Source organism: Harpia harpyja, chromosome 6 (assembly GCF_026419915.1).
Source record: "Harpia harpyja isolate bHarHar1 chromosome 6, bHarHar1 primary haplotype, whole genome shotgun sequence".
Lineage (NCBI taxonomy): Eukaryota > Metazoa > Chordata > Aves > Accipitriformes > Accipitridae > Harpia > Harpia harpyja.
This window is the reverse complement of record NC_068945.1, coordinates 35,462,558-35,534,646: the sequence shown is the minus strand read 5'-3', so window position 1 is coordinate 35,534,646 and position 72,089 is coordinate 35,462,558. Positions and strand designations below refer to the sequence as shown.

Sequence of the window (72,089 nt, the reverse complement as noted above, 5' to 3'; positions counted from 1 at the left end):
ACAGGATAATTTCAGTTGATATTTCTTTCTTTTACTCACAGATCTGCATCAGGATCATAATTTTAAGAATTCTGAAAGAAAACTAGGCAAAACTGTACAAAGTTTTACTTCTTATAATTTTATTTTTAATAAAAATAACTTTTCTCATGCCTTACCCACTCAGCTTGTTCCGAGGTCTTATTCTGTTGTCCTAACTGCACTCATGAAATTTTTACTGGTACTTGAACTAAGCTAAGTTACAGTGGTACTTTTACTGCATCGTAGACTACAGTTATATGGAATTAACTTAATCAGATTAAATGAGCAAAGGAAGAGTCTGTGGTGCCAGACCACCTCTCATGAACTTTTGTGTATTTGCGCAGTTAATCTCTTCATTGGATTTTTATGAGGAATGTTTGCATATTTATCCAGCTTAATTATTTTCTGCTATAGTCATGGCCCCTGTTTTCTCTGTACATCTAGAACTCTGTTGAGCACTATATATAGTTCTGTGCCTGGAAAACATGGAGGCAAACAAACCCTATGGAAAATAACAATATACAGAACATATCGTGTGACAAACTGTGTTACATTAGTACCCAGGTCATTACTATCTGACAAAACTGCTTCTGTGAATAGCTGCATTTTTCATTCTTCATTCATTGTGCAGGGAAAGAATGACTGAAAATGCTACTAGCACGGCTGGATTCCCTCCAGCCAGCAAGGCCATTGTTTGCAAAACCTTACCAGGCACAGCGCAGGGTGGCACTCGAACAGAGCAAGGCACTTGTAGGATTTATGCAAGGACGTGGAATTTTCCACTGATCAAGACAGGTTTGCAATCCTACAGAGGCATCCTTTGGTAGGGGACCATAAAAATAACATCGTGATGGGTTGAGTAACATTCAACTAAAGGTTAATGTAATTACCAGGAAAAAGCCCTCCACTAATTACAGACTGTCCTGTCTTTTAAAGCTGTTATAATCACATTGCTTTCAGAAATGCAGCTGAAGCTCAGTTAATGTAGCCTGCTATTTATGTGTATGTGACAACTTGAGTTAGCTTGAGTGCTCTCTGTAAAATATGTAAACCAATGATTTTACTGCCTCAAAGGTGAGGGACGGGAGCCTGGCAGGGCCTAAGGTGCTTCTGTTACTGAAAAGAAAGGGACAGGAGCAAAACAGAGGGCTGAGAACTGGTGGAAAATGGAGAGCTAAGATTGCTGCAGCTCCTGCTTCTGCTGGCTGGAGGCAGAGGTGGACCGCGGCGTTGTCTGCCTAACCTCTGCCCATCGCCCCATGTAACCCCAGGACTCCCAGCTTTCCAGAGCTTGGGCTTAGGTAAAATAGGCAGTGGAAACTGCCCCCAACAGCCTTCGATACCTGCCTAATTCAGCTCTTTAGGTACTTATTAAACACAATAGAGAGCCTAGTTCATAAAAAAGCGCATTTATTCTGCAGTGTAAGACCTAGTCTTGATGAATTAAGACTTAAATACGCAGGCTAAGCATAAAAAATGCATCACAAGCAAATGCTGTGGCTTACTTCTGAGCAGTTTTCTTGCAGTCCAAACACTGCAATACATTTAAAAAAAAAGTGCATACCCCAAAACTTGTGTACATGTCTACTGCTTTTCCCTTGATCCTCCACATGTGAATAAAAAGAAAACAGAAATAAGCACTTCCAAGACTACTACTACTACTAATATCAACAACCATAATACAATATTTTATAATTCTGCTGTTATGAAGAGAGCCATAGGGCAATTTCTGAATGCTGGGGGTAGGACGCTTTTGTCCAAGACAAACAGGAAGCCTGCTCAAACCCTGTTCTGCAAAAGGAGGTCTTGATTCAATGTATGTTTGGTGACAGCTGAAATAATGGAAATCAGTCCCTAAAAACAGCACTGTACAAAAGCCCAGACAGATGCTGAGACACATGGGTACTGGGGTTCTTGTGGGAGCTTGTAACTAAAATAAGAGTTGGGGATTAACTGCTGTGTCTGTGAACTGGTGTCAGGCAGAGAGCCCAAAAAGGATTTGTTCGTAGCTATGGCCCTGAGAAAGCTCAGGAAACGTTTGGGCCTGCTGGTTATGGAAAAAGCAGGCTGGGAGCTGTGACAAGAGGAGTGCTCTCTCTTGGGTTTTGACTCTCTGGTGCACAGCAAAGCAAAGTTGCTCTGTCCATACTTTGCAGATCCTCACTTGTGACCAAGGAAATACCCGATTCCATCGTCATCTTTTCCTGATATAAAACAAATGCTAGGGACTAAATATGTACCAACAAGTAAAGTGACTTCCTTCTCTCCCAGTGTACACTTCTGTTTGGTCCTTGAGTCACTATGTGGTTGCATTTTGGCTTGAGTGAGCACATTCTCACTTCCCAATTTTCCATACATTTTAGTAGGGTTATGGAGCATTCTGCATTTCCAGTGCTTATTCTGGAGATTTTCTGAGCTGGAAAACCAACTGTTAGCAATTATGCCCATAGCTGACTTCTTTTTAGCAATGGAGGAAATGACTGGGAGCACTTGGGAGACTTTTTGGTGCCTTTCCCCTCTCTTTAGTGGACTTTTTCTAATTGCTCCGCCCCTGCAGACCTTCCCAGGAAAGTGGCCACAGCAGCAGCAGCAGCTTTAACGGCAGCAAGCTGCGAAACCTGTCATGCTTGTCCCCATAGCTGCCCCTGCTCCCCAAGGCATGTGGGGCAGCTGCCCCTCCAGCCCCGCCATGGTCCTGGCCAGAGGTATCTTCCTGGTTTTATTGTGAAAAATCCTTTGCAGGGATAAAAAGGCCAATTTAAATGACTCTCCAGCAGCTTTGATAACAAGTGGTCGCTGGTGTATGGTGGAGAGGAAATGAAATGTTGAATGATGGCTTTTCCCTTGCAGCTTCCTCACTGTTTCGCTGCTCCCTGGGCTGTTAGATTTGAAATAGATGTTTGTACGTTCATAATGTTATCTAAAGGAGCAAAGTGTATTCTGATTGAGTGCTGTGCTGGCTTCTAGAAGATCCTTGTGCTTATATTAATGGTGAGGCCTCTACAAAATGTATACACTGGAAAGACCCTGACTGCACTCCTCTATGATTTCCACGTCTCAGTCCGGTGTTAGAGCCCCTCTTCAAGGGCCTCGTGATAGTCTTGTTCGAAGTCCCCCACTTATTTCCAGAGGAATCCACTACAGCATTGTCTGACATTCAGGTCTGCTCAGCCCCAGGCAGGGGAGCTGTAGGTGCGTGGCTGTGGGCAATCAAGAGGGAAAGCAAAGGCCGTGTGAAACCTTTGCCCTAGAAATCTTTTGTGATTCCAACAAGAACTGTATTGTCTGGCCTTAAAACATCACAAATTAATTTGAAACATGAAAGCTGAAGTATTCTTTGTTCTCTATCAGAATGCACCACATCAAGCCTCTGTTTATTTGCATACAGATAGCCTGCGTTTTTTACAATATGCCTAATCAGAGATTGCCATGATAGGAAGTCTGATGTGTATCACACTGCTAGTTTGCCATCTAGTGGTATACCAAAAATCTAATTTTAAATCGTATTTCATAATTTCAGTGGAAACATGCCTCCAGAATACAAACACAAGCTAATTTTTCTGCTAGCTGATTTTAGTAATCTATTAGCAGAAGACAGTCCATTACCCTCTGCTCAATGATCATGAATTCCTAGACTTTGCACTTGGTTCTTCAGGAGCAGAGGCTGGCTCAGGGTGTGGACAACTTTTGGGACACCACAGGAGAACTGCTGTATAGATTCAGTTGCTGCTCACCACCTTAGGCTTTATTGCTTTCATTGTTAGCCTGGTCTTTTGTGAGGCTAGGAGAACAAAACTATCTATTTTTATACAAGTATCAGGGAATCTCAAAAAGTGGAACCTGAATGGCACTTCAGAGGGCATTGTCTATATGACAATGTGCCTTCGGTGAGCACACATGTCAACGGAGGATCAATGAAACCTCGAGAGCTCCCGGCAGATGTTTGTTCAGTCTGTTCCACAAAACTTTCTTGTTCTCAGGATTTCAGAAACCTCTTTGGGCAGCACAGGTGGGCTGCCAGGGTCACGGCAGTTGTCCTGTAATGCACTGATCCATAGACTGCTGGAGGCAACACTGCAAAGGGAACATTCCACTTCCCTGCAAAGCCTGGGAGTGATGCTGAGGGACAGCTTATCACCTCCCCACTGAGCTGCCATGGGACTGGAACCTCATCCCAGCCAAGGGCTTCAACTGATGTCTGAAGAAGGTTAAAATGTCCAGGGAGGAGAGCTGGGTTAGGGCAGTTATAGGAGTTGAGAAAGCAGTGAAAAAGCATTTCAGGGCATGGGTGACAATTGTATGTAATGTCGGGGTTTTGTTTCACTCTAGCGTAAGACCATAGCTAAGAATATTTTTCCCTTCTATAATAACTCGCATGACCTTTATTCCTTTAAATATGCTAGGTACACGGACTATTGCTACAGATAGTAATCACTTGGGTACTATTTACTGGTTGTTGGGAAGAGACAAACTACTGTCACATGGAGCCCAGAGTCCCAGCACAGCCAGCCAGTCACTCTCTGAAGCCTTTGTCATCAGTTAATTTAAAGTCCCCAGAGTTTCAATAGCTATGCTGGCAGCATGCTCAGCCACACAGGCCACGAAGGACTTCAAGCAATTTTGATCAGCCAGTCATTTCTGATTTAACTAAAGAAGGAACAAATGACAAGAAAGAAGAAAAGAATCTTGCTTTGGGAAAATTTGGCTTTGAGAAAGGTCTCAGGTGTGAAACTCCACAGGGAAAGGAAAACTGGGGAGAAACACTTGTTTTTATCGCTTTGTACCCAGAAGGAATGTACCATTTCCATCAGCTGCAGAACTTAATTTGCTCACCCTGACTGCAGCAGTGGCTGGAGTAGGAGACTGGCTTCACAAATAGTAGAACTGAGCCTGTGAATAGAAAGAGATGCTAAATACCTGTGATCTGTTGGATAAAACTACTTCCATCGTGCACTCACTAAGGAGCAGGATGGGAAAAAAAGAAGCTGGGAGAGCCATTTTGGGAAAGAGGCACTGTAACGGGATGGGGAAAATTTCAGTTCTGTGGCAAACTCAGTTCATACAGGCAGTTCATTTACTCTGCAGGTTTTTATGTGAAACTGTTCGCCTCGCTAGTTTTAGCGTGCTTTTAAAAGGGGCAATTAAATGGTGAGTGAGAAAGGCTGGAACAGCAAGTGACAATGTCAACAGCAGAATAAGGACCTATTTCTGAGGAGCCTGAACCATTCCGAAGGACAAGAATCTTTCAGAAATGTTGCTGACAGTTTAAATTTTTTTGATAGTAATGTAGGCAAAGTGGATAGGACTTTGGCTGATGTGTACTGTAGCATACTTAGCTGCAGAGCTGACAGCCCAGGCTTGCAGACCTTGCATTAACAGAAGAGTAGCTGTGGTATGATCCCCTTTGGTATTTTTCAGTCCAAATAATTTCTTGGGTACTGGGAAGTTCCTGCAGGGAGAAAAAACAGGATAAATACACTGCACAAAACATTATATGGGGCAGGGGAAAGGTTTCAACACAGGCATGATTTCTTCCTGGAAGCAATACAAGGAGCGTGGTTATTGATGGAAAATAAAGTCTTTGCTTGTGGCACTGATGTAGCACCACCAGAAAGACCTTAATTTACAAAAGACGGCACTAATGAGACAGTAAGCTGTGTTAAAATCTAAGGTAGATCCCTTCAGCAAGATCCTGACAAAGCACAGGTAGAAGAGCTGGCGACAGCAAGAAGTAGTAGCAAATTCAGCTGCCGTATGTCACATAAATATCTCTCCCAACAAATGGGAATCAATATATTGGCCTCCTTATATAGCAAATAGGTAGAAATGTATATGCAGTGATATTTGAGCAAGTCATCAAGCTCCTTATTAAGATGAGAATGGGTCAACGGCTTTTTCCTTTTTGTTTCCTTTGGAGACGTGAGGGCTTGTATCGCTCAGCCTTGGAGCAGGGATATGGAGATTTGTCCTTCCAGCTCTGCTCTGAAAGCTCCATTTGGCAAGGTATTTACCTGAGTTTAGATATAGCAGCAGACAGATTGATAAAACGGGACTGGGTCCCACCCTATGAAACTCAGAAAATGTGTAAATAGTCCCTCTTCACGGACTGACTTGACTCTGCTGTCTTGGATTTGTTTTAATTTCAAGCCAGTGGAGTGGAAGACTTAGAGGTTTTCTTAGAAATTCAAATAATCATGTTTAATTTTTGCATTGAACCATTAATAAGGGCCTACTATACTGTTCATAAAATGCTTCTGAGATTTGCAGATTGTAAGACACTCACAGAGGATGGAAATTGGAAGGTAACAAGTGAAAGTTTGGCCTTTGTAAATTTTGAGTTGTATTCCACCTGATAGAAAATAGTTGTATGGAAATTAGAATAAAAAGAAAATATTTCCTGTGAGCCATATAATTTCTTTTTGTACATTTTCAGATTATTGCTCTGGTTGAAGTTTATTAAATTTTAAAGATATTTCCAGTACATGACTAAGCTGACCTATCAATACTGACACTTCAATATCAGTCATATAAAAAAAGCTACTGACTAAGTATATTCATTATTTTCAAGCACACTTTTTTTTAATAATGCCAATAATAGCAACATATTAAATAAGCAAAGCACATTTGTTTTAACTAAAAAGTATTTGTAAAACAGGAAGGGTTTTCAATGTTTAAGGTTGACATGTATCTATTAGCTTTTATTTGATATGTTGATTAGTTACTGTTAAGATGCTTCCTTTACTATTGCTCCTTTGCATTGTCTTCCTCTGGTTGGCCACTAGCACTCTTCATTTGCTTCTGAAAAATCTTCTGTGTTGCACACTAATTGTTGGATCACATATATTTTACAGAGTATTTGATTAATGAATGAGCCTTTATCTAGCCCTGGATAATGAAGATGTCTCAGACAGCTGTCCATGCCACTGAAACTGCAAAAAATGGAAGAACAAGACACTTTATACTTCCAAGGTATCCGCATTCAGTCTGGTGGATGAGAGCTTAGAGTCCCCAGAGGTTATTGTGGTAACAGCGATGGTTTGGTGAAGACAACACAGTAAAACAGAACTGCTGTACCCATTACCTGCAAGGAACTGACACACAACCACAGCTAGAGCCAGGGATCACATCTGTGGTACTAAATACCTGTTGGGTGATTTGGTAACCGAGTGAACCTGCGTGGGGTGGGCTGTCCTGCATTACCCACTGGGAGAAAACAAAGTTCCCACTAACTACGACAGCAACCAAACCTACCATCATTTTCAGTTTATCGGGGTACAGAGGCAAAAATTTAAGTGGAGAATAAGGTAGAAAATTGTATAACCTTTGAAGTCTGTATGGTACAAAACTTAAAGACTGGAAATGTATTCAATGTGAAGCTAGTGTATGCTAGCCAGAAGACTTTAAGAGAGAAGAATTACCTTTATAATATAACTTAGTCATCATTAACTATCTTATCTCAGTTAAAAATGGCCAGGGAGCTGTCAAATTCAGTGTGTCTATCCTGAATTATGTCCGTCATTGTCTTCTTACATTCCTTCTCATCTTGCAGAAGAAGACCGTAGTGCATCAGTTCCGGAGGATCTTTCCGAGCTGCTGGCATTACTCTGTGAGCTGACTGAATACAAGTCAAATACTGTCTGTTTTGACAGAGCACATCCCCAACCAACTGCTTATGTTGTGACACCAAAACTCTGGAATCGCTACCAAAATATTGACTACATCTCTGTCTCTCTTATAGAGGGAGAAAAGCAGAAGGACAGAAAGCAAAGAAATCTTGTGGGCTGGTACATCCTTGAGCTGTGTCTTCTGACCTCGTAGTGGCTCAGAGCTAAGTACTGTTATTGGCAGGAGAGAAAAGATGTGATCACACAGGTTGTCAGAGTCACCTGGCTGGAGGGAGAGATGGCAGATGAAAATGGAAACTACATCAGTTCTTTCTTTGAGAGCAACCTTGGAAATCCTCCACTAATTTTGTCAGATTTTCCCATTACATTCAGTTGCTTTAGGTAGTTTGGAAATCTGAGTTACTTTTCCCAAGAAGACAGGTAGACAAGCAACCTGAGCTACTTATTCTTAACACCTCCATGAGACCCTTTTACCCCTGAGTGACAAACACCAGAACTTGCCCTGCTTAAATTGTTGGCCTTGGCTCAAAGAGGCTTTTGTACTGATTTAAGCCATAACAAATCTGTGCTCTTCATTCTGCTATAGCTTGGTTTCTTTCAGAGATCGTTATAAAATCTTTAGAGAGTTCAAATACTTCTACAGCACTCCGCACTGAAACTCAGTTTGAAATTGCAGCTGCTGAGTCACAGAAATTAGAGGGAGCAATAACCTATGACATCATTTATTTCTTAGCCTCACGAGAAATTAGTCCCAAGAGATGCTGTTCCCACTTCTTCCAATGAGGAATTATTTTATAATCAACAAAGAGTTCATTACCAGGAAGTTTTTTCCTGACATTTGGCCAAATATTTGTCATTTTTTTCCACCTTAAAGTAATCATATCAGTCTGAGTGCCCTAAAATCATGATGTAATGCTAATAGGAAAGCTCTGAGTCAGGGAACAGTGGTTTTGAAAGGAAAAAGTAGATTAGACTCTCTTATTAATTACAAGGAGTGAACCGGTGATTAAGGTCCTTGTTTTGCCAAAGCTTAAGCACCTGTGAGAAAGCAACAGAACTATTTATGTGGTTTAGCTGCTTTTTTGCCCCGTCTCTTTTTTTTTTTTTTAAACATGTTGCCTCTAAAAGCATCTGATTACTGACACAAAAAATGCTGCCTGCTTTGTTGTACTTACAATTTAATTTGGGATTTGCACAGCTTAGTATTTTCCCAAAATATTAGTTGTAATACAGCATAGTCTCCATCTGTTCGCAAATAAGCAACATAGATTCTAATACCCTCCCATCTGTACGTATATTTTTTAGTCACACATTCAAGTTTGTAATCTCTCTGCTCCAGTCTACATTCCTGGCACAAAACATAAAACTTGTTGTTTGTTCAAAAATTTTAAATTATGCTTGTATGTGCATGTGCCTGTATTTCGAGCTTTTTTCTTAACTTTGGGGAAGTGATTTAAAAACCGCGTGTCTGCAGTAAGACATTTCCTATTTCTCTTAAATCTTCAAAAGTTTCTATTCTTGTATTGTGAGTCATATAGTTCCTAGACAGCTGTCAGGAAAACACCATAAGATGGAGAAATGAGAGGAAAGAGAAACCTGAGCTGAAACACCACTAGGCAAGGTATAATGGTAAGTACTTTTTAAACACAGACCAGATTATTTTCTTTTCACCTTACCATGTTCATGACTTATTTATGAGAGTTTGGAGGACAAGCCTGTCTTAGAGTGATTGACAGATGACCAAAGGGAGAAAAAGCCATCCCAGGTGAGGCTCTTATTTGTGTTTTTGTGGTGCAGAATAAGGGAACAGTAAATCAAATTAGTTAACTAGATGTGGAGTGAAAGAAAACAAGTATTTTCACTGAGTAAAGAAAATGTAACCACAGGAGAAACACAGCTTACATTCACAGTTCTTGAGTGTTTGCATTGCCCCATGCTCATTTTGGTGAAATTATTTCCATGCTGAGAACAACCACCTATTTAAGAAACAGTAGGAAACAGATATTCCGACAACAGAGAGATTAATTTAGCAGTTGAGAAGCCCAGGCCAGATTCCTGCCCCAGGACTGCTTTAAGAAAGCGGGAAGGTCCTGGTCCCCTATATTCCAAATTCACAATGTAAATCCAGTGTATCAGCTGTATTGTGCGTGTGCAAACAACTCTGTGTTGCAAGTGATCCAGACCTGATTCCCCAGGGATGTGACTGGGCTTCCCAATTCCTGGGTTGCAGGTGCTCTTGCTGGACTTACCTGGTGGCACAGAAAGGAAACATGGATGCATGGACAAAGAAGGGATACAGAGGTCCCCGGTCCGGGTGAGTAGGGAAGCGTAAGTCCTCCCGTGGAGCACAATGATGTTCAGATTTTCTGCAGCTACTGCCTCTGCTCTGGGCAGTGGACAGAAAGGAACCAGGAGACTGGGCTCTGAGGACCTGAGCTGTAAGACAGACTTTCAACACTCTGCAAAAGGTATTTTGGTGGTTTTGGACAAGTCAGTCTTTGGCCTTCAGAGAGGCAATATCAAGATACACACTCGTGATTACCTTGCACTTGTGTGAGGACCTCAGTCCTGAAGGTGTAGGGGTTGTCATTCCCTGTTAGAAGACTGCAGCGTGGCCATCTCCACCAGAATTCTGGCCCTGGTGCTGGCTCGTACCACATCCTTTATAGCAAGGAGCACAACACTGCATAATAAAGAAAAAAACTTCCCATTAAGGTAGCTGTTCTCTCCGCACAAATCATCAGTTGCTTTACGTCCTCAGACATAAGCCCTTTTATCCCTTTATTAATAACCTGTCACAAGTATCTTGGGAAGTTCTCATTACCAGAACCATTAGCTAATCCTTGCCCCTCCCCAATCTGCTAAGGAAGCTATAGGCCTTTGACAAAGAATTCTAGCACTAAACAGTGCATAAATAAAAAAAATATTTCTCTTTCTCCGTTGTAAATTGTAGCGTTCCACTGGAGTTCCCCAAGCCTTTATATTATAAATAAGAGCAAGCAGGAAAGTCTGGTTCACTTTTTGTCTGACTCTTGCTTATTTTTAATGTCTCTGTTAAATTCTTTCTGAAGAAAGCTCTCACATTTGCTTCATTTTACCCTCCCGCAGACATCTTTTTCGTCTTTGATTCCTCTTATAGTCCCTCTCCACACTTCAGGTATAACCAGTAACTTCTTACCAAGGTGAGGTTGACAGACATTCGCCCAGTGTTGCAGAAATGCTAGTCCAAGGAATGCACAGTGGCACACGAATATATTTTGGAGTTATTTTCCATTTTATTCCCTCACCATTCTTGTGTTTCCATCGCAACTGCACTTTGGGCTAAGGGTTCCAGCAGAGTGTTGCAGATGTGCTGAAGCTCAGAAACTACCAGGAAACCACATCTGAAGAAGCTGTGTAGTGAGCTTAGCAGAATACAAATGACTTCACTTTTAGAAACAAAGGAATCTTTAAAAACACCAGACCATTGACCAGATATGTTCTCTCTGACAATGGATATTACTAGATATTTTGGACAAGGACTCTTGAAGAAGAGAAAAGAAACAGAAAGTCAAAGGGAGAATTTCCATTTACTTCAATGGTCTCTGAACCAGAAACTCAAACACAGAGCGGATATTATTAAAAAAACATACCAATTATCTAGTAATAATTTCTCCTACTTACTAAGTTTTCCCTTTACTTTGATTTAGCACTTGAAGAGTTTTAGTTTTAAATGGCATGATCAGCTTTGAGAAGTGCAAAATAAAACCGTAACATTTGTAGGTCTCCAATTAGAATAATTACCACAACATCTTTTTGCGAAACTAAGGAAACTAGGCTCTTAGAAAAAATATGGAACAATACAGAATAAGATTGTAAGCAGATGGAGTAATTTTACTTGTAGCATACTCCGGATGAAGTACTTGAAGCACTGTGACAATAACAATACATTGCTACATGTACTGACCAGGCACGTTGTGATTTAATGGATGACTTCAAAAGAAAATGTCACAGGCAGGTTGAAATGTCAATTAGTGCAACATTTCCTAATATCCCACAGATTCATTTCTTCCCCTGTGAGTGTTAGAGAAATGGAAAATGTTGCACATATAATCCACTCTCCGCTAATTTGATCCTTTTGGGCTCTTCATTGTACATTCTATTCCAGCTTGGTCATTTAGAAACAATGTTCTACCAGAGTACAAGGGAAAATGAACTTACGGATGAATTGTTAATACAGTATGACAGCATGTGGGAGGAAAAGTGCATTCACATTGCAGGCCAAATATAAGATATGTAAGGTTACATATTCTGCTTTGTTCAGGTTTTGCTCAGGAGAGGAGTGGAGTGTGGTGGAAGGGGGAGAACAGCTACCACCATTGGTGCTGAAGGCACTGGGGAACCGCAGTCCTGAGACATCCAGCCAATATTTCAGGCATTTTCAGTGGTCTGGCCACCACCCTTTTTTCTCAGCCATGTCTCGTTCAAGAAAGGAGGCTGGGGCACTTGGAGACTCCTTCCCCGAGTGCCCACAAGAGGTAGACCGAGTTGGTTTAACTGCAGTCCGAGGCGATGCTCAAGAGAGATTTGGGGATTGCTCCCTGTACTCTATAATAGCAGTGGGCCTGTCTATACAGAAAATTATTCAGAAGTAGCTATTGTGGTAGAGCAAATTCACACTCAACATAAATCTGCTTTAACTTTCAAGTCTGGATGAGCCCTAATGCTTTATTATGTATGTAAAGGTGATAATTGGTGTGAAATCAGCAAAGAGAAGTAAAAATAAAACACCCAACAACCCAAGACAAAAAGGAAACTAGGCTTTGAACAGGAGATACTTTTAAAGAAACAGTTGTTTTATTCTAGTGGGAGACCTGAGCTGCTGATTCACACGTCGGGTGTGAGGACCAGTGCTTGGCATAGGTAAGTGTTACCAGAGGCAGTATTGCTGTCCTGCCACAGGGCTGGCCTTCTCTTGGCTACTTAATACAACAAAACACTGTGCTCATGCAGCTAGACTGCTTCCAGGGGCAAGGTATCTTTGCTTGACATGCTGTTGTGTTGTATAGATGTACTTTCTGCTGTCATCTGCAGCTTGCTAAAGTCAGCATCCTCTCTGCAGGATCGCCAAGTCATGAAATCAGGCTTTCACGAGAGAGGGCACCGACTTTAAATGGGGTCATGTCTACCAAATATTTGGGTCTCAAGAGCCTATAATGATTACAGAACAGTCACAGCACTGGTCAGCTGAAGATATTTCTCTGTTCATACCTAACCCTTTGCAGTGTCCACAACAGGGCTTTTGGGGTCTCCTCAAGTACCTGGCCCTCAGATCTTGGCACACTTGCTGAAAGCAGCCCAGGTACAGCCCATAAACTAAGCTGCAGCACAACCATGACCTTTTGTTTATCTCTCAGCCTGTGTGTGCTCTAAAATCTCTTCTGAAACTGGACAATAATATGGCATGAAATTTTCCTTTATTAAAAAAAGACCTGAGATTATCCGCAGTAGATGTTTATAGGACAGCCGCAGTAAATTGCTCTGCTGCCAGCTGTGATTTTATTGCAAGTCCTGCCTAGAAGCTGCTTTTCTCTGGGGCTCTAAGAGGTGGAAATCTTAATTTTACATAAAAATGGGTTTCTAGCTGGGATCTAAAGAAAATTTTGTACAGGAAATGCTATACAGAAGGTTGAAGACCAGAAGTTAAGCAAAAAGAAACTCAGACTGCCTTTCCTACACTGTTAATGTTTTAACAAATATCTTATGATTATGCAATAGAAGGCATTTGCCCCAAATTTCAAACATTCTGGGTTAGCAATACTGAAATTGCCTCTATGGGAACTACCTCAGGCTCACTAAGTATTTTTAAGTCTTATTCCTACTGCTTTACAACAGTTTCAGGTGTTTAAAGAGATTTCAAAAATCTTTAATCTGGCTTCCAAAACTTTTGGATGAACAGCCAGCTATCCAAATTTCTCACAGAAAAGCACAGCATTTTTAAGAGAAAACACTTGAGCGACATCTTACTTTACTGCTGAATATGGTTTTATGGTCCAGCCGCAGCCTTTTTTGCGAAGTCTGAGACAGCCCTCAGGCCGTGACACCTGAGGGGACACAGTGCTGGCCCGCTGCAGCATCCCCCCAGGGCTGAGGTGATAAAGAATGCTGCTTCCCCGGCTGTAGTGCAACCTTACGGCTCCATTCACATGATGGGACATCTTCACGCATGGGACTAAGAGGTTCAAAGTGCCCACTGACCTGTTTCCCAGGTACTGGAGTTATAGAATAAGATAGGAGCTAGAAAAGCTGTGCTGTAAATTAGTACCCTGCAAAAAAAGTCACTGTACTTAAGCAGAATAAGATGAAGCCAATTTTGTGTCCCACTCTTGGTGCACAAACTTTGACAGGTTGTACAATTTACAGACTGCCATATCCGTGACAGCCTGGGAATGCCTTTCCCCTTGATGGGAGGAGTTCAGTATTTATGTCTGGACCACAATCGGCCTTCGGCTCTAGAAAAATGATGGCAATGTACAACGTCCAGTTTAGTCCTACTTCACAGAAGAAAAGTTGAGTGGAAAAGCAAAGCAGGGACACGGGCTAATGAAGACTTTTGTTTCTACTGGAAGTGGTGGAGGAACTCTGCTTATGCTTTGTGTTTTGGTTCGAAAGCGGTAGGAAACGTTGCTGAGTTTTTGAAAAGAGTTGTCTTTCATCATGTCCTCTCTCCGAAGCCACTAGAGGGCCCTAAAGTCCGCCAGAACAGGATGGGTTGGCCAGTGGGTGTTTTTGAAAAGACTATAAACAGAAGTGAATGTGTTTTCCAGAATACTTGCACCTTCTGGGTATGCTATTGCCAATGAAATGGGTAGGGTGAATACAATCACAAGAAAATAAGGATGTGGGGAAGAAGATAACTTGAAGAGTAGTGTCACCAAGTGACTTCCACACCCTAGGGAAGAGCATGGCTTTCTGGAGTTTGGTGGTGGTGGTATCTCTTCAGCAGCACCCGGATTTCACCCATGTCCTTTCTATTTTATGAGTCAGACATATAGGTAGTAGACTCCCTGTGTGTGCATAAGAGGCTTGTGATTTCATACCACTCCCAATGGAGGTGTTTGCCTTATATTAAGCCTTACCTCCATAGTTTGTCTATTGGTTGTGGAGGAGTAAAGTAGCTCGGTTCCCCTTGCTGTTGAGTGTGAGGTATGGGCAGGGTGAATACTTTAAGAAACAAGACAAGGCTCCTTTAGAGCAATGTTTCTTTCTCCCTGTAGAGTTGAATGCAGTGGGTGGGCACACTGTTCTGCTCTGTATTTGTGGATGTGTCTGAGCAGAGAATTTCTGTGGCTTCAGTCATCCTGCCAGAAGAGCCCTTCCTTGTGTTCTATCTCCTTGCAGTCCAGGGTAACACCCAGACCTTTGAATGTGTTCAGAAACATGCAAAGTTTAAAAATAACTCTAGAAAATTTTCCTTTTTGTTCCTCTCCCCATTTGCTTTTCCCAACCCCTTTATTAAATAGGCCTGCTATCTCACATGCCATAGTCTTGGTCTGAGACGTTTAGATAGAAAGGTGTAAAATGATGTTAAATTTTTGGCAGCCCTTTCAGGACTGAAACTGAAAGCTGGATCATATGAAGAGAGAGTATGTCACTGGAACCAACGAGGACTCACTCCTGTCCTGGAAGAGTCTGAAATATTTGGCAATGAAATATAAAAATGTCACCGTGATTTTTTTGCTGAAAACCTGTATCATTTGATGGATGGTAGCTAGAGCAGCTGACTCCACAATCCAAAGAGGGCAAAATGGGTTCCAATAATAAAATGCTAAAAATGCCAGAAACCTTCCTAAAATACTTTGCCTGTGACATATAAGGAAACATACTGCAGTGTAGACTGGCTCTACTGGCATTTGCTTGAGATGACCTGCATAATATCAGTGGCCCTTTCATCTCAGAGTAGAGAGTAGCTGTTCAAAGTGACCTCTCCTATCCACTTAACGCACTGTGTTTACACAGCCCCGTCTTTTGGAGGGCTGTCACTGGATACAAATGAAGCATAAACTATGTGTTCTCCCTCAGGGTTAATTTTGCCCTTCCAGAAACGAATTACACATTTGCATAAGAAATAATGTTTCATACAAATGTATGGCTGCCAGGCTAGTGATTGTGTTTAGTGATAATGGATGAATGAATGCTAAAGAATGAACATCCCCTCCTGTTCTTCTTAAGCAAATCTTTTCCTCACTAGGAGTGATATGGAAGATATTAATGCATATGTAAGTAGCCACCATTTTATTGTATACAAAGACTTGTTAACTCTCCAGCGAGATAGAATGAATGGGATTAATCTCAGATAACTTTTTAGCATCTGACTTAGTCACCTGGACTCCTTCTATACTAAGTAAAGGAGAAAAAGGGACTTCTAAGAAATTATACACTTCATCTTAATGTAGATGACTAAAATACATTATATAGCTCATGTCTGAGAAGTATACATTCCTCTCCTTTAATTACAAAAGAAGTCTAGATGACTGCAGAGGTTGTATATTATATATATCTAGCTTTTGGCAAGATGAATCCCCCCTGCCCTGTCGATGTGGTCATGCAAATCTCACATTTGTTTGTGCTAAATTGCCAAGTACAGTCTCTGTGGGAGCTGCAGCACTTGGGAGAGAAAAGCATACACAGCAGGCAGCTGCCAACGCAAACAGGGGCTGGAGAGAAACTGCAGCTCCCAGGAACGATTGGGTAGAGTTCAGTTATTCCAAAGGAGATCCCTTTCCCAACTTGGGACTCTTCGGAGACGCAGGAGCACATTACCCTTCTGCAGCTATGGGATCTCTGGAGGAACTGTGCGAAAAGGTGTAGCCAAGCTGCTGCCTGAGGAAAGCTTGTCTGGAGGGCTTTGGGTCACGGGTAACACGCGTCCATGTCCTGAGCACCTCCGCAGGTTGCCTCTTGGGGCCCTTCTCAATCCCATCCGCCAGCATCCCTCTGGGAGTGATGAGTGCGCTCTGCCCAGCTGCCTGAGCTGGGACACAGGGCGTGCGAGGGGGGTGACACAGGCGCAGAATGGAAGGATGGAGAAAGAGAGCTCTGGTAAATAATTTAAAATACACTATCACTCTTCAGGGATTAGCTTAATCCGCTGTCTGCTTTCTTGGTTAGTCCCCTGCTGCAGATGTTTTATTTGTTTTATGGGTGAATGTTCCTTTCCTCAAAACAATAAAGCTTTCCTGTTAAGGAGTGGTTTGAATTAGTAGTAATTCAGAACTTTTTCTTTTTTTTTTTTTTTTAAGAGGGCAGAAATGGAATTATAAAATGCTCTATAGTATTTTAATTCCTTCTGGATTTCTTTCATAAGCATATTTTGGGTCTTGAGGGGTGCTCATATCAGACATGTGGTTTAGTTCCAAGTACCTTTCTTCTTAAAACCCTTGTTTTGGGGCATAGCCAGACAGGATGACAGACTATCTATTATTTTTATAGCTCATATGTTGGGTTGACAGCATGAAAAATGTCTTATCCTTGTAAGAAAATTAAACATTCCTGCCTAATTTAAAAAAGGGATTGTCTAAAGGACTTGCTTGCTGTAAGCTCCTATATGCTTTTGGGATCCTCTTCCTGTTCTTTAGGAACTGTTGTGTATTTTGCAAACAGCTCTCATTATTTAGGAACTCATTCTGTCATTTCAGTTGTAAGTGGTTTACAAACTCCTAAAAAATCTCTGCGGACATCTAGTGTGTTAATGGGAAGGGGAAGAGGAAGGTGTTCTTGCAGTGAGGTATTATATACAACATAAAGTATCCCTGGGCCAGATGCTGTGGTTTAGTGGCTGATTGTATGGTTCATTCAATATTGGATGAGGAGTAAGATTTCCTTTCAAGTAAAGGGCTTCTGTTTAGTTTGGGGTTTTTTTAATAATGCCCCTGGGAAGTTTAGGAAAAAATAGGAAGCCCATTTAATAAAAAAATAATTAAAAAAAAAAATTGCATTCTCAGAAAAGAGAAAGTTTTCTGAAATAGCAGTTAAGTTTATCTCACTCTCCTTCAGGCTAATGAATGATAACATATTCAGCTGGCGAAAGGTATCTTTAGAAACATGATATCATCACAGCTAAATCTTGTTGATTGATCCCATGCAGTAAGCAGGACACTTGTGGCAGCCTCATACAAATTAGTCTCTCCTTGAACTTCAGATCCTGTTTACATTTCTTTTGATTATTTCTTTCATTGCCACCTTCTCCAGCACTGGTGAGACATACCTGGAATACTGGGTCCAGTGCTGGGCTCTCAAGTACAAGACAGACAGGGACATACTGGAGCCAAGTCCAGCAAAGGAGCATGAAGGGATGGGAGCATCTGACACAGGAGGAGAGGCTGAGAGAGCTGAGACTGTTAAGCCTAAAGATAAGATGGCTCCAAGGGTATCTTATCAGTGTGTATAAACATGTGATGGGCGAAAGCAAAGAAGAGGGAGCCAGACTAATCTCAGCGGTGCCCAGTGACAGGACCGGAGGCAATGGGCACAAGCTGAAACACAGGAGGTTCCCTCTGAAAAAAAGAAAACACCTTTTTACTGGGAGGGTGACCGAGCACTGGCACAGGTTGCCCAGAGAGGTTGTGGAGTCTCCAACCTTGGAGATATTCAAAAGCCATCTGGACATGGTCCTGGGCAGCCTGCTCTAGGTGACCCTGCCTGAGCTGTGTGGTTGCAGTAGACCATCTTGAGCCTCAGCCCTTCTGTGCTTCTGCCACTGTTTCTGCAATTCGGCAAGAGCTAGGACAGGCTCTGGCTGAGCAGCCTTGGTGCTGCTGTAGTTTATGTGCAGGCATGAGGTTTTGAAACAGGTTTTATGTCGAATTACAGACTGAGAAAGAGATTTCTTCATTTCCACAGTTAAATAGAGCCAAAGACCAGAATGGTCAGAAGAGACATCTGGTCTGAACCCCTGTACGTTAAAAGCCATAATGCCTAGTCCAAATGACTTAACAGTAAAATAGGATCTTCAGAGGTTGCGTAGTCTGTCTCTTTGTCCCTAGGCGGACTTAACTGTACCTAAGTTGTTCCTGGCAACATTTCCAGTGGTTAATGATCCTTACTATTAGAAAGAGTTTCTTGATATCTAAGCAAAACTTCAGCGACAGTTGGCCCCAGAATCCTGTTAATGTGTCTTCTCACCGCAGTGGTCACTGAGCAGAGTTTATTCACTTTTCCTCTCAGGGGTATTGCACACGTTGCAAGACTGCTGCTGTTGCCTCCACAGTCTTGTCTTCTCCAGGCTGAACAATCCCTCCAATTCCTTCAACCTGTGCTCACTAAAGACACAGAAGAACATCACTGAGGACTTTGCATCCAAAGAGTGCAACATGCCTGTAGGTTATCTGCCTAGTCTAAGTGTTACCAAACGATGTATCCAGCGCTCTTAAGACTGACCCTTAAAAACAGCCCCTGGTGTTACGTGTGGCATGGACTGAAACAAATGAGCTGGCAAACCCACTTGGAGGCTTCTGGAACATTATATCGAGACTAAAAGCAGTGGTTAAGTCAAAATGTATGTACCCAAATGAAAGAGTGTGGCTCTGGGTGTCCAGTCCCCGGTGTCCCTGGGCTCCTCGCTTCGTCCAGCAGTACCTGAGCCTTGGGACAGCAGTTCACTGCAGGTTCCCAGCTGAGATGCTTTGACACCTTCCCATGTGAAGGAGCCTGTCTTCCTCCCTTACTTACACTGGGACCATGGGGAAGAGCTGTCTCCTTCTCCAGGCACTCAGCCGTGTTCCCAGATCTTGGGGGACATCTTCCTGGGCCAGCATCAGCCCCTCCTGCATGGCTGAAATGCCCTCGCCCAGAGGACATAGTGAGGTGAACCAAGGTTGCGGAGCATTGGGAAGCCCCACAGTCTCCAAAGTCATGCCCTTCTCAGCCCTGATCAGGGAAGAAACTGCACTAGCCGAGCACTCGAGACATTTTCTTTGCTACCTCAGAGCACCAGGTGAACCTTTGCCTCTAAAAACTACCCGCTGCCTGAAGAAAGTAGGAGAAAGCAAATGGACAAATATAAGAAAAAAAGACAGCAGAGGAAAAATTATGTGAGGAAGATCCCCCGCTTCCCCATGCCCTCTCCTCCCAGCCCAGTCAGGCAGTAAAGGCCTTGAAAGATGAATTTTACTTCCATATTTGTTCCAATACAAAACTGAAGGTGTTATGGATGCACTAAATTCAACCCAAGCAATTCCACTCTCCCCCAGGGACAGCAATATTTACGGACAGACAACTTAAAAAAATAAGAGGAGATAAATCTTATATGCCGAGTTAATGAAATCTGTAGCTTCTGTAAAGATAATAGGGCTATAGACAATAAACCAAGAAAACCGGTAAGAATTTGCAATCACAAAGAAGTTGCTGCTCTGGGGAGTAACAAGGAACAAGTCTGCTCTTACTAAAGTCTTAGAAAGGGTTTTTTCTCAGTCACTTCACTTTGAAAACACCTTGAAAATAAACTAAGGTATGTTCTGACATCAAAATTCTGCAAAATGAATAGAAACTCACAATACTTTCCAGTGTCACTGAATCTGTATTTTTATTCAAGTGATCTCATTGAATAAAAACAGACAAAAGATGAATCAGGCCCAAAGTACTGAAGTGGATAAAATAATTTAAATGCAAAGTGTAGTCTGTTAAAAGTAGAGCACACATTTATCTGTTCAGAAATGTACTGATGCTTTCAATTTCTCTCACATATTACTGAAGTATGCACTATTTTATTCAAAATGCTGTAGTCTAATTCTTTTGTTAAACTCCATTGATTTTAATAGGATATCGCTGTTGTAACCAGGTGCAGAATAATAAAAAAAAATGTTCTAATGCAGGTATTTGCTTTTACAGACCTCTTTCAGATGTCCTTGATTATGCTTTGCTGTGATCTCTGAAATCACCTTCCAAGCCTGTTGTGTGGAGCCTACAGGGTTATTCCCAAGCTCCTTAGAAAATGCTGTTTCTGGGCATTTCTTGAAACAGGCTCCTACGGCAGTTTGCAAAGTTTGCATTCTGTGGGTACAACAGCAGGACGGGCTTCATGGCAGAAGGTCTAAATTTTAAGTAGAATTTCTTAGTGTCTGCTCTGACCCCTTGTTATGAGGCCTGACAATAAAGATGCAAGATCATCTAGGAAAGCAAAAGACAAATTGACTTGATAGTCCAACAGAGAGAAAATTATTTGAGAAAGGTAAAGGGTTTGAGCTATATTTAAGATGTATGGAGTTTAAAGTTCTCTCTGGCAGAATGTCAATTGTAATACACTTATAACTTGAAAAAAACATAATATAATTTTTTTTGCAGTTTGAAGAATGAGGCATTGGGCAAAAATATTTCTCCTAGAACAGAAAAACCAAAAAGCTTCTGTCACAGACCATGGGCTTTTCAAACCACAGTCACCTCACTTGCAGGAACTGATGATATCAGTGCTCTAGCATAAAAACATATTTGGGACAAGCATCAGCTTAATTTTGATTTCTTTTATCACTGTCTTACAAAAAACAGTGTTGGGTGAAGGTTAGAAAACAATTTTAATTATTTTTTTCAATCAGGTTATTGAGCCCATGCTCTTTATTTGGTGTCCATATCTACTCTCTGCTTCACTCAACAGCCAGGAGCTAAAGAATGGGTCTGGAAAAATAAGCATTTGCGTGGATAAGAATACAGAAATAGAATTATAGGGTATGTTTTGAGTAAAAAAGGCAGAAAAATGGCTTGGGAAAAAAAGTGAAACTAAAAAGATAGTGAGATATTTTGTGAGCTTTTGTTATTTTGCAGATTTGAAACAATGATCAAACCCATTTGTTACAATTGTTAATTTCAACATTCTTTCAACATTCACTTTCCAAACTGAAATGATTTTTCTCTCCTTTGATTTCATCAAAATCACTACATCATTTTAGATGGACAGCACTGAAAGCACATTGGTTTATGATGTTTCTGAAAAAAAAAAAAAAATATATCCTGGTCAGCTAGAAATAATTCAGCCCCTTGATTCTGCAACATTTTCAAAAGTTTCAGTTTTGAATCTGGCCAGAAAATACTACATTTTGTAGGTGCTAATGAATTAAAAAAGTACTATATGCTATTTTAGCTGCTCATGTTAGGTCATAGCACTTGATATCATCATGAAGAATAAACCAGGCTACACTCAAGCTAATAACTGGGAAGGGGAAATGTCACAGAAAATTTCAGTATAAACCCTGCTAGTAATCAAGTGTGTGGTAGGAAAAACAGTTGCACTGATTTTGAAGGTAACATAAACAAAGGGGAGGTAGTAATGATTCACTGATACTAGCTGTAACATAAGCAGTCCTGTCTTCTTTGAGGGGAAAAAAAAAGAAGAAATTTTTACCAGTAATTGCTAACTTTCCCTAATAAGGTGATTAGCAATTTTATCTTGAAGTTTTGGCTTAATTTGACTCATTTGTTTTAGCAGTGGTAAAAAAATAAAAAAAGAAAATCCCATGGGATAAGAAAAGCATCACTGGGAGAGGAAGGACGGAGTCAGTCATCTTTTCCAGCTTTTGCAGGATTTGAGGTAGCACTGGGATGGGAAAAAAAATCCTCAAAAATTTTATGGAGAAAAAAAATTATGAAACTCTTTCTGAAAGATATGTATTTTTTTCCAACAGGTTTCTTCCATCTAGAGCATTGTTCTGATTTGGGGAATTGCATTAGTACCTTTTGGTGTACTGGGGACTTGCAGGCACTCCTGCCCTTTATTCAACTATGGAGTAGAAACTCAACCAGCAGAGTCCCTGTTTCAGTAAATGGTGGCACTGACCCTGCTCTGAATCTCCCCAAGTTAAGTCCTCAAGACAACTGGCAGCTGCAAAGCGTCACATATTGTTTGCAGGTGGTCTGGGAGTCGGTATCACCTGAGTAGATTTTAATGAAAGAATGATGGTAAGAATGCACAGTGCTTTGTGAGAAATGAGCAGTTCTCTGTAATGATTTTTTTTTTTAATTTTCACAATACGTGTCTTGTCTTTTTCGTACACCTAATTATCTGTCTTGCATTCTCATTCCTTCATTGTTTTATCATTATCATTGACTTTTTATCATTGACGTACAATCGAACATACCACTTGCCACAAATTTCTGGCTCATGTCTTGACAACAAATCCTCATCTTGCCCCATCCTTTTCCATGGTGGGGAGGGGTCTGAAGCTAGAAGTGGGTTGTGACGTTCTCTGCCACAGCCTAGGGCTGATAGCATCCCCACAGAGTGCCACCTCTGCGGATGGCACTGTACAGATGTCAGACCGCAGCGGTGCAAGGACCGTCCCTCTAAGTCTTGCTCTGTTCTCATAAAAATATAGAGCACTGGAGTAACTAGGATATTTCAATGGGATTTCCCCCCACAAAGCTAGGAGGGGTGATGAAGAGGGAAATAGAGGAGCAGTACTCCTAGATCATCTCGTGTGCTTTTCCTCTCCTCAGTGCTGGAAGCTGGAGTTACAGGAAGAAAAGCTGTTTGAAGAGATCTTTGATCAATAGCTAGAAACTTGTTTGACAGATGCAATTAAAGCTGAAAATGAAGGTAGTAGATTCTGAAAAGAGTAGGACCGATCTAGTTTAAAGAAGGGATTTGACAAAATTATGTAACGCGTGGTACAAGAATAGCACTTCTATTCAACTCTGTAGTAGAAGAACGAGGCAACTTACTGTGAAATTGAAAACAAGCCATTTTAAAAGTGATAAAAGAAAATGTGTTGTTACACAGCATGCTGTTAGCCTGGAACTCCTTGCAATTCCTATCACAGGCAGCTTTTGGCTGGGCTGACCATGACTTGCTGGAATACTGAGACAGCTGATGGTAAAACGCTGAAATAAAATCAGCACTTAAATGTGCATAGGCACACACACGAATATTAAATCATATATTCTTGTCTTTTACGATCTCCTTATTAACACTGGTAAGTGGATTTTTCTTTCAATGAAATATGAAATAAATCAATAAAAGATGCTGCCCTTCAATAGAGCTAGTCTTCGTTTGTGTGAGATGCTTGCAAAAATAGTTATTTTTCCATTCTGCTCTAATTTCAGGCCTGTTGCTTAAAATATATGTCCATACAATCAGACAACATGACTCAAAACCACATCCCTAGTGTTTTAGATGACAACAATAAACTCTTACAATAACAATAGACTTTTCTCTGTTATTTCCTTTTCTGTGCAGGAGGCATATTATGTTATACTTCCATTTCATGTTTCTAGACTTCTATATTCAAATTTTTTACTTTATTCAAGTTTTTTTATTTTGTACGTAAAGGTGGTTGTATACATTTCAACAAAATTTTTAGAGTGGAGGAACAGAAAGGGATAAATCTCCAACTCCCTTGGCTTTCCCATAGTTAAAGGAGTCTGTAAGAGAGTGACGAATCCACAACATTGTTCATTTCCACCAATTTTTGCTTTACACTTGTTGTGTCTCTCTGCCATTCCCCATGTTCATCTGAAGTGTCTGAACAAGACACATTGGCAACCATCTGCCATCGATTTTATTTTCATTGCACTGCACTTATAGCAAAGTTGTTTGTCTTTGAGGGTCTTATTCAATAAAAAATTTATCTAGCTGTGATGGAATGTGGGGTGGCTGTCTCTGCTGCTGAAAAGAGCTCATAGCAATAGCTTGGGTTTCCACCTAGTGCAATGAAATTAAAATCCATGTCCAGCTGACTTCTGAGCCATGTGTGGTGGCTGCGTAGTTGTTGGCTGAGCGTGGACCCTCAGGGCAAATGACTCTTCTGCCATGGGTGGGCAATGGGAGGGAACTGAGGTGCAGAGCCATGGCTGAGGTCACCACCGCTCCTGTGCTGGGACAGAAGGGCAAAGGATCACCTCCAGTTCAGCTGCCTTCTGCCCAGCCTCCGGCCTTGGAGGAGGCTCAAAATGTTCCACTACATCTGCAGGGAAAAGAAGCCTTTTCCTTCCAATCTCTCAAGCGCCCTGCCTTAGGGAATAGATCAACAGCTAGGCTGGAAAATATTCTCCTTGGAAATATGCTAAATTTGTCTATTGAACACTGTTGCTTGTTGAGATTTAAACAAATTTCATACAAATGTGGTTTTTTGCCTTCTTGGTTTATTGGTGATGTTCTTTAATTAACAGGGTGGGGCTGATTTTTTGTCTATTTTTATAACTTACTGTGATTCAATGCAACCATTCTGTTTTATTTTATATATACTATGGTGCAATATATACCTAGATATTTTATTTAATTCTGTCTACCTGAAAAAGGAAATCAGTTCACAATTATTCATGTGGAGTTTAAGCTTCAAATAGGTGCACAAACAATTGGCTCAGTAGAAAGCTACTTACAGAGCATTGAGCAGGATTAAATAGACCCGAAAGCATCAGCTGCTTTCAAAGGCACTTTCTCTCACCAAGTATTTCCAGTAAAACAAACAGGGAAGATACTTTGCAAAGTAAAGAGTGCTCTCAGTAGCAGAAGACCTTCCTAGATGTTACCCTTTCCCACTCTGGGCTTTTGACAGGGTGTCCCATCAGCGCAGAGCTGTGTTGTTTGGCGATGCAGATGCCCGACCTACTCATTCCCACCAGCGGTGCCATTTGCATGAGTATTCCCTGCTCTGTTCCGCTGAGCTTCAGCGTTTCTAAAGGGTGGTTTGACTTGGCCTGACAGACCTCCCCTGGAGCAAAGAAATGGATTAAGAAATGCCTGGAATAAGAAGTGCTTCACATGAACTGCTCTGGCAGAGCTGCGGAGGTGGTGATCGCCAGGCAGGAGGGACAATAAAATTGGCGTGGTGAGTGGTCTTTCCACCAGGCAGAACATGATGTCTGACCGTAGGGTTAGCACAGCTTTGCTGGGAGAATGTCCCGGGGAGAGCAGCCCTGAGCCATGGCTGTGCGGAGATGGTGCCTCCAGCCATGGCCAGGGTCCAGCTGGGACTGCGGCACGTGGTGCCCTGGGTCACCCGACCATACGGACATCTAGGCTCAGCTCTGGTTCAGCAGGTGGTTACACGACATAAACTGCTTGGCTGGATGACCCTCAAATAATTTGCCATTAATTCCAGGTACTTTTGCTCAAATAGAGTGGAAGGTCTGACTTCAGTAGCCTGTTGGCTAGGGAATCCTATAGCTCCCATCCTAAAAGGTAGGGTACTGAACTCTAACAGCAAAATGCAATTTCCTGGAATTCATCAATTGAAATAATATTTGGAAAAATATTCTTTAATTTATTTTGATTTTGTCTTTTTATTATTTATACACTGATGCACAGTGCTTGAGGGCATTCCTGCATGTTTGAAAAAATATGGTCAATGGACAGCAACAAGCTGAGTCCCAATCCTGAAGTAGTTACCTATGTGTTTATTATTTCTACTCTTAAACCCATATATTAGATTCTAGGATGAGGTACATGATTAACTGCAGAGGATGAGGTAAAGTACAGTAAGTGTGAACCCCTATGTGTCCATATTGATGTGTACGAAGGTATTTGTCTTTCGGAACTTGGGGAATGTAGGTAGCATGCACATTTCGAATTAAAAAGTAAGCAATAGAAATATCTGAAGAAAAACAGAAAAGGATTAAGGAAGATACTCTGGCTACTCCTGTAACATATTTGTGGACCCAAAATGACCTGGCTGTGCTGGGCTACCCTCCCTACAGCCTGTCCTGGCAGAAGACACCTCTTGGAGCACTGTCCTATGGGGAAAGCCACGAGCAAAGTGCACCAACCGTTCCTCCTGCTCTCGCTGCACTCGGTGTGGAGAGGGAGAGGTTTGGCCAGAGGGACTTAGTGCTCATTTTCCAAAGGGAGAAATGGTGCGGACCACGCTAAAGGTGATTCGTATTTGCATCTCTTGTAACCTTTCAGTAAGACCCACTGCACACATGCTTGACCTTTCCGCAGTCCAGCTGCTGCAGAGTTTGCAAAGAACTTGTTTAACTCTGCTATTTGCAACAGGAGTTGTGTATTTATAATGCAGGGTAAGGTCTTGCACGAAAACCAGAGGGCCAAGTCACCCCATGTGTTCTAGACCCAGGATTGCCTTAATCTGTTTTTACAGCTATGTCCCTTCAAGTAACACAATGGTTATTTTTTAAAAATAATTGCATTCGTGCCCAGTTTGAACCAAGGTAGTTGTAGGGCTGTCCTGGGTACAACTATCCAGGCATGCAAAAATCTCAATTGAGTAATCTTTTCTGTACTATTTACATTAAATAGGAATGCCAATAAAGTTTAATTATTAATACTGTTGATTATTATAATGGAAATATCATGTTATATATATTACTAATGAACGCTTGTTAATTACTTGGGGGAAGTATTAGTTGTGCATAACAATGATGATGTAGTATGACAGGGGAGCCCTTCCCAGTAGGCTCCTTCCTTGCGTTATTGAGTGTATGTCCATCTCCATCCCAGCTGTCCCCAGCACAACCCAGACCCTCCTGACATGGAAGCCCTCTGGGCACAGGACATAGCACGTTTTCTGCTGTTACAGGGAGCAGTGATGACCTCAATCTCTCTTGCTTCCCTCTTGTGCCACATTATTGTTGTGGCTTTTAGGAACCCGCTGTGTGGCAACTTTTTTGCTAGCTGTGCTCTGTTCACAGGCAGCCTGTGTGTGTTGCTTGATGACTCAAGTCTCCCCTTAGCTGTCTGGAGTGAAAACTGGGGCTGGAAAAGTGAACTGAGCTTTGGCCAGGCACTGGTTTGGTGTGCTTTTCATCCCTTTTCTGTTGGAAGGTTAGTAGAAGAGGGAACTAGCAGGGATCCTTGCTACGTACATAGCTACAAATACCATGTGTCCTACTCAGTGGTGAAACTGGGAGCACTAGCCAAAAGAAAAGAAATCCTTGTACTAAAGGGACTCTGGAAATAAATATACCATAAAACCTTTTCTTACATATTCGTGGTCTGAATTCATGTTATTGGTGAGAGAAGCTGAATGAGGAGGAATGTGGATAATTAGGCTGATGGTGGTCCCACCTTTTGAAGCCATTTTTCTGAACAGCTGTTTGCTTCCTGTGAAAAGCTCATTAATGCGTATTTTTGCTGTCTCTGTCTTAGAATCACAGAATATGCCTCTGAACCTGACACATAATTATTCATTTGCGTTGCTTCACTAAGGTGGTGCAGCTCTGAAAGACCAATGCTGAGGTATGAATTACCCAGGCAACTCACGGCTTAGAAGAATTAGTTTTAGAAGAAAATTGGGAAGGACTTATATTACATGTGCTAATTATAACAGGTCACTGAATATAAGACTAAAAGGCAATTTAATGTTTTAGTATGGAATCTGTCTTGCCTAACTCTAGCTGTCAAAGCTAAATTAGGAACACACAGGGGAAGTAGACTAACAAAGATAGTCATTTAGCTTCTTTCAGATAAGGGGAGAGAAAGAGACACCTTCACAGAGCAAGTTTTTCAAAGATACTTAGATACGTGTTTTAGATATACTTCATTAGTTATAGAAAAGCCTACCTGAGCAGCTGAGACTGGGTGATGAACATTTAATTTAGATGTGGCAAATCTTTGTCTCAGTACTGCAGCAAAGCCGATCATGCTGTAAGACAATGGCAAGTTAGTAACAGCCATTGCTAGCAGTAATGACATTTGAATCATTGAGATAATAATGATATTAAATAATGAAGGAATCAACCCTGAGAAATCAACACAAGTGTGTCATTAACTAACCTGTTTAGAGTCTCCCATCCTGCATCTATATTTACACCAGGGTTCACATTCACAAAGCCCAAACATCTCTTTTGTCCCTCTGCACAGATATTGTTCTTTGCCCTTCTTGTGTGATCAGTAGGATACAGTAGACACAGGTTGGGATGTGTGGAAATTAGGTTATCTGAATCTGGCCATGGTGTCTAAACTGACGGTTATACCCGAAACACATTTAATGCAAAAAAGGGGGATCAATGTAAGTGAAAAGACATGGGCTTTTCTTGAGAATTGATGTATAGTCAATTAGCAGTGACTGGAGGAAACATGAAAATGCTGATGTGGAACCCAAGAAGACTTTCAAATATTTGGTGTTTTCCTGCTTTTTATTTCAGTTCTGAATAATAAGTTGCTGCAAATGGGGCATGGTAGTCAAAGCGTATTACTGACCATGACACAATGGCAGATGTTTCTCGCTGCAGTGAAATTAGAAATGCTTGTTTAAAAACCTTCTCTCTACATAAAATCTAGTACTACGTGGATAAAATACTCTTTTTCTGGTTTTGGAATCTAATAGCTTGATTGAGTGAATATTTATGATAAGAGTTATTCAAGAGCTATTCAAAAATGACACTTAGAAAATTCTGGTGTAACAACGGGGTTGCTCAGCTCCTAGGAAACAACATTTCACCAGCGCTAGATCAGCAATATGCTCTGTGCATCAAGAAGGTATGTTGCTGGCTACTTTTGCTTAGTGACTGTTTTTTCGGTTGAGAGTTGGAAAGAGAATTAATGAGCCCATGGTATTCCTTCCTGTCTCTGTAGCTGGAGAAGCAGGAGGTGTTGAGACTATGAGAAAGGTGATATTTCTATGACTTCAGTTCATGGCATGGGAAGGCTGAAAATCTTTGCTTTGAGAATGGGGAGTCTATTTAAATGCTATTTAAAAGCATGGTCCCCAATGTAGCTGGAGTATTAAGCAGATCTTGGAGATTATTGAGGGGAAAAGAAACGACAGGAAATTCTTGTGGCATGATTCTATCTTGCCTATGGGTACGAGATGTCATTGAATTAGATGTGAATCATACGAACTTGGCACTGCACCACACTGTGACTTTTGGCTTCTATCAAACTGCAGTGTGTGCCTGTGCATTTGGTGGCTATATTTTCATGTTCCCTCTAATCAGTTCTTGTATGTCAGTCATTTTGTTATTCTATTAGAAGCTAAGCTCACAGAGCAAGCCGTATGCAAATCCTGTGACATTGCTGACTTTCTGTCTGTGCTAGAACTAACTGATAAAGCAAGTATAAGGAGTGGGGTAACCCTGCCTACTGATGGCATTGCATAGCCAGCAAACATTTCTATAGAGGCCATGAGAAGTGTGAGATGCAGAAATAATCAGAAAAGAAAATAGTCGTATTCCCAGAGTAAGCACAGAGTAGAAGTGAGTGTTTCCTCCCGAGTGCTAATGCGTGGCCATTTTTAAATCCAGATTTATGGTCCATCTAGACGGCAACCCCAACCATTGGCAAGAGAGTCTCCTGGAGAGCACGTGAGGAGGCTGCTGGGCTCCTCTGCCAGGCTTTGACGGTGCTGGAGGTGCAACTGCTGTTTCCTTCAGAGCAGTAGATGAGGAAAGAAAGGCTGACTACTTCTCTCCAGCAATTAGGAGGGTTTCTCCTGAAATCAGAGAGATCTGCACTACCTCAGAAAGGAAGGTACACTGGCTTTCTCCAGTGGGTGTGCTGGGCCCTCCATACTCCTTCATTATGGTCCCCTGAGGGTGGTGGTCTTGCAGGTAATGAAGATACCTGCTGCATTTCCCACCTTTCTGCTGCTGTTTAGAAGTTCCTGGTCAACTTTGTTCACTTTTCTGTTTTCAAGGCACTTTTTTTTTTTTTTAAATATATTAACAGAACACCCAGAAGCTGGGTTCTAGGAACTGTGCTTCTAAAAACGTATTGCAGCCCAAGAGGGTCACTTATGCAAGTGGATGGGACTCGGGAATACTGACTGAGTGGCAGACTTCCAGCACTTGCCCACTTCATCCTTTGCCTATTCTGCTTCTCTGCCAAATCCAGTGCTGGCAGGGAACGCACGTATGACACTTTACACATAGGCTAGCCAGAACTATAGTACATGTTATGCTAATGAGGCCAATATCAATAGTTTACAGTGGAAGACTGATGAGTCTTTCATTATTTGAAGCTAGGATAAAGAATAGAAGTCAAATTAAAATCAAGATTGTTGGTCCACTAAGCTGAAAAGAATTACCTAACATACAAATTTCACTTAAAAGCATGAAATAGTTTTCTGGCTGTTAGTTTCCTAGAAAGAAAAACACCACAAATTTTATAGTACTTGTATAAGAGCAAGTTACATATTGCTCATGGAAATGGCTTCTTGCAGCAATAACCCTTTATTCTTCCTCATTTGATTCTATCCTTCTGGAGGAGAGTTTCAGATATATTTGGCTTGGACATAACCCAAACTTGGAAGTTCTTGTTTCTAGGAAGTTTGGTCCCTTCAGATCTTGCTTTTGATGGACATGGAATAAAAGAGGTTTTCCTCTTAAATTTTTTTTCACAAATGAAAAAAAGATAATTGTTATTGTTGTAGTTTAGAGAGCAGTAAAGCATATCCACACAGCATGTATTTCCTCAGACTCTGGCAGCAACTGAAAAGAACTGACATTTTTGTCAGCTGCCTGCTTTGAGCAAAAAGAATGAAAACAGAGGTAGCAGAAATGTCAGGTTTAGGCAACAACTGATGCTTCCAGGGCTCTACAATTTGGAAGATTGTCCACCATGAGAACTGCCCTTCAGCAGCTCTGAGATACTGAGGCTTCTCTGCAACCTAAAGACCTTGTGTGTTTCTGTAATATGTTGTGACTGGTGAAACCGTATTTTGTGATGAACATCTGTGGGTTTTAGTGTGAACACTTCCCTCTAGTATTATACAGTTATGAGTGAATCTACCCCATAAAAGTTCAGTGCCAAAGTCTGATCCTGTGGACGAGCCTCAGATCAAGGAGCATAGTGTCTGTTGCAGCAGGATTAAGCCTTCTCTTCAATCTGTGAAGAGGCCACACAGCCTGTTTTAGCCACAATCCTGCACACAGAATAGAAGAGGGAGTCGATGCTTCTCCCATAGGTAGTTTTGTCCCCTGGTTTCTTTGCACTGTCAGACATTTTCTCTGGGATAGGTGTCACTGAAGGGTAGGTCTCCACAGTGCAGATGTCTACATCCGAGCTAGTTACGGGGATGCGCTTTGCAGTCAGCAGAGCCATGTAGGGCACGTAACGTATGACCTGTATCCGACAAGTGCTTCTGTTCACCAGCTATGAAGGAAATCTGGATAACCAGCTCAGATGTAGACATCAGCCAAAGAGCTGCCTATGGTTATCTGTTGAATCTCACTGTGGATATACTTCTTTGCTTCTCTGTTGCTGGGCTTCTGCATTTTGGAACCTGCCACGTGCCCCCACCAGGGACTGGGGCCAGCAGGGTCACCTCCCATGTCCTCCTTGCTGTCAGTTGTCCCATAAAGCACAAGCACCCCATGGCCCTGAAGATGTGGTGCCCTCGGCTCTTGTGTTGATCTGCTCACAGACTGACTTCTCTGATGATTTGCTCAGGGTACATTTGGCTATGTATTTACAGTGCAAGTTTCTCTGGAAAGAGTTGTGTGTGTCAGCGGCACTTTGACAGAGCTCATAACAGAGTGGCTCTTATACAATTCTCCCCATACTTAGGGTATCTTGCCTCATGGTGGGTAGATGTTATAATTTGTCACAAAAGTTTTTGTGAAGTGGGATTTTTTTAAGGTTTATGTCCAGGCCCGGTACAATTGGAAGCGTATCTGATGTGCTTGTCTGGCTGATTTGCTGAAACATATTCCACCACTAATCTGGAAAGCTGAGGCTTTTCTTTTGAAAAAATTGGCATGCAGAGGCAAATCTGGCCCCAGCACTGCAGATGCATAAACCACTTTGGCAGAGGGATAAATGTGGTTCTGCTGCACAGGCTGTGCTGCTTCTCTCTGCAAAACACAATCCTTCTCTCTGAGGATCTCTGTAGGAAAGACAGAGTGGTGCTGATGGTGGGGAGGAATCTGCAGCTTTTCTCATTCACCTTTAGGACTGATTCATTGTATGAGCCCAAAGCCTGCGAGAAGGAGAACTCTGAAGCCACTTTGACATTTAATGAAGATGAAGGGCTATTTGGAGACTTCGGAAAGAGTCATATTGTTATTAGTCAAGAGTTGGAAGAAACATCTGCTGTCAATGCCTTTTTTGTACACGACAGCATTTTGAGTTTTTTTCATGGCTCTAAAAACACATTTGTGAAACATATCTTTAAATGTATGGAAACTGGAGAGGGAAATTTTGTCTGAATACATTAACAGGAGATATAACTGAGCAATGGCATTTCAGATTCCCTCTGAACAAAGGGTTGAGCAATAGAGGACAAGGCCTAGGGTAGGGGCAGCATTGTCTCTAAGTGTCTTTATTCTCAAATTATTCAGGGTAGAAGTGGAACAAATGCTTTTCTAATGGTGGGTTGGGAATATATAACTATTATTTTGTGCTCATGCTATTATGACTGAGGCTTAATGATTCTTCAGTTGAACTCCCTCCGCTGAAAATACATTAATAAAAATGTTCTGCTTATCCTGCTTTGCTGGACTTTCTAGAGTAGAAAACTGGGAATAGCTCATTTTTTCTATTTTCCATAAAAATAAGAGGAAATAAGTTAATGTTGCTTAGATTTAAAATTATCAGTCATGAAGGATCTACTGCATTTTCTAGTAAATCAAGCCAGCTGTTAATTATGTTTATACTGTTTTTAAAGCTCTTTCTTTGCTTTATTTATAGCCTGAATTAGTCTAGCTTCAACTTTTAGCTGATAGATCTCGTTAAACCCTGGCCTGCTCCAGTGAGCTATTGCATAGATTTGTTCCCATGCAGTGCATGTGGGGATTTATCTTTCCTTAATTCACTTGTCTCAGAATCAGGTGCCTAGTCTGAACAAATCATTTAGTTTCCCCCAGTAGCCCATGGAGACAGAGAATGATTTATCCAAGCTGTTTGGGACATTTATTTTGTGTTGGAGGAAAAGAATCCTGGGGTGATGATACTTTCTCTTTCCATCAGTTACAGAGGGGGCCTGGAAGAGGTGGCTTACACTAGATGACACTAGATCAGCTAAGATCAGGTGGAATAAATTCTTCTCTGAGATGTCCTCATGACATCCCTGACCTTTGCTTCATTAAATTAAACATGCTAAGCTCGTAGAATCAGCCTTCAAAGATTTTTTTTCCCATCCATCCCTCTCTTCCCTAGTCTGTTATGTTATTCTGCATTGAACTCCCCTGAGTTTCTTAACACTCCTCTCAATAAGTGGACACCAGAAGTGGGGACACTTCCCTCTAACATACTCTTCTGCTCCTACTCGGGATTCCCATTTGAAACTGTAAGGATCATGTTAACACATTGCTTTGGGACTTCAGCATGAGTAATTTTCTCCCGTGACCCTCAAATCCTTTCCAAATAACTGCATCCCAGAGCATGGTTCTCCATCCTGTGCACATTGCCTATATTCTTTGAAAAGATAAATCTTTTGAGGGGCTAAGCTAAGCTGATTTCTTTTTAAATTCCAGATCTCAAGACACATAAGGCAGACACTTTTCAGAAGGGTAATACTTCATCTGTAAAATTTTACCTTAGCTGAAATCACAGGGATGTGGTTCAGAGAGGAGACAGTATTTTGTAAACCATATAATCTCCTCTCATCTCTCACACGTGTTTTTTCGCCTCTGGATTTTCAAAGAAAATGATTGATTTTTGCCTTAAGAGTCACAGTGCAGCCACAGAAAACAGTCATAAATTAATAGTTTGAATGCCTGACAATTTGTGCAGCAGAGGAATTCTGCAGATTTAAGCTCATGTTCACACATTCCTCGTATGTGCAATGGCAGCTTTTTGGAAGAAGACCTACGTTTTCTGTGCACATAGACATCACTTTGGCTGGCATCTGATCTCAGCTGAACAAGCCTGAATCTAAAGTAATGTCACTGACTGTGCAGCTGTTACTCTAGGTTTACACGCTTGTAACTCAGCCTGTCCTGAAATCTCAGTCGGTCTGCATCTTCATGAACTCAGTGTATTGTTTACTGGAAGTTTGTCTGCAAGAGAGAAAATAATATAAAGGGAACACAGAAAAGTTTTTCCATTTCAAGGATGTCCTCAGAATCCTCAAAAAATGTGAAGTGCATTTGAAGAAAGGATACAGAGACTAATCTGGCATGCTTTATCCCAGATTAGATTACTAAAGGTGCATGGGTATTGCTGGGGAATGCCTATGTACCTGGTGGCAGACAGACAGAGACTTGCTGTTCTTCAGCTCCAGGCCAGAAGCCAATTGTCCATTACTGTTGCTTGTGCTCGAAATACCAGGCCTTGCCAAGTATTTTTATTATTTGGAACGGAGTATAAGAATAAGCAGCCCATGGTGAGAGGAAGAGATTTCAATGTTTTAAAACCATAATTTTTTGTAAGGAAGCCTCAAATACTCAAACGTCACAGGTACAAGCATTCATATGGAAATATATAGCTAACATCAGTCCTTAAAACTAAACCGTGTTACACGTGAAATTGTATATACAAACTCTGCACCTGCTCCCATTTCTGTTCCACACTAGTGCTCCTGGAGATCTTTTCTTTTTATGTCCTGTTTCTACTGTATTCACTAAAGCCTTCTGACTATAAACAAGAAAAATGTTCACGTAATTCAATATGGTAACTTAAATAACTGCTTTATACAAAATAATTGTCCTAAAATTTTTCTTCTGGTTTATTTGTTCACCTTCCCTCCTCTTCTTCCCATACATGAGTCTTTTATTCAGCTTTTCGTCTCATCGTGGACACAGGTCAGTTAGTTAGAGATGAAATCATTATTAAGCATGTCATTTCTAATCTATATCCCTCACAGCTTCAGGCTTACTCCTTTGAGAATGTGTTTTATTTTAGCTGTTAAGTTTTGACTGTAGTTACAGGAAGCTAACTTTAATAAAGGAGGCTGAAGAATTTTCTAGAGAATAATTTTCTTTTGGAAATGCTCTAAAGGACAGATCTTTACCAAGAATGTATCAAAAGGTGAATAAATTGTAACAGGAAAAAACCCCAACATTAAAACTGTCATGATAGTATCAAAATGTTTTCTGCTGGCTATACAGAAATACAGATTTTTGGGTCTATTTATTTTCATTTCAATTTGCTGTATTTTCAAAGCTTGTGTATACCAAAGTAGCATGAAATCCATGCTACATATTTTCAAAAGTATTTTGAAATTATCACAATAAAGTGATCTTATATCAAAATAAATGATAACTATTTAAATTCATGCAGAGGGCATCCAGAACACCAAATCAGCTCCTTTTGGACGCTGGCGTGACGAGCGAACCGGTGCAGCAGCACAACCCCAAGCTCCAGCAGGCTTTCAGGCATCTCAGACAGCTTCTCCGGAGTTTCCCATGGCCTGGAGACAGCCCAGCTCAGACCTGAGCAATGCCCTCATTGAGCACCTTTTCTGACCTCACAGGCTTGTGTTTATACATTTCCTCTCCTTGCCTCATGGTAGCTTTATTCTTGATTTCTTCATTTGTTGCTCTCATTCCTTTTCCCATTCCTACCTCTTTCCCCCAACCTGTTTCTCTCCCCCTCCTCCCAGTCCCTCCTCTGTGTCAGTTAGTCACAACTGACTTGGGGAAGAACAGCTTATCCACTTGAGACTCTTCAGATATGTAACTAGTAAGAAGTTGTCAGATTACATTAATTTTTACACATCTTGGCTCCGTCAGAGATGTAAAGGCAAAATCTAGTGTTCAGAAAGATGACGTGGAGTTAAGGACTCCACAAGGAACTTAATCAGCGCGCACATTACATTGATCGCAAATAGTTTTTTCATTGTGATGAGATTTTTCTCTTTGTGTAACTCTTTCAGAATAACGTGTAGGAGAAAAGATAATAGAATGGAAATTGCATCTGCAAAATATGAGAGGGAGTTGCAATATTTTGTGAAATGTTGCTCAGTGAACCGAAACATCTCCCACAGGACGAGTTCTCTGCCTGAAAGATGCATCCAAGGTGCATAAGCGTAGGCAACTTTCAGCCACAGGAACATGGATTACTTACGAAAGGCTGGAGTCTGATCTCGTTTACACCTGCGTGCCCTGAAATGAATTTATTTGGCTTTAGTGACCAAATGGGGTCTGAGTCTGGAATCATATTTAACCTGAGGAAACTGTTGCTTTTTTCTGCAGCAGTGTCATATTCTGAAGAGAAATTGGTAAAACTGAGCATTTTAAAAATAATTTTATTTCTTTACAAAATGTACAGAAAATCCAAATATTGTCTAGAGCAAAAACTTCCAGCCATCTGACCAACACCAGGAAGCAGCTGTTCTGGATCTCCAGTTTTGCACCTGGATTAGGAAGACACGCAGCAGGGGTACACACTTCCAGGGGCTGGCAGAAAACACGGACTTCTCCTGTACAGCTTTCTGCAAAGGTATCTCAGAATGTCACAAATGCAAAGTGTCCATAATCTAAAGGATGGAAAACATCATGTTACATAAAAAGACATTGTTCAGCTGAATGCTGATAACTCTGTGTCTTTTTTTTTTTTTTATTCCATCAAGTACGTAAAATAAATTATTTAGGACCCCAGTCTCATGTTTCTGATGACTGAATGTGTCCTGAATACTTCAGTATAATAGAATACAAATAATGTGGGAAATCCAAAATTTCTCAGTCAGAGTTCATACTTGGGGTAAAAATTTAGAAGTATGTTACTAGTTTTGCAAAGCTCCGTCTCACTGTTGCTTTGTTGTCAGAATCTCAAAAGGTTACTGATTGCACCGTGGGCCCTAATTCTGCTCTCAATCTAGTTTTTGTCATTTTATTATGTTTAATAGTTTCTTCTGATGCAACCATCTGAAAGAGAACAATCAAGCCCTAAATCTGTGCGAGGCTAATATATAACTTGTATTTTTTAAGAGCTCCCACTTTAAAATGAAATGTGGCAATTAGCTTTTTATAAGGTCTCATTATTTTAATAAAAAAACTACAGACAGATTGAGTTTTAAGATGTGTTTAACATCACAAGCTTGTCCAGGCTCTAATTCTGTGTTTGTTAAGTGATAACCAGCAAAACATACTTTCAATAGGTCTGAATGCTTACATATGCCACTTATTAAGGATATTTTAGTATCTTTCATTTTTCCTAAAGAGGTTGAATCCCCCAAAAGGCCAGGCAGAAAAAGTGGTAAGGAGATAACTGCAGTGAGGTGGCTCTGCCTTGCTCACCCAACAGCTTAACATTCCCTTTTAGTGGAAGTGCTGTTGGAAATGTGAAAGGTTTGCCTACCATTTGAGGATGAAGTATTTTAGTACCTGAAAAAATACCTAGCAGTTACACCACTAAATAGTAGACAGTCAAATGAGACGTATTACATGCAGTGAAGGCAACCCTGCCTTTCAAAGACAACATTGGCTTTGAAAACTTGTTACAACCACATAGATTTAGGGGCGGTGGGGAGGAATAATTCAGTTCCATTTTGGGGCACTCGGTGGTGACAGGCCCACGTTTCGAGTGGGGAAACGGACCTCTCTCATTTTCAGAAGTCCAGCCCAGACTGTACATTTTCCTCCTGTTGAGAAATAGTAAATCACGCCAGCAATCACACTGACTGTGCCTCGCACTCTTTCAGGCTGGGCTGCATTCACTGCAAAGCAAACTTCAGCCTTACTAGAGGTCCCAAGAGGGTCTGAGCAGTTTTCCCATCTCTGTGCCCCAAGGCCAAGTTAAACCTGCCTGCAGTGACAGAAACTATGGAACAGAGGAAGATTCATCTCGAATGATCAGCATTCACAGCTAAGGCAGTATCTTGGTCCAGTGACTTGGAAATATTTGAAAAGTGAACCCAAATGACACTATTTGTGGAGCTGCTTCACAAGTAATAGCATGGCCCAAGGTTTTCTCAACACGCTAGTGTGAGACCATTTCAGGAGAAAATTGCATTCTCTTCTACAATGGAGTGACCACAGTTTGTCCCCCAACTAATTCATTCATCATCCTGTATGTATGATATCCTAGATGTATGATATCTATTTCAGAGGTACTGTTCGGATAGGGCAGATTTCAGGAGTACCATTTATATGAACCTAAGGGGCAAAACCAAACCAAACTGCTGGGAAAAAAGGCTGCTTGCTTTCTGCTAAAATTTCCAAAGGAAAATGAAGCACACACGGACCATTTCAGTTTCAATTCACTTTTGAATAAAAGAGTTTGTATGTAATCCTGGACAGTCTTCAGTAACCTGCATCCAGGGCAGGAAACATGCAACATAAGTCATGGGGCAAGGCTAGGAGGACCTAAACAAACATTGCCTACATGAAACTCTAGGGCTGGAAAAGATCTTGCAGCTCCTCTAGTCCAATACCCTACACTGAAGAAAGATCAAAGATGCCCACACCATTCCCAGAAGGCGTGTGTCTAACTTGTTTTTAAAAATCCTCTAGCAAAAAAAAAGATGCAACAGCCCCAGTCAATAGTCTCCCCCATTGTTTTACTGTCCAGGTGGCCAAAATGCTGTTCCTATTATCCAGCCAAGGCCAGTCGACTTGTCAGCAGTGAACAAGGTCAATACAATTTGCTCTTGTCAAATCTGTTAGCTGTTTTTACCACCTTAGTATGCTCCAGGCACTTATAAATTGGTTATCTAACCCCTTGTTCCAGAATCATTCCAGGAATTGGTGTTGCACTGAATAATCTAGAATTCCCTGGTTTTTTTTTTAAAAGATAGATATTGTGTTTGCTTTTCTTGCATTATGTGGGACCTGCCCATGTTCTGTGAGTTTTCAAAGATAGCAGTGAATATTTCAGAGATTTCTTCCTATTCCTTTAAACAAGTGAAGGTGAATATCATCAGGCCCTGATGGCTTCAATTACACTTAGCTTATCCAGACATTTTTAAACTTAATTTCTCCCTATTCTGGCTATGCTTCTATTTTCACATTAAATTTAATGTGGTTAAGTATCTGATCAGAAATTAATCTTTTTGTGTGAAGACAGTGAACACTTCAGTACTCTGCATTGCCTGTTAAGCAATGAACCTTTACTTTGCCCTTCTTTTGCTTCTCGTACTTATCGTACCTTGCATATTTTTGCTGCCTTTATGTTCCAATATAATGTTAACACCTTAACCAGCTGAACTGTCTCAATTCCTTTTAAACTCATATCTAATTATGTTCCTTATTTCTACTTTTCACGTGACTCCTTTTGATTTTAGGTTCTTAAGAGTGTCTTGGTGCACTTGTAGCGAACTTTGCTCCCAATTTTGTGAGTTATCTCCTGTAAGCTTATCATTGTGCATTTGATGTAGCTCCTATCACCAATTCCTACCTTTCCTGATGTGTTCTGTCCCTTAGATAACCTGCTTCAGAGACTCCAGTCACACTTCTTTTTACTGATCTCTAGGTTTCTCTCATTGTCCCTCCTAAAATTTAGCTCAGTTCTCTTCTAGCTTTAACAGCTTCACTGATGATGTGATTGCTGGTTTGTGGGTGACTAAATTGGAGGGTTTTGTTACAGATATTCTTAAATTGGAAACAATGATAGAAAACTGCAGTGGCTTTGTGCTTCATCTGCCAAAATTAAAATTGCTCACAGACACAGTAGATTTATATATATATTGTTCATGTAAAGATTACTGACAGTCTCAGAGGATTTTTGAAACATTCAAGAAACCCTGCTTTGAATATCAAAAGACAATTTTAGACTTTGTCATAGGTCGAGAGTGATGTGTCCTATGTTGTCAGACCTTACCTGGTTATTTCCAAACTAGTCACCTTTGCAGGGACTCCTCGGGGGTAAAAAGATCTCCTTGGACCTCTTGGATCCTCCTTGGACCTCTTGGATCCTTCCTGGAGCTCTTGCCAGGTGCACATCACAACCTCAGCCTGGTCATGAGCAATGCCCACGAGATACAGAGGAGAGGAGATAAAGGAAAAAGAGGTTGCACAGGGGCAGTGCAGTTAAGTCTGGCTTACATTCATGAATTCATGTAGAAACTAAATAAAAACAAGATGGAAAAAAAAAAAACCAACCAAACCCACAAAACTTCCAGATTCTGCTATTATTTATAGAAGGAAGTAGAGTTGGCAGAAAGCAAAGCCTGAACTTGAGTTGTGTCAGCAGAGTAATGTCACTAATATGCCAGTGCTATTCCATGGAGCAGTCACTGATGACAACTCTTTCTCAACGACGAGCGGCTTTGAAGCCTTACATCCAAAATCAGCATTTCTGGCAGCCTGTAAAGGTCAGCTGGCATCCAATCTTCACTGATCAGCGAGGCTCCTTTCTGGCTACTACAGCACACAACAAGATTTCAAGGGTTGGCTTCGTATGTTGGTTTTGGAGAGTCTTTCAGCGTGGATGTTACAGAAAAGCACTTGCCACTGCCGAGAGCGTGGCCTTTTGAAAGGATTCAGAGAGTTAGACTCAAATGCTCCATTATGGCAGCATTCCCACAGGCTAATGTACGTTCAATGACATTAGTCTCCCTAGTTTTCCTGTGTGGTCAGTGCAGAGAGAAAGGCTTTCTGAAGCTCTAAAACATCCTCTGGAGGAAAACATTTCTCTTCAACCTACGCAGATGGCAGCAGGCTACAGTCTGGGAGTACTTGTGCGAAAATGTTATGGTCATAGCAAGTAATGTCATCATATATTTGAAAACACAGACATTGTATATTGATAAGTACTTACCTGTGAAAGTATTTGCTCCTTGAAGCACGATGCACACTGACTGTGCTGCAGACAGCCATTCAAAAAGCATCCATGGTGTGGAAAGATCCTAATATAATACGGGCTACTATAATGCTTCCTGTCACAGGAAATCACAGTGTTTTGCAGCTACTGATGAATCAAGCTCCACAAAGATGCTGAGAGTCAGATTTTAAAGTAGGCATTACCAAAATACCATTACACAGTGCTTCTGCAGTGGTTATCAATAGTCATAAATTGTAGCTTACAGCTTCTACACGTATATCAAGCTCCTTTTTCAAGTCCTGTAATTCTGATCAAACTCCTCTCACAAGCTTTGGGAAAGAGAAACATTCCTTGTCAGAAAGATAAAGCTAATCCTGCTTTGCTTTATAGCAGTGTATTGGAAAACCTGAAATCTGTGGCATCCGTCCATTCTGGTGACCGCTGCAGTTGGTCTTTTTGGGTGCAGTTAGCAACCAGAAGAGCTGTGTTTCTTCTGGCCTCCATGAGAACATGAGTTCCCACACTGACTGTTTAGGGAACCGTACAGAACAATCCTCATCTTTTATATTTAGTCTCCAGAGATGTACACGCATTTCCCCCTGTTACTGTGTCAGTTCTCCTCCCACTACAAGGGTGCAATATTAATTGGCAAAGCTGACAGCAGCACACATACCCTGTTGCAATGTCATACCCTTTAGTGAATACATCTTTAAAGAAGAAAATGTTACATTCTGTCTTTAGGGCACAATTAAGTTAATTACTTGATTTTCTGTAGAGGAAAAATAAAAATCCTAAATACTCCTACTTCAATGGCAAGGTTTCAGCATCTCTCCTGAAAGTTATTTATTTTTACAAGTGATGGCTTAGAGATAGTAAGACATCTCCTCAAAAGCACAAAAACTTAAAAAATACCCAGGTCACTAGTCCTGTGCCACCCTTACAAATCAGTCCAATTATCCACTGCCTCTTAGGGAGATCATGGATTAGTATTACCATTGTTTACCTCCTGTGAGCAAAGTGGCCTGAACTCATGACATTATGAAAATTAAAGACAACCAGAAAGTACTTCATTTCTCTCTGTGGTAAGGTCTTCTCATTTCTGGGATGAACGATCTGGACCTGCATTATTGGGACAACAGTTCTTTACACAGGAGGACATCATTAAGACAGTATGAAGATTTAATATCTTTTCAAAAGCCTGAGCCCCTACCAAGGTTCAGGTACTGCTTTTGTTTTTCAGTTTTGACATTTGACTCCTGTTTGTTATTTTCTCACCTTTAACTCAAAGGGTATTATCTTTCTCCTGGCAAAATTTTCCCTCTGCAATGTTTCTATTTTTAACAAAGTGCAGCTTGTGCTCTCCACAAGATAAGCTCATCGCTTCTGGGTGGCAAGAAAACAGCCCCACTTCTGAGCCCCAGACCTTGCTCTGCCTTTTGAACACTGTTTTGATAAGAAAAAGCCCCCCCCCCCACACGTCATCACTATGAAATGCACCCTGCATAATACAGCGGGGGACGTATCCGCACCGATAATGAAAACTAGCGTAGTCCACGATTCTTTGCAGTAGATGAAAATAAATTCTGCAAGTTATGTCTTACTGAGCAAGACCTGTAGGAGATCTACAGGAAATATACCCATAACTCTGAGTTATTCCCAGAGAGCGTGGTATTTTGCACAGGCCTAATCTGATACTATTATATATACTGGGAGAGATTTACTTATGCTTTTGAAGAATATGAAAATGGCACAGTAATGACAGGGTAGCTTTATAACCTTTTTAAGCATTGTGATGATAAGAATTTTAAAACTTTCTTCTATTGCATTTCTTTATTATGAAGCAATTATAAATCTCTATGAATGTGCCAAGTACACAGCACGTTGATTCTTCTGGCGTGCTTTCCAACAATTTCTCCCTGCTGAGAATAAAAGGAGCGGGGTCTGGCTGTGCTGGAGAGCTGGCCATGTGCATTCTTATCACTCTCAGGCACTTCCACGAGATGACAGGTACATGATTGAGTTGGGAATTCATCACAAGCAGTCTGAATACAGCAAACAGCTCTTTGCAGTGGCAGTTTTGCAGATGGGGCACCAATGAGAATTCCTTTTCTTTAATACAAAGTGATAATGCAAACAGCCACATTGCTAACCCTATAATAAAATTCTTGGGGAATAAATGACAAGAATGTAGCTTCTACATACCTGTAACATTTCTTAAACCAGACACAGGCTCCACCTAGGATCAAATTTTGTGACAGACTTTGTGGATGCGGGGTAAAGTATTGTCGTTCATAAAAAAAGTGTTTTCCTTGCTAGGTGAAGGGAAGAGGCCTGTTTTCACAACTGATATGAAGCAGGTGCTGTTGAAAGCCAGACTGACTCTCCATTAGGTGTGAATTAATAGGTGGGACTGCTAAAAGACAAAAACATTACAGCGCTAAAGGACAAAAATGACTGTTTTCAGTAAATGCAGTAATTTCTGATATTTTACTGTAATTTTTTTTCCCGTAATGGGAAGGAAATTTTAAGAAAATTATATACCACAAATGAGGCAACATAATAGCAGCATGTCTGAATATATTTTTAAAATGTGAAATGATATACAGGACAGCATACTCAACAAATCGGCTTATCTCTACAGAACATATGGATCATAGAGACCATTGACTGCAACATGATCATTTTGCTTAAATTGTATGCAGTGATTATCCATGCTTGAAAATAAACAGGGGAGGGGAGACACATGCATTGAAAAATAGATCAACTATATTTTTAATATATGGACAAAAAGGGAAGGAGAGGAGATAAAATCAAGGGAAAGTTCTCCCATACCCAAATATCAAAGTTACTGATTGGATTGCAATTACAAATGCCATTCACTTGCCCTCATGAATGTTAGTTTAAAAAATAGGGTTTGAAATTATTTCAGGCAATAGCTCAAGTATATTAATTTCTGCTTTAAAAAACAAGGTCAGAGAAACAAGTATACCCTCTGCTTTTTTGCAAAACATCTCCTTCAGCAGGATCCAGCCTTGACTGACATATCTGAGCATGTTAGTAACAGTAGTAACACCATACCAACACTGTTCCCTCCACGGCTTAAATCAGAAAGAATCTCGGTTCTGGCACTAAAACCAAGGAGAAAAGCTTTGTTTCCCTCCCACCAATGTTTAGGCAACAGTGGACTGCCCGGGGAAAGGCTCAAGATTTTGTTTGTTCAAAATACTCAGGTAAAAAATATAACAAAGCCAGTGGTTTTCAGTGATTCTGGTGCCAAATAAAAAGAGCAAAGAGGACAAAAGTCAGATGTAGCCTGGTCTGAGGCTCTATCTAGTGCTATAAAACCTTCTGCTCCAAGTGCAAAAGGCTAATTGAACTGCTCTAGGCAACAGCAGTGCTTATCAGAGCTAATTTATTTTGTGGTATATTATTGCTGACAGCACCTCAGCTACCAGGGAAAGTGCTAGAAATCTTTTCGTTTCTGCGAAAGGACATTTTGTCTTATGCAAAGGGCAGCATTTGCACTTGCTGAAGCTCTGTGGTCTGCGGAAGGAGCCGGTATCAGAGCCTCCACCCCCTCTGGAGAGGGTGTCTAAGGTTTGTTTGGTCCTGGCGAGCATTTTGGTTTTAGGGCTGTGTCCTGGGTTCGGCTGGGATGGAGTTAGTTTTCACAAGAAGCTGCGAGGGGGCACAGTCAGGGCAGCTGACCCGAACTAGCCAAGGGGATATTCCATACCATAGGACATATAAACTGGGGGAGCTGGCCAGGGGGGAGGAGGGATCCTGGCTCAGGAATGGGCTGAGCAGCAGGCTCCAGGTGGCGAGCAACTGCATCGTGCATCACTCGCTTCATATATTCTTTTATTAGTATTATTGTTATTGTTATTCCTTGTCTCCTCATGTTGTCCTATTAAATTGTCCTTATCTCAACCCACGAGTTTCTTCTTACCTTTTTGTTCTGATTTTCCTCCCCATCCCACCAGGGCAGGAGGAGTGAGCGAGCGGCTGTGTGGGGCTTAGTTGCTGGCTGGGGTTAAACCAGGACAGGCCAGTAACCCATGAGGAGAGAAATTGGGAGTGTACTGTATTAGGCAGCTCTCGAGCAAACATGTCCTCTCCCTCCCCACTGTTCTTCCCCTCTCCTGGCATCCCTATCAAGGATATATGCTGTAGCAGCCTATGATGCTCCATGCATCGTTCGAAAGTGCAAATAAAGGCATGAATTCAAGAGGTGATCTGTGATATGGGCTAAGTGAGGGCTTCAATTCAGTTTGTTGATTGAGCTAATCTGATTGAAGAAAACATCTTCCCACTTGTCTAGGAAAAGGTCTGCATGATACAGTTTGACTGTAGCTTGCCAAGGAAATACTTACAGTTGATCCCGGACTGTCATTAGAAATATTCGTATAGACTGAACAGCCTCTCTCTACACTGGAGCTGCTTTATGCTAACAGAGTTGTTTCACGTTAGTGATGGTTTCTAAATCAATTTAGTTAAGTTCATGCAAGAAGTTGCATAAATAGTCTTTCTCCTTTAAAAAAATAAAAAGCTTAAAATATGCCATCTTGAATTATTCAAACGAGACAGAAAATTTCAGTTAAATTAAAACAACCTACAGCTCTATGCCTGGATAATCTCATGTTTGATCAAGGAAAACACTTGAATCCACAACTAACTTTTCCTGATATCTAGGTGTCATCAAACTCATTGTATCATTCCTGACCCTCCTCTCTTCCCCTACCAAATGTAGACTTCATTAGGAGAACTAAATGAGACCATATTATTCCAGTTAATTAAGTTATTCTGCAAAAGAAATGAAAATAGATTTATATAAGGAAAAAAATCCACCTAACATAATCAGAGCATAAACCAGTAATCCACAAGAAAAATATTTTCCCCACTGCATCTGTTCGGTTCTTTAATATTAAAATTAGAGCTTTCTATTAAGTAAGGAAGAGAGGTACAGTCCTTTTACCTATGACATGACCTTTTCAGCAAGTTTGGGATATCTCTTCAAAAACAAATACTAATACTCTTACGCTTTGATTTTGTACGGATCACTTTCATACCTGTATTACTGTCAAAACTCTGTTAACACCCAGACCCTCCAAAATACCCATGAAATCTGTACTTAGGTAATAAGTGTTTAATTTTTTAATTTTTATCACATACCCACTGAAGGCAAGAGCTCAGATATTAACCTTCTCTTAAAATATCAAGCGAACTTGTGCCAAAATTATTTCTTGCCCTTATCCCCCTCAACCTCACATTTCTACTCTTATCCACATCTGAGCCCTACTGGACAAATGGAAAGACATAAAAGAAACACAGAAAAAAATCCTTAAATATGCACTCTCTTTCTCTGTCTCTAAAATGATATATATAGAGAATATATATATAAGGGGGTGTGTATATATATAGTTTACCAGAAAGAGCAAAAAGAAAGTCAGTAAAATCTAAATTGCTCAATCTGTAGATGAAACTTGTATCCTGTCTTCTCAAAAGCTACTACTTACCAATGCCAGTTCTCATCATTCAGAAGCCATTTGGAAGTAGCTGGTTTAATTAATCAATTAAAATGATCCCATCCCACCACTTCGCAGTACATCCAGAAACCGTCTTCAGGAAGCCAGTCTTGACACAGAGAACTATGGAGGAAGAGGCTGGAAATGATCCCTCCACCTGCCACAGCCAAATGATGACGGCTCAGCCTCAACGAAGAGCACAGAGCTGTGTGCTGGGCAGGATGGCCAGTGGCTGTAGTCTGCAGGGGACTGTCACTTCTGCATTACTTTAGAGATGACCACAATAGCATGCTTTGGCCCATAAAGGCTGGTTTATTTTCACCCAGTTCAGAGACATGAGATGTTATTAGGAATATGCTGCAGTCAAGGTATAAAAGCACTCTGAAGGAGGTTGATTTACTCTAGCAGGAAGAAATAATCTTGTGCTATCCTAAATGAAAGTTTATGGCTTAATTACAGCTTGACTGTAGGGTTTTGCTTGAATGAGCTTGCTAGAAGAATGAGCTATAGAATCCATTAGTCCTTTGACATTGCCATCAGCAGCCTTCAGAAATCTGACTTTTCGAAGAAGCAGTGCTAAGGAGATAGATACATTACTAACCCGGAGCACTATTTGCCTAACGAGTGGGGAGTGAACATCTGGGGTAAAAGGACGTGGTGCTGGCTGTCATAACTAACGGCAGATTAAGGGCTGATGTCAGGAAAGCACTTCAGTTCACCCTCAGCTTCCACCTTGGTTGGCAGCTGCTCAGCGTATTTGAGGGGCAGTCAGCCCTTGTATGTGTTTATCGGTAGTGGGGTGGTCGCAGTCAGATACTTAACCTTATCGAGGTCAGGAGAGATGACTAGCAGCCTTTCCTCTCACCTGCCACTACAGGTGGGTAATATGGGGACAACGTGGTCGTGCAGTTGCTGTTGCTGCGCTCGGGACTGGCCTGAGAGGTTTCATGCTGGCCTCACATGACTGGTTTCCAACGCACTCCAGAAAAGCTTGTGCCTTGCAGGCATGCGCAGTACTGGAAACGCACAGAGGCGAGGACGTGCCCTCCCAGAGCTGTCTGTAGCCATTACCCTTATTTTTGATCTGTGAGACAGCTGGAACTGATGCAGTAGGCCCTTGAATAAGAGAAAAGCCGCTCACCACCGTTAAAGCAGTGGAGGACGTAGGTTCAAAGGAGCCCCACAAAAAGACACAGTGTTCAGCTATAGCTCAGAGCCCTGCCTATGATCTTGTGTGGCACGGTCTCAGGCCCTGGGAAGAAAACAAGGGAGAGCAAAACTCATACAGGCTTATCTGAGCTGCATGGGGAATATCTCATTCCGGGCACCTTGCAGAGGCAGTGGGTGACCCCATGCCCAACCAGAGACTTCTTGCCAGTGGGTTGGTGCCTCTGCCTTACTGCAAACCCATTGTAAGAGTGCGGCTGGACCGGTGCCGGAGCACTCAACACGTTGCAGAACGGAGCTCACTCCCTATTAAAAATATCACTCAGCTCTTTGGGAAATCCAGGATGTAGGTTAACAGGTGTCGTGGTTTAACCCCAGCCAGCAACTAAACACCACGCAGCCGCTCACTCACTCCCCCCCACTCAGTGGAATGGGGGAGAAAATCGGGAAAAGAAGCAAAACCCGTGGGTTGAGATAAGAACGGTTTAATAGAACAGAAAAGAAGAAACTAATAATGATAATGATAACACTAACAAAATGACAACAGCAATAATGAAAGGATTGGAATGTACAAATGATGCGCAGTGCAATTGCTCACCACCCGCCGACCGACACCCAGCCAGTCCCCGAGCGGTGAATCCCTGCCCCCCCCCACTTCCCCGTTCCTAAACTGGATGGGACGTCACATGGTATGGAATACACCGTTGGCCAGTTTGGGTCAGGTGCCCTGGCTGTGTCCTGTGCCAACTTCTTGTGCCCCTCCAGCTTTCTCACTGGCTGGGCATGAGAAGCTGAAAAATCCTTGACATTAGTCTAAACACTACTGAGCAACAACTGAAAACATCAGTGTTATCAACATTCTTCTCATACTGAACTCAAAACATAGCACTGTACCAGCTACTAGGAAGACAGTTAACTCTATCCCAGCTGAAACCAGGACAACAGGGTTGACACGGTGGTAGGACAGGCCTGCCGATGAAGACTCGCTAGGAGGGTGGACCACACCGGAGCTGCTGGCGTGGCAACTGGGCAGCCCCTCCTGCCCGTGCGACCGGCCAGGGTGCTGCGTGGCTGTGGAGCGGGACGGCAGCTCCGGCTCCCTGCTCACAGCCCTCGGGGGGGCTTGCCTTGTGGTGGGAAGGGAGGAACAGCTGAGCTGCACTGGCTTTCCACAGCCTTCCAAGGAGAGGGCTAGGACTGTGGATTTACGGCGTTGGTGCTATATGACAAAGATTCAGTAAAGATTTTAAAAATCTTCATTAAAGCTGCACCTGCTGAACTCATGAGTCTATGATAACGTAAAGCAGCAGCAAGCAAGCCAACAGCTCTTTCAAAAGCTTTGGTTTTACCACCTTGTTCATAATCACAGTTACAACTCTGAGCACTTTGAAGCGGTCAGTAAAGTACAGCCAGTTAATAGTCACAGTAAATATCTGCTCTTTAGATCAACGCTCAGCTTCTCTAGTCATCTGGCAGGATTACTCTGATCCCGCAAATCCCCATGCTCTTGCTGCAGGACAGCAGCCCTGTGGAAGGAAGGCTGCAGGATCTCTACCTTTTTTATTTAGGACTACCATGAAGACTTAAAATGCACGGTGAGTTCAATACGCAGCGTCACTGCCTTGCACTGTGAGCAGTAGCTGCTAAGGAGACGTGTACGTCTGCCTCCCAGCCGCACCGACAACAGCCCGTTTTCTTTTTCAGCCCGGTTTGGAAGTGACTGCCAGCGCTCTTGTGTAAACACCGAAATCTGGGTCAATTAACCTCATGTATGACAACAGAGCATATTATCTGTCCAGAGCTGTAAGTGATCTGTACAACTTTCTGCAGGAATCTTTGCCTCTCTGTTTCCCACTCTGCCTCATCACCTTTTCAGCCTTTGGCTCCGGGTCATTGATCATCTCCTTCCACAACACAGAGGACACCCACCCACCACGCGCGTGGCACAGCAGCAGATCACACGGCTTAGTTGAATCTTTTCAATAAGAAAAATCGTTGAGAAGGAAACAGTGTCAAGCCTTTGACTCACTGACAGATGACCCAACTATATCACTGGTTTTAGCAAAGGCAATCACTGTTTTTCCATCATACCCTATATGTAAACATATGGATTTTGGTTTAATGCATGTATACAGCCAAAAGAGGGAAAGAGCTTTATGGAAGGACACTAACTGGCTTGATAGTAGAAGCCATTTTTAAATTTACACAGAAAAATGCACAAATAAAAGACCCAAACCCCTGGTCATCTTTCTCTCCTAAATATTTATTATGCTCTGCCTAGAAAAAGAATTTCCATCTTCCGTTTCCCTGAATATCTGAATTAAAATCTCCAGCAGTTTTCTAATTCCACATACTTTGTGCACATCACAGCAACACTGTTTCCTGATCTAATCTGTTTTCCAGATAGCTTGCTTTCAAACAATTAGCTACATCAGGACTTCTCCATAGCAAATCAATTGTTGATAGCTTTGGCTCAGCCAGATATAAGCTTTTGCATGATGACATGCCTCTCAAAAGAAATCACAAAAAATGACAAATGGCTGTTACAGTAAGCCTCTCAAAAATAAATTACTGTTGCCATACCATGTAGCCCTTTGATTGTGATTTTGTTTGTCCTTTACCCTTTCAGTATATTCACCAAAGACAGAACAAGACAGACATGCTCCAGTTAGTTAGTTACTCTTCTTTGGTAAGCTGTAATTCCTTGCAAAACTCCTTTGAAGTTGGTACTAATCAACGTGAGAAAGACTGGCAAAGTCCAGCCCAGTCCAAATGCAAGTAAGCTCAAAAAAAAAAAAAAAAAAAAAAAAGCAAATATAACAGAAAAAGAAATAGCAAATAGAGCAGTATTCTCATTACAATAACACAACACTTCACATAACCTATGTTGCATGACCAGTCCAAGCCAGTCTTACCAGGTTCATAAACTTTGACAACGATACATTTGGGCAAGGAAGGAAGCAGTACATACAAGACAAGGGCCAAGTCTAGAGAAGAGCTGTGCTTTCTGAATTCACAGTGCGTAAAGTCTTCTATATTTTTCACGAGTTTGTCCAAATACAGTATTTCCTCTTTTAAGAAAAATCTTTAGGAAGCAAATTTTATTAGACTGCTGGAATCACATGCCACTGAAAGGATTAATTGAAGTAGTTCCCCTATTTTGTGAAGTTACCTCTGAAGAGAAGCCACCCACCCCTAAGATGAAGCAGGAGCCCTGGGGACGGTGGCAGGCTCGTTCACCACCTGTGATGCCAAGCGTACAGCGAGCAGCGGAGGTTAAGACAACTGATTACAATCAATCCTGTTACTGCAGCTTAACGAGTTACTGCTGATTAGCTTGAGTCCTCACCACTGACAACTTTTATTCCGCGACTAAGGCAATTGTAAAGGTAAGGTGTTAACTTTTAGCTGTTTTCATTATGTGTCAATATTTATAAACAAATACAACCCCTTTACTTCTCATGACTAAGTTTTGACTAAAATGAGTACAATGCCCCCCATTTAAAGTTTTCAAACAATTATTGGCAAACACATTATCAGTTGAAGGCCATAAACATTTATCCAGTGCCGCTAGGCATCCTGGTGGCAAATGTAATCTTTTTGTTCTGATCAGTCCCAGAGAACTCATGACTTTTTTCCCCCTAGTGATTTTACTGTAAAGATTTTATGAGCCTGTGAAAGGATTTGCAGGCAGCCTGGACATTTTTCTCAGTAGCCATCTGAGTTAGCTTCTGTGCTTACTGCAGGGGAGCTGAGTTATCAGTGCGACTGAGAGTCTTTTATAGGGGACAGCCTCTGCCTCTGAAAAGTCAGCTGTATGCACTGAAAGTGCCTCTAAACACGCATGAGAAATTGCTACGTATGGACCAGGGAGTAAAAACCAACGCTAAGCTTGCATTGAAGACATTCACATTAATGTCATGCTGTTTGCTTTTCCCAAACAAGATATCACTGTCACACGGCCCTGCGCTCACAGAGGGAGGAGACGCAGTTCAAGGACTGACAATAGATGCTTTTTTTAAAACATTTTCTCTCTTTTTATTTGTTTTTCCTGATGGTTGCTACAAGCAAAGGAGGTATTCAGAATTGTAACTGCACGATACAAACACAGGCAGCAAACTAAGTGGATGGCATGAAAGGCGTATCTGAGAACACAGAGTTGACAGAATCGGAGTCGGATTTTGTTCGAGTCGTTTTCAAGATACTGTCAGCAATGATATTGTCATTAGGAAACAGTTTTACTTTCCCATTCTGACTGTGTTTTGGTTCGTGCACGGGTTCCAGGAAAACCACCCGTTTCCCAGTGCTAGCCTTCTTCTCGTCGGCTGGCAGCTCCTGCGGCGGTGTGGAATTCAGTATGGATGAGTGGGCACTGCTTTGGTTCAGCTTCCTCTTCCTCCTTTTCGCCTTACATTGGCACGGACAGGGGGTCAGGTAGAGGTACAGCAGTACTAAAACAATACTGGCTACACAGGCAGCAAGGGTGGTAAAAGCTGTATTAAATGCTTCATGAGCGTGGGACCTGTTGACTGTGAAATTGCTAACATTTATTCTAACCTCTATGGTTTCATTTAATAGTCTTTTCTTATTTATTGCGATGCAGGAATACAGCCCTGAGTCCTCCAGCTGGGCATCTGTTATCTCCAGGCTGCCGTTATGAAACACTTTAAAGTTGTCAGTCGCCCTGTCTGGCTCCAACAATCTGTTGTCCGGACTAACCCAAACAAAGCGCGTGCCCGCGTCGCTGATTCTGCTGTCACAGTGTACAATCAGCCTGTCACCAACCTGGGCGTCGTGAATAAACCCAAAGGCTTGGAAAGAGCTGTTGACGGTGCTTTCGGAGCAATTCAGAAAGTTGTCGTGCAGTAAAGGCAGTTTATTGTAACCTCTTGGGTCCGATCGCAACAAACAGGTGTACTCGTTTTTGAAGTCCACCACCGAGCTGAAGTGCCTTTGATACCAGAAGATTAGCATGGCGTACAGCATACAGTCGCAATGAAACGGGTTGCCATGAAGATAAATTCCACTAAGGTGTTTGGCCGGCACTGAACTCAGGCGCTGAATAGGCACCGACTGGATGTGATTAAAGGAAATGTCCAGCAACACAAGGTCTGTCAGTTTATGTTTGCCACTGTACAAGTCCAGCGGGAAATGCGAGAGCAAATTATAGCTTAAGTACAGTTTCTGTAATTTGTACAGTCCTCCGAAGGCTGAAGACTCTATCTGCGTTATCTGATTGTTGTACAGCAGGAGAACTTCCAGTGTCTTTAGCTCCTGAAACACAGGGCTGCCCAGCGTCTTCAGGCTGTTGGATGACAAGTCCAGGTACTTCAGATTCGGGGTTGTGGAAAAGCTTCCAGTGATAATGCTGCTAATGCTATTATGATTGAGTATTAAAGTGTTCAGTTTCTCGAACAGCGCAGGGACCCATTCAGGCTCCAGAAACCCAATTCTGTTATAACTCAGATCCAGCCTTTTCATACATTTATAGAGATTTCCTGGCACTCGAGAGAGGTTCTTATTGGTGCAGGTTACGATATCACTGGCACAGATGCAGGCTGCTGGACACATCCCCGGGGCACTGCCACAAACGCTCACGGTGAAGACCAAGAGGCATGCCAGTCCTTTGCAGTTCACGTGAAAAACTCCAAGTCGAGTAGGAATTGTCCGCCAGTTTAAAGACATTGTCACAGTCTCTTAGCTCTCTCCCAGTGCCCCTTGCCACAGATTACATGTGCAGTTAGCTTTGCACTACTTGCTGTCAAAAGAAGGATACAGAGGTACAGCACATTAACATTTATGATTCATACCCTGCCGGATTTCTTATGCATGCCTTTTGAAAAATACAAGGAATTAATCCTTAATGTTTCATACGGTTAATTATAAAATCTAGTTGTTCTTGGGTGATGTAGGCTTAACATTGGTTTTATGTAAACATGAAATTCTGCACTCATGGATAAATATTCACACTACAGATGTGATATTTTGTCTCTTCAAAAACAATGCAATTATTCTTCAGTCTTGGACCAAGTAATGCAATTCCTGGCAGTTCATTAAAAAACCCCAACAAACCAGAAATGTTCCTCTGTGGAACATGACTGGGCAATGGCATCCCCTACCTGTTTCCAAACCAACCCAGATAGAAAACTCCTGGTACAGGAAAGAAAAAGCCTCATCCAAAAATGCTCTATTTCTTTCTGGGAGCAGTTACAACACGTGTTTCTTCTCAATCAGAAAATGTCACACATTTTCAAGTAAAGAATTTTCTCAGACTACTTAGCTTTAAATGTCATATGAATTTCTTTTTTTTTTTTTCTCCCTTTTTTTTTTAAACTCAGTAACTGATTGTTCAGGTAGCGAGAGCCTATTTTAAAAGTTATTCAAAATGCCCAGTTAGAATATTTTGTATTCTGCTACTTCTACCTTTGCCAAAATAACTGTTGAGGAGGAAATCTTCTATGCCTGGTGCCTACCTCAGGTGCAAGTTTTGGGAACTTTCAGTAAGAATGAGTCAGCCATTTCTCAAAACTTAGTAAAGGAAAAAAATATTTTGCTCACACTTGAATAGTAAGAACATACCCAACCATAGTGTTTTCTGAGAATATTTTAGTGTCACTGTGGTTTGAAGCAGGGATGTTTGGCAGGGCAGCGATTCTGTGCCAAGGGGTATGCTTTTTGCCATCTCCTAAGAAAATGTACACGTACTTAGCAGAGTAATGAACATTTCTGTTCACTCTTACTCTCCCTGGATACCTGTTAAGAGTCTGTCAAGTAAATTCCCAGGTGAATCCACAAGCATTGATTATCCCCACCCCTTCGCAGCTCGAACACGGTATTCAGCTCCCACATATTAACCTCATACTCATTTCTCCAATCTCACCCTCCTGTTGGTACAGCATCTGAGCAGGACAAGTCCCACAATGTCTGCTCTGGGCTGCTGATAGTGGCTATGGCCGGGAGCTGGGAGACTGCCTGCGGGCAGTGGGAGGAGGAGAAAGCAGCAACCTCAGGTGGAGAGAAGCAGAAGAAAAGAAGTTGTTTTCTCTGATGAGGCAAGATGGATGAAGAAAGGATGAGTCTTGAGTATAAAAACATTAAAATCAAGACCTAAAGGGTGGAGGATGGCAGGGCAGAGAAGCAGCCAAAGGAGGGGAGAGAGGGAAAAGGAGGATAAGAGATGCATAGGGAAGGAAGGGCAAAACCAGAGGAGGAGGAGAACGCTAATGGAGCAGCATCATCATTACTAATGAAGCAACTGAGGAGGAGGTAGTTTGAGGATGCGGAAGTCAATTAAGGCATAGGAGACTGGAAAAGCAGATGGGGAGGGTGTAAAGGGCTAGAAGAGGGTTAGGTAGAAGAAGGGCAAGAGTTTCAGGAGGTGAACCTTAGAACACACTTCTCTGGAGAATTTGCATCTGCTACTTAGGAATCTAAGATTATCTATGCAGTTAATTAATATATGTGAAATGTACTAATTTCCACTCCCCCTCAGTTCCTTACTCCACTCCCCTCTAACCCTCCGCCAATCTGGCAGGCTGCTGTCTTCTGTTGACGAGTCTACTCCTAAGTCAAGTGGTAGAGGATGTGCTATGAACCTAAAGAGCTGAACCTTCTAATGACCCATTAAAAGAAGAAATATGAAGGCAGCAGGATGGGAGAATTCACCTTTCACAAAAATTTATATATATGTTGGCTTTAAATGTTTGCATTCCCCAAAACTGTATTAAAAGAATGGCAAGACTGCCAAGTCAAGTGCTCAAAAATTAAAGTGTCAAAATTGAAGTTTTCTGTGCCATTTTAGATTTTATCCACAGTCCTTAGGTAGATGATCGCTTAATTTTTTTCCCCAAAACCTTTCCTCACACTGTGCACAGGTTCTGAGGAAGAACCGGGACTAGAAAGGGTGATTACGTCAAGAGCTAAGTAAGTGCCTATACCTGAGAACTGGAGCATATCCTACCCACTGCCACAGAATTCCTGTGAGATCAGGCAAATTATGTGAACTGGTGACTGTTGGAAAACAATGAACATATTACAGTCACCAGCTTGACACAGAAAATAAGGAACCTCTGCGTACTGAGTTTGGGAAGGATTGATCTGAAGAAGTGCTGAGCTGAGAGTCAAAATGCTATGACTCTAGCTGGCACTTGTGAATGTAAGGGCTTCTCCTTGCTTCCCTGTCTATAAAAGGGATATAGCAACATAATCTTAACTATAGAAATATTGTAAAAATAAATGGATTGATTTGAATGAAAGCTTTGTGTCAAGATTCTTACAGTCTTCTGGGCTTTTAGATCCTACTGAAGTATCAAACTACATGGGGTTTTCAGTGGGAAGTTAGCAACACAGAGGAATATTTTTTTTTTAACCAGTCCTAAGCAACTTAGTTGTTTTTGCTAGCTAGCTAGTCTATGGCAACAGTTAATAGATGTAAGTTCTTCTAGAGGGTGAGACCTATGAAATATTATAGAAACGACCATCAGAAAAAAATTCTGTACCTCAATGTGGATTCGTATGGCATGCAGTACATAAGGCACAATAGAAACACACTGACAGATGAAAAAAGAATGTAATAACTGCTCATTTAGTTAGTACATTGCACGAAGCAAGGTTTCTGAAAAATGCATGCCATAAAACCATGTGCATGAAGACTGAATTATAAAGCATCCACAAAATGGGAGACAAACTGCTGTTGCATAGGTTGCCTTTCCCACTAATATTTCAATGCCTGATTCTGCAACCTATGCAGCCCAATTTTTAACGTAACTGCACTTGCAAAAAGATGAATGGCACTTTCAAAAATCAGCTCCTACGTTGAATATAACTGCGATCCTGGAGATGCTCCAAATAGGACATACAAGGTCAGTGCTCAGTTTTGGAAGGGTTACCAAGTTTAATACACTAAATAACCTTGCGTGTTTGTTTCTGTCTATCAGAAACTATCTCACCAGAAACCCTGAGCTAGTCTGCAACCAAATCCCAAGGGCAGAGCAGTGGCTGGTGTAAATCAGCATAATACCTTTGAGTTCTAAGGAGCAAAAAGAGTTTGCAAGGGCTGAAAACCGGGTTGTCCATTTCCAAAGCTCGTTGAAGTTGCAAATGCAAACTGTTTCAGACAACTTGCCTTGCCTGGCGAGGCACATCCAAATTATAGACATCATAAACTTACCAGGGGACACACAAGGCTATTTGGAGAGTACCCTGACAAGCAGAAACCTTCCTTGCCGTGCCCAACTCACAGTGCAGTGCCTACATTCCCAAGAGGTTCTTTGCCCTTTTGGAGAGTAGGATTGTTGAGTTGCAACTTGTTCCTCAACCTGTGTTCCCCCAAACTTCTGCATAAATTAGACCACAGGATGGTCTGCAAAGCCAAGCATGTTCAACATAAATATTTATAAGCTATGTGATCATTTGAACTTACTCAAAATGACTGCATAAACATTTCTGGGCTAGTAATATGTGCGTGTTAAGTGGCAAGGAAGAACAAAGACTACAATCAGCCTTATATTAAAAAGTGGCATTTTGTTTCATCCCAGTAACATTACTTCAGGTCTTAGAAAAGTACTACTTTACAAGCTTCAATAGTACAGATTTTCTCAAGAGAGATATTGCTATTAAATACTATCAGCTAATATGTGCCAAACAGACTCTGGCTAAGTACTTCACCACTATTTCTGAATGAGCTGCGTAAATAGCTTTTTTTGATTTATAGTAAAAAGAAGGGCATGGTTGGCAGTTTTGTACTTGAATTCTTTTCAAAGAAATCATTTCTTTCTGGTGTTAAAGTGTCATATTTTAAGTTCATTGCCAGAAACACAGTACTCCCTGAGATGAATCATCTGTGCAGTAATGGTGCACATGCTTCTTAACTGTTTGAGAAGAAACACAGGATGTATCCTCATATGATAGGGAATATCCTCTGTTGTCAGGAACAGCTCAATTGACTACAACAAATCAACTTGTAGAGAAGTTGAGGATCTGGCTCTTGTTTTTGATCTTTTTAATGGTGTGTTTGTTGGGGGGGTGGTTTGGGTTTTTTTTGGTTTGGGGTTTTGCTTGTTTGTTTGTTTGTTTAGTTTGGGGTTTTTTTTAAGTAATGAGCACCTAGAGCTGCTTATGGAAAAGGGTAATGCTGGGCAACCATAAACATCCTCACCACCAGTTATCACTGCAAGATCAACTAAAGTCCTAAACACTCATTTCCATTTTCTCTGGGCTCTCTCTCCCCCTAATGCTCCATTATCAATCTCTACACCAGCTTTCTGTTCTTCTGTAAGTACCCTCAGGCTTATTGCTCTTTCTTCCAGGGAAACCCATACACCAAGCTCCCTCTCCTAGTTCATTTGAGACTTTGCTAAAAAAACCTTATGTGGCACACCTCTTAATTTAAGCAGTGAATTGGACTGGAGATCACAAGTCACCTGAATGATTTTGCAAACACCACCATTAGTCTTTTCAACATTAAACAAACTGGATTGATAAATGCTTTACAGTAGGAATAACATCTTCCTGTACACTGGTGATGCAGATAGTCCCACATCTGGCTGGCACTTTCTGCACGGTGAAAATGCAAATATTTGCACACAACCCCACTGTACAAGTGCAGGAATACTGTTGAGCTTCTAGAGAGTTCAAACACAAGAAAACATTAAAGATTTCTGTCCACCCTCTAGAAGGTCCGCACCATTTCTACATCTCCCAGCCCTTTCCCTTGTGCCACGTCTCCTGTGACTGATTCCTCTGTCCCCCAGTCTCACCAGCCCACAAGTCACTCACTGCACCTTTGCACCTTCCCATTGACTTCCAATGCCCACACAGTTGCTCTCCCCCTCTTACCAGTCTACATATCAGATGAATCAGGGCTGGATTATTTAAATACAATAATACATGAAAAGAAACAGTGATGGCTCAGGTGTTAACAATGTTTCCTCACAGCCCTTTTTTTTGGGGGGGGGGGGGAAATGGCATTTGACAAAGCTTTCCTCATGAACTCGGAAGAAAAAGTGACTGTTAGAATGGGGTTTTATTAATTTATAACAACAATATTATACAGGTGCAATTATTCATGCTTTTAATTCCAAGTTTATGAATCCTGCTTAAGTACATGACACAGCCATTAATTACAAACAGACTGGTGGCATCCTACATAATTAATCTTTCGAAATGTTACACTTAGAAGGAAGGTCTGCATAAACTTCCATTCCTTGCATGTGTGTGGGATGCTGTCAGAGGAAATATCCCAGAAGTGGCCACCTTACTCCAGTCTCCAGGCTCTTGTCTGCTTTTATCACTCCTGAGTGGGAAAGGCACTCTCTGCATCAAATCTGCCTGACAGCTGTGCTCAGCATTTCTGACTGAGCAGATTGGGATTACCCAACCATCGTAATCCATGGGATTTAGTGACATGATGAATCGGACAACAGAGGCTGTTGGTGAGCTACATCTGGGTGATGTCTTGATACACTGGACTAAATCCCTGAACTGGAGTAAGCTGTGCTTGATGCAGGACCTCACGGTGATGAAAAAAGTGGTTTTACATCACCTTTGCAGCAAGCTGATCCTGAGGTCAGGCTGGCAAATGGAGTGGTCTCTCTGGCCAGCACCTGGCCAGACCTCAGCAGTGCTGAATTGGAGATGAATTTGTCCTGGTAACCTTAGCCAGCTAAAACAATCTTCTCCTCCGTTCATCCCTCACTAAAGATGGAATTTCCCTGAAGACAGATTTTTTTTTTTTTTTCACACCCATGATAACTCACTTGGCTTAAAGAAAACTGAGACACAGATGAGCAACTGGGTGACGTACCACAGAGCCTGAGCTGGACTAATCATCAGCAGCCTGTCTACGGCAGTACCAGCTACATGAAGTCAACACTGCAGCTCTTACCTCTCTTGAGAGAGTACAAGGGAAATCCGCATCTATGAACCAACCATGCATCCTTTTTGCCAAGTTACTTTGTAAATCAAGCTGCACCCTAGCTTAAACCTTGCAAATGACTTCAGTTGCTAAGGAGATCGGCAAATAATTAAGAAAAAAAAAATGCAATGATAAGCGGCAGTGCCTGTTACAGTATCAGCAACCACTCTCCACGCAATGCCAGATCTTAGGAAAGTTTTCTTGCCCAGCGTAGGATCCTCACCGCCTCCAAAGGCTTCTCTGACGGCTAAACTTCAAAGAACCCCCCCTTGCCTACAATTTGGGGGGGGGGATTCCTGCCAGGTTCTCCACGGGGACAACCCACTGCAGCCCCCCGATCCCTACCCGGGGGGGGGGGGGGGGGGGTCGGCGGAGGGCAAAGTTTCGGCGAGCCCAGCGGGGCTAAACCGGCGTGGGACCTGGGGCACCCACAGACACCGGGTGTCCCCGTCCCCCCCCCCCAGTCTCGCCCGCTGCCGGGCTGCGCTCGCCGCCGGAGCCCCCTCAGCCCCGGTTCTTGCCACTCCGGACCCTGCCCCCCCGCCATACCCCGGCAACCGGGGAAATATCTACCCCCCCCCCCCCGGGGACAGCGTTACCTGGAGCTCCCGGCGGTCGCTTCATGGCCGGGGAGAGCGATACCGGCCCCGCATGTTCCGCTCCGTTGCCGCCGGAGGCGGGGAGGGGAGGGGGGTGGTGGTGGAAATTGGGATTCCCGGGAATGGAACGGAGGCCCGGAGCCCGGTACCGGGTGAGGAGGGAAGGCAGGAGACTCCCGGTCCCAGCAGCGCTGGGGTTTTTATCCCCTCCTGCCTCCACCCGGGGGGGGGGGGGGGGAGCGCTCCTCCTCCCCGCTCCCGGCTCCACTCTCCCCGCCCCGGCAAGCGAGGGCAAAGCCACCCCCCACAGCCCCGGGTGGGCTCCGTCCGCAACCCTGCTCTGCAGCGGGGGGATGCAGAAGGTGCTGCCGTCCCCGTTAAATGTGTCCAAAGTCGCCGGGAGGGGAGGTGGAACCCGCAGGGCGGTCGGTCGCAAGGGGCGGGTGAATGTAAAAGGCGTCGGGTTAGCTCTGGGAAACAATCCTCCGGTTCGTGAAATGGTCCAAAGGCACGGAGGCTCCGTGGGAAACGGGGCTGGGATGAGACCGAGAGAGTCTATCGAACGGTACAGGGGGTCATCTAAAATTAATTGCCGTGTACGCGGCTTGTCTCGACCGTGGGATCCGTGAGAGCTGCTGCAAGTGGGGAACCGCGACCGGCTCAGAAGAGGCAAAGCTGCAGCCGAAGGCCTAAGGACACCCTTCCCTCTGTTACACGCTGATTTTAACCTCCCCCAGCGAAGTTTCTCACTACATTTCCACCATAATTTAGAGTACCCTACATTTAGAGACCGAAACTGAACCGGGGCTAGTTTAGCAAGTAACAGAGATTGTGGATTTATTGTCATCCAGACATACAGTTTATGGAATAATTCTCAGCGAAGGAACTTGTGTATTAAAGCTGCTGTAAATCACACTTCTCTTCCAAGGGCATACAGCAAAATGATTTTTAATATGAGGGTTTGTGGCCACATATAATGCTCAAGGGTCCTAAATTCATGCTACAGACAAACTGAAATTCTTTAGTACGGTACAAGGTATCTGCTAAAGATGTGATTCAACACAGATTGAAGCCTGGTGAGCCGTGGGTGATACTGCTGGTGATTTCAAAGACGTTTTGAGCCCTACCTTATAATAAAAATTCAGCTTTTTATTCATCATTCTTATTTCATGTTGAATTTCTGCATTTCTGTGCACTTGGATGATACACCAGTGAAGTAAGTTTAATCTCCAGGTTATTGATTCAACATTGATTGGTTTCAGACCCTCCATTGGAACATTCATTTGTTTAAAGAAGCTTGTTGTCTTCATTTAGAGTAAACCATTAAACTTTTCTACTTGCCTCGACGTATCAGAATACTGGGTGAAATTTAAGTTGATCACAGTGCCAATACAGTCTGAGGAAGATGATAATAACTTTTTTAGTCTCCTTCCCCTGCTATCACAACTGAAAATGTTGAGCCTGAGTTCTTCTTAAAGACCTACTTATGGAATGAAAATTCCATCTATAGTAGCGTATGGAGTAGCTGTCCATTTGTATTTTGCACACTTTCTTTAAACTAAACTTGTTTTAAAATACTAACAATTTTAACTGCAGTTTGTTCAGACCTCGGTAGTGTGGAACACTGGTAGGTGCAAAGTGACAGTACTGCTTGTGGCCAAGTTACTTAGATTCCAGCCATGAGATCTGGACATAGTGATAATTACTCTGGGGAAGGCAGGACCCAAATCACGGTGAAGTATCTAATACTTAAGGCAATAAGAATTTTGTTTTCCAATTTCATTTTTCTTGTTAATGCTGACTGGGATTTGCTTTTTATGCTGGAGATCTCGGGGCCCAGATGCTCAAGAAATTGATGGGAGTTGTGATGATCCTTACATAGGCTGCTTAGCTTGCAGATAGAGGACATCTGCCGATAAGCAGACTTTGCAGAGAAATCATGATCCAGGGATGCATCGAACGGTCAGAAAGGAGTTCAGAACCACAGGATTCTTGTAAGGCTGGAAACAGCTGGTTGTAAACCCAGCAATCCTTTGTTCCCACTGAACGTTGACAAGTTTGCTCACGGCGTGATGTCACCTAATTCATTGTGCTATTTCACAACAGAAAGGTGCTTTTGTCACTTGTTACATACTAAATTACAAGGAGTATTGTTTTCAAAATCTAATTTGGATGGGAACAATTGGTAATTAGCTTTCTTCTACCAAATAGTACTGGTGTGAAAACAGTACCTATCCAAAATCTTTGTTGATCACACATGGGCACAAGCTGTGTGAAGCTGACAGTACATTAATTAGGATGTAAAGCCTTTCTGTTGATAATCTGTACAAATGTAAGCTTTCTGGCATCACCAGTAGAGATTTTTATTGCGGAGAATTGCTGATAGCTGTCTCCTTCTTCCAAAACCATCAGGATCCTGCCTGTGTTTCCCTGCCCCTGTACCAAACTATCTATTACAGTGAAAGCTTTTCAGTTCTTGTTTTCATCTGCTGTGCAGTGCCAGACAGACTGATGGGGCTTGAGAAGGGCTTTTAATAACGATTTTCCCCCTGCGCTCTTGAAAGCCCCCACAAATACAGAAATGCCTCTAGTATCTTCAAAAAGAAGTCTTTTTAGTAAAACGGCAATTTTATCACAGTTGTATCATTAAACTGATCATTAAAGGACTTTTTTCAAAGGCAGGATCCTTATTCACTTTGCCTTCAGGGAGTTTACGGTCCCTTCATGAGCAAGCTATGTAACTGTTGGGCTAGGGACTAATTAGGAGGGGGCTACTGAAAGAAAGGAATATCCTCCACCTCTCCTCTTACACTCTGCTTCTGGCAAGGGCGCGGGTTTTCTGCCATAGTGCTCAAGTGAGAAGAAGGATTTCCAGTCTCCAGTTTAAGGCCTGGTTATATACATTATAGCCAGGAGATAGCACACAGTAAAAAGGGTTAGGGAGTCATCTTCCTTTTTGTGATTCCCCCCTCCCAGTCCTGAACTAATTCTGTTTCAGGGTAAGTCCAGTCTGGTGGTTAGAGTCCTTCAGTGAGCTGGGAGCTGTGGGCTGCAGTCCCAGCTGCACAAAGTCTGAGCCACCCCCCCCGAGGAAGGCAGGGAAGCAAGTTGCACAAGGACTTAAACGCTGATTTGTGAGTACCTGGCGGGGAAGAGTTCTCTCTTCTTCCCCCAGACACGTTTTAGAAGAAAGTGGTAGCTGACACTGTATTTTGAATAGTCTACACCAAACAGCTTGACAACATCTGGCGGACCAATTCCCTTTGCGGAGAACACTGGGTCCGTGGATCCTGTCTGGGCTTTGGTGTGTGACACAAGCACAAAGGCTTGGTCCTGTCAAGGCTCAGATGCTTTCGGCATGCCCTGGAGCAGAACACGGCTGCTGCCCTGCCTGGGGAACTCGAGGGTCAAATCCTGCAGTGCCTCAGGGGATGAAGGGAACAAAAGGCAGGTCTGGCAGGGATGGCTTTTAAAGCTCTTGTGTATCAGATGATGAACAGGACTGTCACCTGAGAGTTGTAATTTCTCTTTTCAGCTCTGTTTTCCAACCAGTTCGAAGCTGGGTGCTGAGCACAGCTCTTCTGTTCCACCAGGACACGGCTCGCCAGGCTGCTCAGTCTCCAAGGGCTGAGACTCTTTTCTTCTTTTTTTTTTTTTTTTTCCTGCTGAAAAGCTCCTTTTTTACTCCCATGTGGGAATCAATACTATTCATTAGACTAAGGGTAAAGAAAATAAGAGAGTGATTCTTTAGTCCAATGTGTGGGATGTGGGAGGATTGTACTCACTCCTTACCTGGGCAAGCAGTTCCTCACTCCCCATCCTTAGACGTTCTGAACTGCCTTTTCTTCCTCTCTGTCACTCAAACATATTCTATTGCTCCTTATTTTCAGTTTTATAGATCTACAGGTCTGGAGGGGATGTTCAAAGAGACATGGAGCGTCACCTGTCTGCCAGTGCCGTCTTTTCCCATTCTGCCCTCAGAATTGCCACCAGCTGGTAAGTACTATTGAACAGGGAGTCTGAGTAGCTAATGTTAAGGTTCTCATTAGGAGTGAGTATACTTTAGGATAAAAGCTTTTTACTACTTATATTTATTGATTTAGCCCTGACCTCTTGCCCTTTCTCCATTCAAATGCTTCTTTAGTACCCAAAATGTCGGTTCCTCAGTTTGGCAGATTTGTTGTCACCTGCAGCCCTCTCTGATGTCTTTGCTATCTCAAGGATTTCATAAGACCAAAGATGGGAAAAAGACGAGCAGATACTACTTAAGTGTCTCTGTTAATCAAATTGATTTACTTTAAGGGTCTCCTTGCTGTGTGTCAGTGCCATCAAGTTTGTGTATAAGTTACAGAACATGCGGTTTATGGCCTGGACGATTTCTAAAATGCTGAAAGAGCTTGAACTGAGGTATGCACCATCCACAGGTGTGTTTCATATGTGTTATGAAAAGTAAATGAACATTCTGACACGCATGCTTATTTTGAGGTAGATTGGCCATGGAAATCTAAAAGCTTGGAAACAAAGGAGGTGAGTGTCAGTGGCTTGTGTGTCCTTGTGGATTTTCAGGGTCCTTAAGCCTTGGAGTTTGCACATCTCAAATACACCCAGAGACCTTGTTAAGCAGTCTTCAAGTCTTTGGAGCACATTTATATGCAAGGAAGGCATTGTAAAGCCCTGGAGGATAATTTATTTTCATTTTTGATTCCAAAGGCAGCACTTGAGAAAATGTTACAAATTAACAGAAAGTTATTGGTTCAGTGAATTTAGCCTTTGCTAGTAAGAACATTTAGGCAAGTAATTTGTCATGGCCTGGAGCAGTCTCTTTTAAAGCAGTATGATAGCTTTTCTATGATAACAGGTAGGTAACCTAACCTTTAAAATGCAGTTCTTCATGCAAATAAACCTTGCTGATGGACTTAAAAAGGTGATTTTGAATGCAGTCAGGCATTATTTCTTGAGATACCATATGTCTCTCATACAGCCAAAATGAAAGCAGGAAAGCTTCTTAGAACACCAGATTCATTTTGCAGTATAATGGGCTGTAGTGAGTTACTGCAGTAACTCTAAAATAACATCTAAAGAGAGAACATGCAAGCGGATTTTCTATTAAAACTTGAATACTACCCCATGGCAATATATGAAGTATTTGTCAATAATCTCTAGATTTGCAATATCAGGCACAAGGAGAAGGAAAATGGGTGATCTCACCTTCTCGACTTTAATTGTTCACGGATACAGCACTAGAGGGGCTATACGTCTCAGGAGGTATAGTGCAAACCCATTTTGTGGATCTGCAGCACTGGTGGGAGATTGAGGAGGTTCTGTGAGGTGTCTCATATTGAGCGTGTGACTCATTTAATTGGCTCCTGCCTCCTGCTCCCCCTCATACTTTTCATGGAGCTTCTGCACATTTTCTCTCCCACTCCCAGACCCCACATGCCGGATAGGGCAGATCATGAATGGTCAGACTTCTTAAACACGATCTGTCGGGTGAGTGCGCCTGATGCCTGGACTCATAGAGAGAGCACAGGAGGTGGTGCATTGCATAGAAAAAAAGAAGAAAAAAGAAAAGTAATAAAACCCCCCTGTCTAGAAGATCAATCCCTATCTGTAGCCTTTCTCTGCATATCTTTCTCCTCATATGACTCAGGGCGCCAGGCGTGGGTCCCCATTCTGTGACCAGCACGTGGAACCCCAGAGCATGTGGCTGCAGGATCCCCCAGGCTGATACGAAGATGCTGGGTCTGGTAGAGCAGTGCTGTGAGTTTTGCTCCGGGCGGGGGCTGTACTTACACAGCTGCAAAGGACAGACAATTTTCTGCACACAAATTCCTGCAAAAGGTGGTTACAGATCTGTAACTCCTCACAATAGTGCATTATAGCTGTGAACCAATGTTATAAAACCTTTTATAAAACAACAAACTGAAGCTTCTAACAATTACTATGATGCCTTCCCCCCCAGCCGGTGTCCTTTTTAAAGCGGATATTTTACCACTAGCATTTAGCAAGCAGTTGCCAAATAATGTAGGAAAACTATGTAGGAAAGAAAGAAAATTGTATATTACTTTGGTGAACAACATTTTCTTTGCAAAGCCTTTTACAATCCATATTAATCAGGGCTGAAACTGCTCTGACTTTGGTTCCACTAATAACAAGGATGAGCACAACCATCCATTATCATTAGTCAATTTTGAAAAAAAAACAAAAAACAAACAACCCCCAAAAAAGGATATAAGGAAAAAATCTATGGGGAACTGGCACCGTGATCCTGAACATGAATGCAGCTTCCCTGCTTATTTCTTTTGGCAATACCTGAGCTGGAAATAAAAGAACACATTGCCCATTATTTATAACCATGCATCTTGAAATCAGCAAGGGTTACTGGAAGGGCAGAATTTTGTTTACATGCAGAATTGTGTTCAGTATGCTGCTCATTCTTTCTGTTACAGCCATAAACCAGCACGGTCTAACGCAGCAACGTCTCTCCATAATGACCATGTATTGCTGTCTCATTGGCAGTGCTTGCGGCAGTGCTGGGCTGGCCTCTCACACTGAGCATGCCTCTGGCCCGATTCGGATTTTGCAGAGAACCTTTCTCTTCTTCTTCCTCATCCTGCCATTTCAGGACTGAAATGATCGCAATGTTGCTCAGCGCAGTTTGCTCTGAAGTTTATTTGTGTTTGCAGAAACTGGAATTCTCTGTCCTGCTCTCTCTGCCTGCCTTGTGTCTTGTGCTGAGGTGAAAGTCAGTATCAGCATCTGTTCTGGGCTAAGTTTCATAGTAAGGGATGCCTGAGAGTCCCCTTTAAACTCTGTTATTTGTACAAAGGGCAAAACTTAATGAGATAACTATGTTTTGGTTTTTTTTTTATTTGACAATGTTTTGAGGCATATGACCTTGCAAGAGTTATGAGACCAGTTGTGGACTTGATAGTATCCCTGTTTCAATATAGTGGTTAGTGCCTGTATATAAATGAATATATATTTATTAAGAATAAATTTCAAGAATGTATTATATATCCTTATCAATGTACTCAGTTGAGGTTATGGTCTCTGCTAATAAGGATTTGTTTCCAATACACCTGTGGTATCTGGATGGCTGATGGTGTCTGAGTGCTTGGGTTTTGAAAAATGGAGAACTGAGAAAAATTAACATATTCAGAATAATCTCAAAATATTTCAAAACAGCTTGTCCTTTGAACTTCAAATGTAGCTGGAAAAAACTTGACAAGTCTAGAACTTGAGACCGATTTTAAAGTGGAGGAAAAAAGTATCTTGAAAAATGATTACCCGGCAAATAAAGCAAAGAAGCATCTTTTGATCTTGTGCAAAAATTTTGCTGCAATTGGAAGCTTCCACAAGCCATTGCTGTAGTCACCACCTGCAGTAACATTAAGTAAAGCAGAAATGTTTCAGAGCATGGAAGAGCATATGGTAGAGACTGACCGTCCCTGTCTCCCAGTCCATTTCTATCCTCATTTCAATGTCCTGAAAAAACAATTAGTTCTTTCAAATCCCGAAACAAGAAAGCTTTTTTATCTTTGTGTTTTGTGCTTGATTACAAGCTCAAATTGAAGATTTTCATATGACTGGAGCATCCGCAGTGTGTCCTGTCCAGATGGAATCTCTAGTAAAGCTGAAAAGTTCATGTTCACTTGCTCGGTTCTTCTTCCCACAGTCAGAGCATTTGATCATTACTTCTTCTTTACCCAGGTGATTCTTTTATGAAGCTTGTAGGTCTACCATTATGCCTGAGACTTCCACTCCCCTGTAAGTTTGGCTGAAACTCAAAGTCCCTGGGGAGACAGACAGCTACAGAGACAGCCAGCCTGTCTGCATAGACCTCATTTACTTGAGGCACCTTGTTAGAAACAGAACAGCTGAGCATAGGGTTAGCGTGCCCAGTCCCCGAAGAAAGGAAAGTGGGAGATCCTGTGCATCGTCTCTGCTATTTGTGCCTTTAAGCACGGAGGACTGTAGTCAGCTGTGTTAATGGTTATGTACATAGGTACCATTGATTTCAGCAGGTACTTTCACTTAGGAGCTGGTATAACCTCATTTATGGCTGATCTAATTGATAAGAGACTAAACAGAGTTACATTGGTAGGTATTACTGAAGTTAAAAAGGTATTGGACAATTCCGGTAAATGACACTTTAGAGTCCTCTGACCTGCTCGATTCAAAAAGCTTTAAAAATGCAGAGCGGAATGGATGTCCCTCCATCCATTATTCATTCAGGTAATCTCATCCCATCACTATCACTGTTCCCTGAACTGATGTTATTTTTTTCTTTCTTGGACTGTAGTTTTGGCTATAAGGCTTTTCAGATCTACCACAAATTTAAAATGCAAAATCGGAGGCTGCCTAAGATCATGATGGTATCCAAGTTACTATTTTTTTTGCCCAGGACACACACATCTCTGTCATTCATGTCAGTAAGTAACCCAGAGGGAAGAGATTTATAAAGCAGCAAATTTTGATGTCAGAAGAATGTCAGATGTGCCTTCAGCTGATTTTTTGTAAGTTTGTTATTGTATGAACTCCTGTGTTCAAGAAAATAGGAAGAAAGATGAGTGCAAAGTTTTATTTGTATTACAAAGTAAAATACTTTAAATAGGAAGCCTACATTCCAAGCAGTGGAAATAAAATTCCATTTTAACCTGTAGAAGGAGTTTTGCTCTTTTGCCCCTAGAACTAGATCAGTTTTTATCAGACAAAGCCTTTATTATTTGATCAACTCCCTGTGCCCTCACAGACAACTGTGTTTTTCCGGCAGACATCTGACTGCTAGAAGCTTGAAAAACAACACATGGTGAGGTAAAATAACTGCTGTGCTTTAACCAGCCAAGTCTGCTTTTCTCTTGCTGTAAGCTCCCGTTCTTTTGGCTGCAGAGAGCATCTGCTTTTAATGAACACAAATAAGCCAATAAAATTCATATGTATGTTGTTATGAGGTTTCCTTCACTTTCTATGTAAATATGATTAGCATTTTGAACTCCAAATGCCTTCTTTGGAGTTTAAATATAGCTCCCTGTTTTTCCAGCATCGCTACAATAATTATGATCATACACATTGGGAGAAGCTGCAAGGAGATGACAATTCGGGTGTCTTCTCTCATTATTCTTGGCCTCACATAAATCCATTAATACCTCTATCTCTGGATTTGCTAGTGCTGATTTCTGTATTCATGTTCGTATTCAGTAGGATGTCACGAAGGCCGGTGTGAGTGGAGACAATGGTAAGATTAAGATCCAAGTAAGAATCTGAGTCTTTTCTTAGTGGTAGTTCCTTTTTTGGCAATTGAAATGCAGAGGGCAATCTTCCTAACTCGCAGAATTAAATTTTGAGAGTCAGTTGTTTTTTTTTTTTTATTGGAACAACTTTGTCTTTTTCATCTTTGTCCATTGCTACCTTTTTCATCTTGAACAGTCAGTACTGGCACATTTTCTTTTATCCTTTTGTTGTTTATGAGTTTTGTGATGTGACCCATGGCTTGCACCCAGCCAAACATCAAAGCATGTCCTCAGGTAGTATATAAGAATAGTTTTGTTGAGTCTATCAGGTCATCTATGCTCTTTATTCCTTAGTTTGGTTAGTGCCGTCAGTAGCTGCAGGATGATTTAATCTTTGCATTTCTACCTATCTTTTGGGTGGGAAACTGGGAGGATAGGGTCAGTACTCACCCTATTTTCAAACCCTGCCTGTTCTCCTCTGGTGGTGAGTTTCCAGCACTCATCTACTTCTCTCACATTCTTCTGAACCCTGTCATAAGTGTGGAGGAATAGTTAGTTGTTTTTGAAGGAAATATAATTTGGTATGTTAGACAAAAATATGTACGGTATGTTTGGCAAAGCTCCTGTAATGGCTAGCATCACCTGAGCAGAGCCAGTGCTTGTGAGGAGATGTGCATTCCCATTCTGAGCTTTTATTTAGATGAAGACATATCAAAATTTGATTTTAGCCAGATTTGATTTTCAGTTTGGGTTGGACTGACAGTACATGGCTGGTGGGTACTTGATGTTAGAGAACAAGTATGTTCTCATGTAAACTTATGCTCCAGATTGTTAGTTTGTCATACCAATTCTTAAGCAGCAACCAAGGGATTAATTTTGGAAGGGCTGGTAACACTGTATTTTGTTGAGGTCACTGAGTAATTCCCATTGTAAGTCCCCAGTTTTGGTTGCTTATAGCCTTGTAAAAATTTCACAGTTGGAGCAAAAATATCCCACACTATCTGCCTCAGCTGATGTTTGATTAGGAAGTGTCAGACTTTTCTGAAACATTCTGAAATACATCTAGAAAAAAAGGAAAAGTAAGCAACCAGTATTGCCTGTGTTAACATTTCTGATGATTTTTTCTTGGAAATGCTCTAGCACCTCCTTGTTTTGCAGGAATTTGTGAGGAAATAGCCAGTTTAAAAACCTTTGAGCAATTACGTTTTGCACAATGATAAACAGACCGCTTGCTTTTTACCAACGTAATACCCTAAAGATTCTGCCTGCACTGGGAATGCCCTAGACTAGGATGGAGCAAAGGGAAAAAACTGCTGCTGGGGGTTGTGCTGGGTCTTGAACCTGACATCTGAACTGGGAGTCCATCTCTTCTGTTTTTATAGTGAGCAATCCTGGGACCTGAACAGCTGGGAGAAGGGAAATCCTTCTGGGACACTAGAGGAGTGCTTAGAGCTGGGTGTGAGAGCAAAACAATAATGGAGAAAATAGTAGGCAATAGTGTAACTGATGACTATTGTAAACATGCACAGAGAAAGGTTATGAACTAAAGAAAACATAGGTAAGCTTATTTCTGGTTGACATTGTGTCTCAATTAGTGTGAATCAGAAACTGTCCCGAAACACAAGACTTATCAAAAAAATCAGGTAATCATGGAATACTTTAGATAGGAAGGAACTGCCAGAGGTCATCTGGTTCAACTTCCCTGCTCAAAGCAGAGCCAACTTTGAAGTCAGATTGGGTTTCTCAGGGTCTCGCCTAGTTCCAGCCTCTCTGAGCAACCTGTTCCCATGTCCAGCTTCAGCTTGTCCAAACTGAGAAAACTTAGATCCCCTTTCCCAGGCAGATATGATTGACAAGTTTTCTCCTGAGCGGAAAACCTCTGAATCACTCAATGCCACTTAGTAACATTGGGTAAAAATGGTAATTTCAGTGTAGATATTGGCAGTGGATGGCAGCTTTTTGTGAGCTTTCTGACAGAGATTTTCTGTGAGACAGTCACTTGTATAGAATGAAGCGTACAGGTAGCCTGCAGCACCTGTCTGGAGCTACAGACCTCTCTTCTGTATTCCCCTCATTTTTGCTGCAGCCAGAAATGTACTTTTTCCTCTATCTTCCCTCCTTTCCTCCAGTTTATGTGTTTCTAATCTATTGGGAAGGAGATCTTACTGGAAACTAAGCTTTCGTTCAGCTAAGCCTGGGTCTGCATGTCACCACCTGCTCTTAATAGCCACCCCACTCAGCCTGAAGATTTAACTTGGCAGAACTCAAGGTTCTCAGGGAACCTGCTTTACAATTTATCCTCACATCCACCCAAGCATACCACAAAACACAGCAAGTTATCAAAGATTTTTTAAAAGTAAAAATCACCCCACGTTGCAAAAAGAAAATGAAAAAAAAGCTAGTTTTGTCCCTATCCCAGTTATACAGACTAATTAAGAATGTTTGAAAATCTAGAGCAATATTTTGATTAGGAGTATTTGCTTGTTTCAAAGTTGTATGGCAAAGC

At 41.9% G+C, this 72,089-nt stretch overlaps 1 protein-coding gene and 1 long non-coding RNA gene across 2 annotated transcripts; both read right to left on the bottom strand.

The window, feature by feature from the left end:
- Positions 1 to 36,675: 36,675 nt before the first annotated feature.
- Positions 36,676 to 43,552, bottom strand: LOC128143609 (uncharacterized). Its single transcript, XR_008235815.1, has 2 exons — positions 40,204 to 43,552; positions 36,676 to 36,922 (listed from the first exon to the last, which is right to left on the bottom strand). It is a non-coding gene; the product is annotated as an uncharacterized LOC128143609 (long non-coding RNA).
- Positions 43,553 to 51,850: 8,298 nt separating this feature from the next.
- Positions 51,851 to 60,587, bottom strand: AMIGO2 (adhesion molecule with Ig like domain 2). The gene is made up of 2 exons (XM_052790561.1): positions 60,351 to 60,587; positions 51,851 to 53,595 (listed from the first exon to the last, which is right to left on the bottom strand). Exon 2 carries the CDS (start codon positions 53,520 to 53,522, stop codon positions 51,957 to 51,959), a length of 1,566 nt encoding a protein of 521 aa, XP_052646521.1. The 5' UTR covers positions 53,523 to 53,595; positions 60,351 to 60,587; the 3' UTR covers positions 51,851 to 51,956.
- Positions 60,588 to 72,089: the final 11,502 nt, after the last annotated feature.

Bases quoted from the DNA above. Each gene is read 5' to 3' on its own strand.
- AMIGO2 (XM_052790561.1), bottom strand. From the start codon at position 53,522: ATGTCTTTAAACTGGCGGACAATTCCTACTCGACTTGGAGTTTTTCAC.